Source organism: Photinus pyralis, unplaced genomic scaffold, assembly GCF_008802855.1.
Source record: "Photinus pyralis isolate 1611_PpyrPB1 unplaced genomic scaffold, Ppyr1.3 Ppyr1.4_LG6, whole genome shotgun sequence".
NCBI classification, from domain to species: Eukaryota; Metazoa; Arthropoda; class Insecta; order Coleoptera; family Lampyridae; genus Photinus; species Photinus pyralis.
In genome coordinates this window covers 27,575,499-27,629,058 of record NW_022170663.1, presented here as the reverse complement: position 1 = coordinate 27,629,058, position 53,560 = coordinate 27,575,499, and the positions used below count along the sequence as shown (strand labels likewise).

Here is a 53,560-nt window from a genome sequence, read left to right as displayed (position 1 = left end):
CACCAACATTAATAAGAAAAAGTGTTTTCCCGAGAAATTTTGGTGCAGTAGATTTTTGGAAAAAAGGAAGGTTCACTGCCTTTTTTTTGCCACGAACAAAAAATTGTCTCAGATCGTCCCGGAAAAAAATTTTTCTTATAGAACGTGGCCTGTAGCGTCCATAATTTCAAACAGTTCCAAGATTGGGCTACTAGTTCAAAAGTTACAGCCCTTTGAATTTTCTTTGGAAATTGGTTTCTAGTCCATAACTTTTTGATTGAGAAGTCTGATCGAAAAAGTACGAATTGTTTTGGATTCTACGCACCAAAATTAATAAGAAAAAGTGTTTTCCCGAGAAATTTTGGTGCAGTAGATTTTTGGAAAAAAGGAAGGTTCACTGCCTTTTTTTTGCCACGAACAAAAAATTGTCTCAGATCGTCCCGGAAAAACACCTTCCTTTGAAAGTGAGAGTATTTATTTTGTACAAAAATCAAATTCCGCCGAATAGCCTAAGTGAATTGTTAATCAACCATATAGTTCACATTCCGCACTACAACGCCCAAACTTTCACATAATCCACCTCCAATACGCTACTATCGCCCCAGGTCTGCTTCCAGGTGCTCTGATTTCTGTAAAACTGCAGGGGAGCCTTGGGATGATCGCTTTCCCACGGTTTATTGGTCATCGACTCCGGAAACCCCAATCCGCCCACTCCAACTCCCAGCACTATGTACATCTATAAAGGATATGGCACAAATTAACAGTTATCGTAGACTAATCTTTCACCTCTTGATCGAACGGCGCAAGTACTGTTCCCTTCCTCCACCGATCAGCGACGGCGGGATCTACCTGTATTATGGTGTGATCGATTGCAAAACCGCCGGCTGGTGGGTATACTGTTCCAAACACAACTCCGTCCACTTTTACGACAATACTGTCTGGAAGGCTACTTTTAGTGGAGCAGGGTAAACAATGAAAGGCATACCGGGCTTCCACTCGATTCGATACACGTGGTAAGCATCCGTCCAGTGGGTGTAAGAGAAAATCTTCTTCAACCCGTAGTTTCGCGCGGCATCTGAGTGTCCCAAAACACCTCCAGCGTACAAATCATTGTCTAACTCTTGGTTTCCGTATGCCAACGCGATCCGTATACGACCCGACTCGTATCCCGGACCGTAAGCTTCACTTTTTGGTACTAGGCTGATTTCTAAAAGTAGAATGTGTCCAAGTTCTGATCGAAGGCCAACGTACCCGGATACAACCAGTCGCCCTTTGGCATCTTGGCTTTAACCTCGATAGCACCGTAGATAAAGCTAAAACTCTCCACTGTTGATATTTGCGCCGCGGTAACAGAAGGAACTATGTGCCATGCCCTGGGCTTTCGAATACACTCCGGCGATTGCACTAGCCCTGTGCACCTGAAAGTGTTTAATAAATTCACGACTTTGAAACTCAACTCACCGAGTATTTAAGTCCAATTCGCGGTTGATCGAATCGCTGCCGTATACATCTTCAGTCAGTTGGGGTCGTATGTGCAAGGTTTCACCTTCGGTGTACAGTACTTTGGGATCATCGTCGTAGATTACAAATTCAAAATCCTGAAATGAACTGTTAGAGGCAAACGTAAGGGTGTGTATCAGTCTAGCTTACTGGAACTTGAGGAAACTTGACTTCTGGCTTCCACTTCGTCTTGTCTAACCTCGAAAAGGTCTCATGGAAAATGAGCATTCCTTTGCAAGCAGTTTTTCCGTTTAACTTTGTTTGGCCGAGCTCGCAAAGTGGAGGTGTACTCGTCGTAGTTGACCCGTCACGTGGAATTAGCTCTGCGAACATTTATTCCAATAACGTACAATTTTTATCTTTAAATATCTTCCCAATTTTTTATTGATGAGGTTAAAAATGCACTAATCTAAAAATTTTTATTGCCAATTTCGCTCCCCCCGGTAGAGGGCGCCCATCTCGCCACCGCCTAAATACGGCCCTTTACCAAAACTCACCAGTGACAGTAAACGGCTCTCCGTCCTTTTCGTAACCAATTCCATCGTAAAGCACATGAATCCAATAATAAAGTTTATCGCCTGGTTTTAGACGAGCATTTGTGAAAAAGGTCCACCTTCCATTTTCGGCGAAGCGAATGTCCTCAGAAAAAATGCCTGCTTCGCGTCCTTTCATCGGGCTGTTAATTTTCCCGTGGAACGCAAATAGCTGGATTCCATCTTCGTCTACAAGCGCCATATGAGTTCAAAGCTGAACAAACAAATTTATTGAACCTGGTATTGAAACTCTCAGTCCTTTTGGACCTAATGGTTCGATTAACACATCGGAAAATTCGTAGTATTGACCACTGACACTAAATATACCATAAAAACACAATAATGTAATTAGTAGGTACATTTTGTGCTAGTCTGCACTCAAATATTTAAGAAATAAAGATTGCAGTGACATCTGACTTGTATTTATGTGAGAATTCTGTGACGTATACTCTCGATAATTAAAACGTTAATAAGTGTTCTTATCTATGAGCTGTTTTTTTTTCATTTTGTTTGACCCCATCTTCTCATTTAGAAAATTAAAATCGGGCCCGTAGAGCTCCATTATAATTAGATCCACATATATGGTAAAATTAAAACCCCAAAAGTAATTAATTAAGGGTATGAAAATAGAAAAATATGGAGAAAAAGGGCAGACCACCGGCAGCCAAAGATGATTAGACTAAATTTAATTATTATTAATTATAGTATTTATTATTATAATAGTTATTAATTTGAATGTTATCATTCATTTCGAAGTCACCTATAATTAATTCGGAATGAATCAATTCATAAATAACTCATTTTTACAACCTGCACGTTATAGTAAGGGAGGTATTGCATTGGGATAAAAGATAACCCCCCCCCCCAGTTTTTTACGGAAATACACGTTTTGAAGCACCAGTAATCCGAATCAAACAAAATCTCGATGACGTCGGTCTGTCAGTCCGTCTGTACTCTCATTTACGGCTAAACGGCTGAACCAAATTTGGTACACATATTCTTAAATATAAAAGAAAGGGCTGAAAAGCTTTTGGGCAGAACGCGATGCGCAGATTAGGTATTAATTAATTATATTAAAATTCAAAACGATAGCAAAATTGGCGAAGTCTTTATAATAAACCCAAGTTCTTTATCCATATTGATTATCCAACATTCAAAATGAGAGAACTTGAGAATAACAATTTTATCATCTTTGCAATAACTATAAATATATAAATATAAATAAACTTTTCCGCTTTGGAAAACCCTAAGTGGTGTCAATGTATGGTTGTCCTCAAGCATTCTTGGATAAAAGGTATTGCGAAATCTCAACGACCAGAAGAATTTGTTTAGATAATGTATCCGGGGGTACCTTAACACGGACCTGAAGGAGTCAAGATAGTTTTTTCTGTTTGATTAAATTACAGGATCAATAGTTTAAGAGGTAATGGATTTTTCCTGAAACTACTTTAGAAACAACTACTTTCGTCTCTAGAAAGGGCGAAGAAAATACAATTTTCCTCACTAGGAGGAAAGTAAAAAACAATTGCTACGTTAATCTTAATAATGACATTTAAAATTGAAAGATACTCGTATCTAGATTGCTAAGTGGCAAACTTCACTAATGCATAAGATAATTTTTTATATTTTGATTGTAGTTTCAGTAAAATTATGTGTAAAACTTGAGAAGAAAGTGTTTTTCAACTCTCGTTCAATTGACACACTCGCTACGCTCATGTGTCAAACTTTGAACACTAATTAAAAAACTCCACTTTCTTCTCTAGTTGTACAAATAACTATTGTATCAATATTCTTGAGTACGGTGGTAAACTTATTCTACAGGTAAAACCCGGGGGATTAATGAAAGTTTTAGTTGATATCTAGTGCGTCTTTTGTGGTGGGCAATAACAATAATTAGACCAGTTTACCGCAAAAATTTCCAACACTCTCACAATGGCTTTAAGTTCTAACGTGTTAATATGATTATCTCATTCACTTTATCGGTCACGTCACGGTCCGCGCATGGTGCGGTCAATTATTAACGAGCTCTTAGCGAGTTCATGATTTTGGACTTTCTGTCCGTCCGTCCGCTCGTCTGTGGACAAGATAACTCCCGAACGATTTCGACTTTTCTAAGTCTGTGTTCAGTATTTTGTCATCGCCCAACGAAGAATTGATTAAATGTTCAGTGACCCAGAAGCTCGTTTGCTATATTTGTTACATGTTTATTATAGCGTGTAGGTATAGCCGGTTAGGTTTTGGTCAAAAGAAAGACACGCTACAATAATAGACCGTACCGTGATCTAAACGTGGCATGACCGGTGATGTGAATCGGCCTTTAAACGTTGAACCTGTGGGATAACTCGTTAACATTAGACATTCCTCGCTGCCTATGCCTTTGGTCTGGATCTTTTAGTTGACCAGGAGATAATTCTTTGTCTTCGTAGCCATAAAAAGCCTAAACATTCCCGCAATATGTGATCATGTCACAGAGACAATAGAACGAGCTAAGTGCCTGTATTTCACGTGATCCAACATCATCGAAGTTTGGTTGAACACGAAGGCGTCCTACAGTAATGATTTTTGGGTTTTCGGCCAATTTTTTTTGATATCTCTATTTTCTGGCGCAAGAGGTGAGCTGATCTCTCAGTTCAAAAACACAACTTTCTTGCCAATTAAAAGATAAGCTAGATATTGGGTATTTCCCATGATACAATAATCTAATAAGATACTCTAAACTAGCGAACGAATTTAAAACTTGTTTGCGCATTACGTCATCCGTTCAAATTTTCGCGACACCGATGTTCGATTTTAAACTTATGTTGTTGATGGCAAACACGCACCCATCCACTGTCCTTCTCTTTCACACGGAACAATACGGTTCAGGCCCGTAGCCAGAATGGAGTAGCAGAAGTGATCGGTATTTTGTAGGTGGCGCTTAAAAAGTTTTTGATAAAGACTTCCCCTGTAATTTTTGTAAAGAAACGCATCAACCGTAATTTCCAGTGGGGCCAAGACACCACGTTCTAGGTGGTTTCAAGACAAAGATATGAAAGAAAAAAACTACTGTCACTAATTTAATATCGGGCTTAGGTAATTTTTACAGGAACAAAGAAAAATAAGTTCTTTAACTACAAATTGCTTGACTTACATTCATTGTCGGCTGTGATACATTGTATTTAGAGCGACTTACGTCCCTTTCCGTTGTCTGTATTCATTTTTACGATAGTAAACTACATTGGAATGGCAGTATAACAATTCAAATAAATCCTCAAAACGCGAAATAAGTTATTGGTACGTCCAAGAAGGCGATTTGATACGATTTCGTCGTGTTTAGTGTAAAATTTTCTGAATAATTAGAATTTTTAGAGTAATAATAACTTTCACTGCTACCTAATAGATTGACGGCGAAGCCAAAAATTCTAAATTTCAAATTAGCCAGTCTGAAACAAAAACACTTTTTCAAATATAGATTGCCTATTAGGTAAAGGCCTTTTTAGCGCATTTTTGCAAATTTATTTGTAACAAGTAGCTTTTAATCTCACTTTGGCTGGCTGGCTGGCTGGTCGGCTGGCTGGCAGCATCTTGTGGAAGGTTTTAAGCGAGATCCACCAAAATGTGGGTGTAATATAAGTATGCACCGAAAAACGAAATGTGGTAGCCTCCGACAAGATCTAACTGATGGTGGAGAAAAATCTTCAAACGCGAATTGCGGGTGAACGGGACGTCGGAAGTGGGTACCGTCAAAGGGAATGTGGTAGCCCCCGACACGATCTTACTGATGGTGGAGTCAAATCTTCAAACGCGAATTGCGGGTGAACGGGACGTCGGAAGTGGGTACCGTCAAAGGGTATCCTTCGACAAGATCTTTTATTCATGGTTGAGTCAAAAGTGGCTAATAGTATACTGATCTGCCACACAAAAATGCGCTGAAGTCCCTTCGATCTCACACGAGGACTTTGATAATCTTTTTCTAATTTTACACTTCTTTACTTTCTTCATTATCTTCGTTACTTGACTTTGGAGTGTTCGGAGTTTCCCATTGTAATTTTCGTGTAAGTATTTGGATTTTCTTATCGTCTCGCTTCACAATTAGGATATCGCCTCAAGCATATCTTCGAGCAACATTCTTCTTAACAAACGGAATTAATCTTTTACTTCTAACAAAATCTGTACCGCGTTCATTTGCAGATTTTAATTGTCGCCAATTTTGAAGAAGTAAGGAAGGTACACACCGGTTCTGCAATATTATGATGGGGCAGCGATACGTTTGTGCTTCTTTTTCGATTATTTGACCACAACGGACAACTGATTTCTTCCAAATTTACGAATGGTTTGTCCAAAAACTTTAATACAGTGCGTTATCACGTAAAACGTGTACTGTATCACAATATTAGTCTAAGAGCCAGTGAAAAGCAGACCCAACATATTTCAGTTTCTTGATACATTGTGGTGATGTCGATAAACCTTTCATGATTGCCGGTTCCGGTAAGCACCTAGATATGAGCCGGACTTTTTAATTGGGTCATGTTACCAAGCATTATTATCATTATGTCGGTATCAGAGGTTCTGATTACAATATTTGATGCATCAGTGATACTGCAAGCCTGGTATATAATCATTATAATCGTACTATCTGCTTCTTCGTGAAAATCACAACACATATCATTCACAATGTTTGATTCTACTTTGTCATTGTTAACTTCATAAGAATAACAACTTCGAAAATTGAGACGAATCAGTTTATTTTAAAAGAAACGGTACCATTTCATCATTTGTCCAATTTTTTATTTCTTTGATAAAGTCTGTCGGTCTTATTTGATCAGGCCCAGCAATTTTAAAATCAATCTGAGATGATTCATGACGAAGACATCGCTCATTGTCTTTAATTGATCGATACCAATATTTATCGAAAATTACATCAATTCTTGTTGTTTATTTTATACCAAAAAATCCGTTTGCAAAATCTTGCTCTAATCCTATATAACGACGAGGAAGATGATCCTGATAATGCTGATGGGACTTACAGTAAATTTAAGTTCCATCAGCATCATCAGGATATATCGAACAATATATATTTTTTTAAAAGCAAAAAGTATTAGTTTTGTATTATTGAATGTTAAGAAAAAAATAACTTTTGTTCCTGTTGAGCCACTTTCTGAAAATCAGAGCGTCCGTCCTTAATGTCCAAAGTACCCGTATACCAAATTTCAACACGATCTGCCACTTTAAGAAAAAGTTATAGCGCGGACGGACGGACGGACGGACGACAATACAAAATTATAAAGGATCTGAGGATCTTTAATAATAGTAGGTAATAGTAAATTCAAGAACATGCTGATTAAACTGACAGAAAAGTAAGTACCTACTCACTGTACACATGTATACGTATGCTCGAGCGGTACTTTACCTGTCTGCCAGATTGTTATAACCGATGAAAATGTCTGCCACGATAAATGTAAGCTAGAAATACTGTTAAGAATAACATATTTTATTTGTTACTCAGTTGTAAACGTTGATTAACAAGACAAAACGCAAACGGGTAAACGTCATGTTTAAACGCTACTGACTTGTAAAACTGACAGCAGACTTGTAAAACTGACAGCAGACCTGTAAAAATTTTACAAGTTAGTAATCTAGTAATTTCATTGGCCAGAATTAATGCGAAGTCTCTGTTACATGGATCACATGATATTTTAGACATTTCTTCAAGATCAATTTAAGAACTAATTATTTACGTTTACAAATGAGTAACAAATAAAATATTGTACATTATACGCCAGGTAATAGTTTTTACTGGCTCTAGGAGATGACAAGCTCGCCTAACGGCTCGCTAGTCAACTTCTCCTATCGCCAGTAAAAACTCACTTACCTGGCTAATAATGTAAAATACTATAAATTTCAGATTTACTGAAATATTTTTAAAATTAATTTTTTTTTCAATTTTGAGAAGCGTCTGCCGTGACGTCACAACCGCCATAACTATCTGCCATAGTGATTTTATAATAAAAGAAATGATATAATTTAAAATATGTCAATGGCAGCTTTACTAAAATACTTTCGAATATGGTGTAATTTTTATAGCTGTTTCACCCGAGTGCTACTCAACCTACCTCGATCTGGCTAAGCTAGTCCCCCACTCATGAACAGTAAGTATAAGAGAGTCTTTGGACAAAATTGAGGGTTTACTGAAATATGTTGGGTCTGCTTTTCACTGGCTCTTAGACTATATGTATGTATGTGTATATCAATATCAAACTTTACAGATTTATTTAGGTCGGTATGTCTACGGGCATTGTAGAACAACCCAACCTTTTTCTTCTAACGAACAACCACGTTAACATGTTAAATTTGGTGGTAGAAAGATTTTGTCATAGGAAGTAGGTACTATAGCATGAAAATAACTCAGATTTTTGATATCTAGTTGCTCGGATTTTCTGATCGTTTCGCTTTACAATTGGGATATCGGCCTGAACATCGGCCCGAGCAGAATATCACCCCGAGTATTGCGCCGAGCAGAATATCATTATTTTCAAAATGGTTCTCAGAAGCCTATCACGTACGAGCGGAGAGAGCGAGTATTGTAATAAAACGAATTTTTGAAGATGGTGATATTCTGCTCGGAGGTGATATTTTAATGGTAAAGCGAAACGATCAGAAAATCCGAGGAACTAGTCATAAATAGGTTATGTGAACGTAAAAAGTGTTGTGCGGCGGATTGTAACATAAAATTTCGATATATAGCCACCGTTTTCCCACATTTTGAAGCAGGTTGGTTTGGTGCTTGAAACGCGAAGAGGGTTGAAATGTACTGCTATTCCTTCCCTATTTATGCAAGGTAGGGAATTTAGGTAAAAATTAGCGCAGAATTATTACCAACTGTATAGGCGCGCGCAAAAAAGGGGTTTTTATATTTATATTTTATATTGTAAATTGTTTTAGATAATTCAACAACTTCTAGCCTCGCTCCTCAAGTAACAAGTAAGCACCAGGATGTAATATGTGTTCTTTAAGATGTTGTGTCAAGAACTTGTGTGACAATTTCTGCAAAGGTTTTATTACTTCTTGGAACAGACTTTTTAGTTGTAGAGATTTGTCCAAAAAGCAATTTAAACCAAATTTGTTACCAGAAATTGTTACGTACGGAACTTTTTAGGCTATCATCACAAAAACGTTGATTTTATGGTCGCTTTTGCGGCCATAAAGTTTCACTTTATTGTACGCTTCTGTCAAACTTTACTTATTTGAAACTGATGTGTGAGAAACAGTAATCTGTTTGATACAAAGCGTCTATGTGGTCTCGCCCCATCAAGGATTGGGCCATCCACGTGCGTTTTTAGCGCATTTCCACAAAAATAAAAAAAAAATGCGCTATTGTGGCCACTTTGTCCGTCCGTCCGTCCGTTCGTCCGTCCGCTCGTTTTGCGACGCTACTAGTTCTTTATCTTAAGAGCTATTGTTCTACTTTTTTCGCTATTTGGTTCGTTATGGTGTCGAGCCTTGTACCAAGGAAGGAATTTTTTCTGTACCGCTTACAAAAAAAGTTATTGTAAAAAAAACAAAAAACCGTTTTTTACATGTTCCATAATTTTACACCTTTTGCCGTTTATTAACGATCCTAGAGATCGTTTATAATTTTGCATTGCTATCTGTCGCCTGCCGGTTGGGCTCTCCGTCTGTTCCTTTGTCTGTCTGTCCATCTATCTGTCCGTGTGAACGATAACTTTGTTTAGAAATGTTCGATCGCTTTTACATCTCCGTTAGTTTTGAACTGAATTGCATGAAATTCAATATGGGCATAGATTTAGCCATATAATACGCAATGCCAAAAGTTGAATCGAATCGTTTCAAAATTCACAGTGCCCTTTTCGCATCTCGACCATTTATAAACCGAATTGCAAACTTTTTTACTTATAAAAGTTTTTGAATGAAATTTGATACATAGGCACTTGGAATAAAGGAAAATCAAACGCCAATTTCAAAATTTGGTTTTGCGCATGCGCAGTGCCAACTTTTTTATTTAATGGAAGAATTTAAACGAAATTTGATACATAGGCACTTGGGATAAAGGAAAATCAAACGCCAATTTCAAAATTTGGTTTTGCGCATGCGCAGTGCCAACTTTTTTTATTTATGGAAGAATTTAAACGAAATTTGATACATAGGCACTTGGAATAAAGGAAAATCAAACGCCAATTTCAAAATTTGGTTTTGCGCATGCGCAGTGCCAACTTTTTTATTTATGGAAGAATTTAAACGAAATTTGATACATAGGCACTTGGAATAAAGGAAAATCAAACGCCAATTTCAAAATTTGGTTTTGCGCATGCGCAGTGCCAACTTTTTTATTTATGGAAGAATTTAAACGAAATTTGATACATAGGCACTTGGGATAAAGGAAAATCAAACGCCAATTTCAAAATTTGGTTTTGCGCATGCGCAGTGCCAACTTTTTTATTTATGGAAGAATTTAAACGAAATTTGATACATAGGCACTTGGAATAAAGGAAAATCAAACGCCAGTTTCAAAATTTGGCTTTGCGCATGCGCAGTGCCAACTTTTTTATTTATGGAAGAATTTAAATGAAATGTGATACATAGGCACTTGGAATAAAGGAAAATCTAGCGCCAGTTTCAAAATTTTATTTTGCGCATGCGCAGTGCCAACTTTTTTATCTATGGAACCATTTAAGTGAAATTTGATACTTAGGCGCTTGGAACAAAGGAAAATCTAACATTAGTTTTAAAATTTAGGTTTGCGCATGCGCAGTTCCAACTTTCTTATTTAGAAAAGCATTGAAATGAAATTCTTCTCATAAACTGAAATTGAAGTAGCACGTCAAAAATGGATTGCCCATGTGCAACGCTATCTTTCATATTTGTGGCCGGATTTTTACGATTTTAACAGAAGTTGCATCTTACAAATGGGAAATGAATGCAAGTGGAAATGCGCTTTATGTAAATCGTTTACGATTACTTTTTAACTTGTTTCATTTTCGGACTTGTAGGAATGTTTCACACCATTTTGCATAATCACAATGTTCACATTTAAAATTATAGTTTGACGTTTCAATCTTTGCTGCTTCCAGACCTTTTGAAGTGTAGAACCAAAACATGAGGAAGATGTTGTTGCTTACATTATTATACGAAGAATCACCAGCAATTAACCGAAAACACAAGTAGCTACCTATACCTACCATCAAAGTAGGTAATCAGGTTTCTAATAATTGTACAGCATGTTAACTATAAGGTCTTGGAAGCCACAGTTACGAAGGACTTATTGCATTTGACATTATTAATGTCTTGTGCAGCGGAGGAAGTGCGATTGTACTTTTACTCTCAAACGCCTGCTCTTATATCATATATGACTTAGGGTCGCAACGCTTGCAGCTTCCAAAATTTCATTTTGGGTAGGTATCTGAACTGTCGCTATCACCCATTTTGATACGCACAAAACACACGCAAAGATGGTAATTATAATTTATTACATTATGACAGGAAATGCTTTGTTTTTAATTGTCTAAGATAACTATGATTTTCAGAAAAAATATGTTTATGAGCAAATTTTTGAATTTTTTTTTATGATCGCCTAAAAAATGTTGTGTGCACCTTGGCCAAAAGTGATTTGTTAGGCCTTAGAGCGTTAGATACAATGGCCTCTGCTATAAAATCAAGTTTTGTATAGTACACGACGATAAAGGGAAACTGACCATCTCGTGAAAGTTAATTCACTCAATGGTTAGAATATCCCTTTATCGTCTTCTATAATAAATAACAGTTATATAGGGTTATAAAGTCAGATAATACAAAAAAACGTCAGAAATTAAATACGTCACACTTTATTACACTTACACGCTTATCACTGACGAAAGTAACGCGGTTTAATAAATATGAAAAATTTTATTTCCTTAAATGGCAAAGACTTTTATGTAATCTACCACCAGTTCGCTTTTATCACCCCACGTATTGTACCATTTCTCCTTGTTTCTGTAAAATTGCAGTTGCGCCTTGGGATCGTCCGTATTCCACGGCTTGTTTACTTCGGGAAGGTCGGGATACATCTGCCCGCCAACTCCAACCCCCAGTGTAATAAACATCTGAAATAACGTTTTAATTACCGAGTCGCAAACCAGCCATTTCGTACCTCTTGATCGAAAGGTGCCAGTACTGTACCTCCCTCCCATCTTTCGGCTACCATAGGGTCGATTTGCAGTATATTTTGTAGCGTAGCAAATCCTCCTGATGGCGGTGTAACGGTGCCATAGATTTGATTGTCTACGCCGAAGGAGATGCTGTCTGGCTTCCATTGTATTTTGAACGTGTGGAAATCGTCTGACCAAGGATTTTTGGACGCAATCCGTTTATAACCGAACCTTCTGGCCATTTCAGAGTACCCAAAAGTGCAGCCACCGAACAAATGACGATTTTGATCGCTACTTCCACCTGTTACAGCGATGCGTATGCGTCCCGATTCGTATCCCGGCCCGTACAGCTCGCTTCTGGAAATTAGGCTAATTTCTTCGTGGGACGATTAGTGTTGATATTAAATTGTCGCAATTACCTACCGGGATAGATCCAATCTCCGGCTGGAAGTCTTGCACGGATTTCCACAATGCCGTACTTGAACGAAAAGTAGTCGGTGGTTGAAATTTGCGCTGAAACGACGGGAGGTAGCACTATCCATGCCCTGGGCCTTTGCACGCATTGTAGGGTACCGTAAAGTCCGGTGCAACTGCAACGTGATCGCTTAATGTTATTCTCTGACGATGGTTCAACTTACACGATGCCCAAATCGAGTCCGTTCGATTCTGTTACGAAACCTTCTCCATAGGTGTCTTCCAATAGCGTTGGTCTGATATGTAACGCGTTATCTTTGACGTACAAGTTTGTGGAGTTAGCTTTATAGAGTACAAATTCGTAATCCTGACCGAGTAATCAGTTAAATCTTTGCAACAAACCCATGGGGTACTCACCGGATCACCAGCAAATTTTATTTCTGGCCGCCACTTGTTCGATAACCCGCTGAATAGTTCTTGAAACACAATTTTACCTTTGCAGCTACGTTTTCCATTAACAGTGGTTTGACCTTCCATGCAAAGGTTCCTGTTCGCTGGGGGAGCTTTGGTTGTGCCGTTGATATCTGATTCTGCAGAAAATACGTGTTATGTTATTCACGCGTTGCCATTTTGTGGACGCAACCTTTAGCGAGAACATGGCGACCTCCAAGGGTAACTATGAAGACAAAAGACAGCACACGTAACGCGAAACTCATTTCGGTCATCGTTTTGACGACGTTATATCAATAAACTGCGCTCAATTATATTTTTACGGTTCGCTTAAATTGATAACGTGAGAATAACTTCGTTATTGTGCTTGCGCTTTATAAGTTTGTGCTATCGGCTTTTTCTAGAAATAATTAGGACAAGATCTTCTTATCGACTTCCAACTGAAGAAATTGGATCACACAAGCATGTGTACTTCGCCATTGAACTTGTAATACTCCGTTAAATCGAACGGGTGCGTTTGATTAAAAGCCAATCTTGATGTCCTTGACTTGTCTTATGTCTTTTAGATTTTTCAGTTTACTTGAAAGGTGTAACTGATTAAATAACTTGCCCTTTTAAAAACTGTGGATCTCTTTGATACCTTTAAACCGCCTGAAAGGATTGATCTTTTAATTAGTCAGTCGGTATTTTTTTTAAGTTTTAAGGTTTATAAGTACAGGGTGCACATTTTGTGATTGTTGAGGTTTTGTGACGTAAGCAAAACTCCACAGATCCTAGTTTTTTCGGTTAACAGGAAAACAGGCAGATTTAACTGGTGCTTGCGAAAAAGTTGACCATTCAGATTATCTTCCATCTAGCAGTATCAAATCTTTGATTTTAACTGAAGCCCTGCCCCTCACCGACCCCAAGGCTACTGCTTTACCTTTGTTGTAAGCCTCTCAAGCTTTGGGTACCAGCCAGGTACAAAATTTAACATGAAAATCTTATCTTCTGGGTCGTATTTCGAGCTCGATTTGGCTCTTTGATGATGGAAGAACGCCCCTTAACGGGGGGAAACAACTACTTCACTTCTTTAATTCCAATGAAAACATTCACTTTTATCACGACGTAAATCTCTCCACACTCGTAGCACTTAACTAACTTTCTTCTATAACAAGAACTTTTACGATTATAAAGACTAGCTGTCTTTCCAATAATACGTTCAGATAACGGCACATCTGCGATTAACGTCCATCACTTAACGAGCCACGATGACAAGTCCATCCATATATTCTTGCACCAAACCTACAACAGGATCCCCCGCCAAGAAAACTAAAAATGAAAAATTGGCCCAGTGACCTAAAAGAAGGATAACATCGCTGAATGGATTTCTCCCCACGTTAATAATGTTATATATGGTTCCGACTGATAATTAGCAATTAAATTAAAAGAAGAAAAAGACCAAGATAAAAGTAAAATTTACCTGGTGTTCCATTGCGTTTACTCGACTACAAAATAGCGTAAAACATTTGTTTATAATGTGCGATTATGATAGTCGATTTTGTTATAACACTCACTTCGTTCATACTATAATAATCAATCACCTTATTTCCTTATTAAATTCGGCTGTTAAAATTTCATGAGTCGAAGTCTAGCAAGCTTGCTGACCAAGACGTCAAAAAAGTACGAGGATAGCTTTTAAATGAAGATCTGTAGTACGCGCAGACGCACGGACAGAAAATCGGCTAAAATGGCGTTCAGAAAATGTGTCATGGATATGCTGTTACAGAATGCCTTCTATTCTAAGGATGAATTTTAAAACTTCTCTCACAGAACGTCGTAATTTCATCAGGACATGAACTACAATAATCAGTACAATAAATAATTAAAGTTAACGTAAGTAACGTCTAAATTTAACTTTAATCATTTGTAGTGATTATTGTAGTTCATGTCCTGATGAAGTGAATAAACATTCACGACAATTTGACCTGAAAATGAGGAATTATTATATCTTAATTGGTGCTGATACCCAGTAATCTAATATCAGATGCTTCTAGTAAAGACAAACATATCGCATTTTTTTCAATATACATAAGGTGTGCGCATGCGCAGTTTGCGCAATTCCAAGTTTCTGATTTATAAGAATATTTAGACCTTAACTTACTTTCCTTTGTACCTGCACATAAATAGTCCACTGCATGACCGTTCGAGAAGTACTGATCCATTCATGGAAAATGCGTTAAAGTTACTCGCCTTTTTTTCATTTTTAAAGTTGAGTGATGCTACCTTCTAAACATACAGTAAAACTGCGTAGGTGTATCCGAATAATTGTCTTTAGTATAGCCACACATGATTTAACGTAGATATTTTTTTTTCATTTTTTCACTTAGCGACGATGCGACATGCGATATACCAGACAAACCGAAATTTGTTATTTGAACAGATACAAAAAAATTAAGAACACTTTTTGAGCTCTACAAGAAAACGTTGAGAGATTTTCAATACAATGTTTCGTTTCGGAGAAATCATCATCAACCTTATTTTTGTATATGGCGTAAAAAAAGTACATACTGTATGGAGTAGCATTTTCTATTACTAATACAACAACGTACGGCACACACAAAAATCAATGGTTGGAAACTGTTGGTTTCAACAGGATGGTGCACCCTCGCACAACGCCTATTGAAGTAAATTTGCTGGGAAATGAAAAATATGTCCGATAGGTATTCTCGCACGGTTAACATATTGTGCGCAGTTTCCAACTATTTTTTTTGTGTGCCTTGGTTGTATTAGTAATTAAAAATGCTACTCAATACAGTGTGTACTTTTTTTACGGGTCGTATAGAAAATAAACTTGATGATGATTTCTCCGAGCGAAGCATTGTATTGAAAATCTTTCAACGGTGTCTTGTAAAGCTCAAAAAGTGGCAATTAGAAAGTGTTTTCTATTTTTTTGGATCTGTTCGTATAACATCAGGAAAAAATACAAACGAAATTGGTAAATTTCGGTTTTTCTGACATATATTCGGAAGCAATCGGAATTTTCTGGTTTTCTTTAAAGCACGATAATAACTCTTTAGTCGTGCAGCTTTCTCCTAATTTGACTATCGTCGTATCTTCTATGGTTTCGGAGATCCCCATGATAGCCATTTTTATCTTGGACTCAGTGTAAATACTTAGTCGACGTAAATTAGGTTAGACAAAATTTATAAAGTATTAAAAATTCGGGTACGGACTCCTTAGAGACAAGTAAATATATCAAAAGAGGTTCCACCTCTCAAGATGATGCTTCATCCTCTTTTGATTCAAAAACCACCCGCTAATCTGACCTGACACTGGTGTGTGGTGAAAAGTGTTATTCTGTCGAGAAAAATGGATAGAACCTAAATTATTCCTTATAAAATTCTTCATAATTTATGCCCTATACGTTTTTGCTCTGAATCGTACCTTAACCGCCACAAATATGACTAGAATGCTAAAGCTCTGCAAAAACTAGTGAGGTAATATACTCAGTAATGTGTAATCTTGTAAAATACAAGACCTTTGACCACAGATAAAGGCTACATATCAAGCAGATTGTTTTTTAGAAACAAAATATGACCACACAATTTCCGTTTGTGTTTTGTGTTGGACCCATTTGCCACACCACCACGCGTTTCACCTTTAAACCTAATGCACTACAACATATTCAACATTCAATTCAATATTCTTGAGATAATTCAACCCTTTTTACCATTGCAAGATATTAATTGAAGAATAAATACCTGAGCTGGTATCTCGGTTGTGAAAATTGGCACCAAAATTTGGCTGATTGTTTTCCAGCCCCATTCATTTCCTTGAACATCTCTTAAGAATCGAATATCTTATCAAAAGGAAAATGAGGAATTATCAGATCAACATTCTGCCACGCCGCAAATATTGGGACATTGAAAGGACCAACATCATCTGTGGCAGAAAGTGTTTGGATACCGACACATTACAATTCTAATGTAAAACGGAAAGTTCCTGTATTCATACCATCTCTAGTGCGATTAGCACATACGGCTGGTATTATAAAGCATAGTTAACTTTGTTGTCAAGCTAACAATATTGTTAAGGCATTCGATTGGATGTTTGTTCAAAAAATGTTGTGAGTCAGAGGAGGAGGGATGTTCGTGATTGAATCTACCGCATAAAGTTTTAAACTAGTAACAGGCAATGATTTGTAACAAATGAACACATTATTATACTAAAAGAATTCTTTACACTGTCCGTTTTACAAATAGGGCCCAAGGCTATAGCGACTTTATAATTATGATTTATTTATTATCCCTCTCTTGTTCTGGGCGCTCAACATGAATAACCCTATGTATTATTAAAAGGGGTAGTATTAGCAACACCTTGGCAAAAAACATAGCGCCAGTAGGTATTACTAGTACAAATTGTTTGAACGTGGGTTTGAACAGAACTTGAATAGGTACTATTGGCCCAATTAAATGACGCCCTCGGTCTCCGATTTGAACTCCATTTAATAAAATATGTATAGGGTTTGTTCACGGTTAAATCATAATAAGACTGTATATTTAATAATTTAAAACCTTAACGCGAGTATGTGAAATTGTGGGTCTACGTATGTTATCTTAAGACTATGAATTCCTTCTCTAAGTAGGTAGGTATATTATTATATGTTTGTAATACCACAGATATATGTTACGTATATCTGTGGTAATTAGTGATGTCGCCGAGACGAGACTCAGTCTCGTCTCGTCTCGTCTCGTCTCGAATTTTCGAGACGAGACCGAGGTTCAGTCTCGTCTCGTCTCGTCTCGACGAGATGAGACTAAGCATGAGTCTCGTCGAGAGTCTCGCCGAGACTCTCGTTTGGTCTCGAATTTGTTTGTATTTATTTGTACTGTTTTAGCGGAATAGTCTAAATCGAGAACAAAAAAAAATAAACTTTTGCGAATCGATTTCTACGAGTTCAAGGATCACTGCGGATTAGAAGTCGTGTTTCCGATTACGAGCTGTCAAAAAATTCCCTGAAAATCGTATGCGATTCTTCGTACATATCTTGTTTAATTGTGCCCACGGACACGGAGGCCATCTTGAGGCCTCCAGTTGTTGTGTTATGAGTATAGCAATTCACAAAAAAACAGTTCAATTAATCCGCTTCTGCCGCTATTTCCGGCTGGACAAAACTCGGTAGAAAAGAATTTTTCCTTAAAACCCATCGCCCTCAACCTACGGTTATCAATTTCAGGTGGTTTGGTTTTCGGTTTAATTTGCGGAAAAAAATTCACCGGAAGTGCCTATTTTTAATAACATTCCGGCCAGAAAAAGGCTGGCAGAAAACTCATTTTGTGTTATTCAAGTTGCAAGGAATCCAGTAACAAAGATTTCATCTTGTTAGCTTATCACTACTGGTTCCATGCGTCCGGCTCTCGTACCTACTATATTACTCCTATTATTTACTTGTCATGCCTTCGTAGTTCGTGGTCTTTTATATGCTATATGCTCATTGCTCTACCTACATACACTATATTTGGATAGTGTCTCGAGACCAGGCGAGACCAAACGAGACTAGACGAGACGAGACGAGACGAGACGAGACTGAACCAGGACGAGACGAGACTCAGACTTGGTCTCGTCTCGAGGTAACGAGACGAGACGAGACTTTCGAAAGTCTCGTCTCGTCTCGTCTCGCGGCAACACTAGTGGTAATACTAAATACAGCTCATACAGGGTGTAGTAACGGTTTACGCACCATAGGGATTTCAATGCTAATTTCTTTATATCGAACTATTTTCTCCCCTAATTAATTTAGAGCATAGTTGTAAATAGGTTTCTTGTAGCTTGAAAATTTCTGCGTGTGCTCATGTCCCAGCCGTGAAATTATTGAAACAAAAATTAGATTATAATTATAATTTTAATTTACATTTTCCTTAATTTCTTCGATTTCTCACAACCAAAAATTACAAATGAGAACATGAATAGACGCAGAATTTTACAATCTACAAAAAATGTATTTACAACATTTGTGTCAAATAATTAGGGGAGAAAATGTTTCAATATAAAGGAATTACCATTGAAATCTCTATGGCGCGTTTTCTACACCCTGTATATGTCAAAAATATACCTTGATTCGCGATTTCTCTTTTTTGCTGCTGAAGTTCGCATACAAGTATGGAGATGAACACATTAAAATTGTTTTCACCCTTACTTCCAAATAAGGGTCATTGTTCATCGACAACACCAAAAATTTACTATTAACTTCGTAATTTTTCTAAACTGTTACGTGTAGACGACATTGCAATGTGCACATTCAGCACCTACTAATACTAGGCATCAGAGATAAGGACTAACAATCTAATTTTCTGTTCAGGCTCACTGTCAAACAAAATGACTTCAACTCAAACGAATACCGATTTACTCGAGGTTGGCACAAGAGTAGACATTCGGAGAACGGATGGACGAATACATTCCGCGTTCGTTGCGGGAATCGACTGGGATGCCAAGTGCACAAACGTAGAATGGTGTGAAAATGATGAAACGAAAGGCAAAGAAGTCGAATTGGTAGCCATACTAAACTTAAATCCTCACCTACGCATAGAACACAAGAATACAACCGAATCACCGGAAGACCTTCCGAAGCCTCGAGTCCAAACCTCATCGCATACCACGACCCACAGAGATACGTCATTGCCCATACCACGCAAGATCAACCGCGTACAGCTTCGCAATTCTTGCGTGGAATCCCTAACGGACGTTCAGCCTGTTCGCACCAGTCGAGTGGTCGCCAGAGTCGAAAAATTAAAGAAAAATCGCGAAGATCGTCGGAAAAAGTATGTGGAAGAAAAGATTGAAAAGGCGACAGCTTTTGGAGGCGCCGACAACCCGCATCAGGCTCTCATTCGCATGATTTCCGAGTTTCGAAAGGGTCTAGTCTTCAAACCCCTATCCACGAGTGACATTGTAGAGAGTCACTTGATAACCGTCTGTGTGAGAAAGCGGCCGCTGAACAAGAACGAAATTTCTCGGAAAGAGGTCGACGTAATCACCATTCCGTCGATAAATCAATTGATAGTTCACGAACCAAAGAATAAGATCGACCTAACGAAGTACATGGACAATCAGATGTTTAGATTTGACTACGCGTTCGACGAAACCTGCGACAACGCGACTGTTTACAAGTACACAGCGCAGCCGTTGGTTAAATCGGTATTTCAGGGGTGCTTCGCGACATGTTTCGCGTACGGCCAAACAGGTGCTGGAAAAACGCACACAATGGGCGGCAACTTCATCGGACGAAACCAAGATTGTCACCAAGGTGTGTATGGAATGGCGACCAAAGACGTATTCCACATGGCGCGGTCAACCTACGCAAATCTAAAGCTTACAGTCTCGGCCAGTTTCTTTGAGATCTACTCGGGGAAGGTGTTTGACTTGCTAGCAAATAAAAAGAAGCTTACCGTACTGGAGGATGGCAAACAGCAAATACAAATAGTGGGGCTAACCGAAAAGGCGGTGCTATCTCCGAATGAGGTCCTGCAACTGATTTCCAAAGGAAACATGGCGAGAACTTTTGGCCAAACTGCAGCTAACACGTACTCCTCGCGCTCGCACGCTATTTTCCAACTTATTCTGCGTTCGCCTGGCCACAAAAATATCGTCCATGGGAAACTGTCTTTGATAGATCTGGCGGGCAATGAGAGAGGTGCGGATACCGCCTCTACAGATAGACATACGCGAATGGAAGGGGCGGAAATTAATAAATCGCTTCTAGCCCTCAAGGAATGCATTCGTGCCTTGGGCTTCAAACAAAACCATCTACCGTTCCGCATGAGCAAACTGACTCAGGTCCTCAAAGATTCCTTTGTCGGTCCCAATTCGAGAACGTGCATGATTGCCATGATTTCGCCAGGTGTCTCCTCCTGCGAACACTCCCTAAACACATTGCGATACGCCAACAGAGTCAAAGAGCTCGTGGCTGGAGACGTTGAAACCAACGCGGCTTCGATAACTTCCGATGATGGCACTATATCCGAAGATATCGCAAATTTTCATCACGCTGTGTCAGAACTACAGGTGGCAGAAGAGAAATTGATGAAGAACCACCAGGATGTTATCAAGCAATTGATCTCCACGACGGAAAAAGGTAAATCTCTGCTGAAAATGACCAACGCTGTTGAATACGATCAGGAGCAGTACTGTGCCGCATGGGATAATCTATTGACTAATGCCATTTCTACTTTAAATAATACGAAACAAATCGGAATGGAATTCAAGTCAAAGTTGTTACACGAAGAGAAGCTCAGCCGAAAGACTAGACCAGTGAACAGTAAATAACTATGAAGGTCCTATATTGAACTATATCTAAAACCGCAGTAGATGCTAGGAATTATTAATAAAAATTTTGTATTCAAGTTTTTTTTAATAAATGCAGTTGACAGTGACAATAATTCCATCAAATTCTATTAGGAAATTTAAGCTAAGTGGACAGTTTTTGGATAAACAAATCTAAAAATCTAACTTCGAAGCGATAAGAGAAAGAGATAGAAAGATTTTGGAGCGGACAGGGCGGTAGCAACGATGGGCGTCACGAGATAGGTACGGTGGAAAAGTTGAGCATCCCCGTGACGGGGGGTATAAGGAAAAAATAAAACGATTTTCTACTGCAAACATGGAATGGAGGAAATAAGGTTTATAGTGGTGAATTTATGGAAGCCTGTGAGGCGTTTTTTGTACCGAAAGCCGCCACCAGTGAGGTAGTCCGGCGCGAAAGTAAAGTTGGGAGGAAAGGGTGGCGTAGCGGGAGAACGGTGTGTACCTACATTTTTGGCCAGCGTTCCTTTGTGCTTCAAGCCGACAACGCACAAGTATAATTGAATCATCCTTATAGAGTAGAAAGGAAACGTTGCGATTTGGGTCTTAACGGGAACGATGGGAAATTGCCTATAATAATTTTTGCATTTGAACAAGCACCGAAAAAAGAATTGTCTCAGATCGACCCGGAAAAAAAATTTTCTTATAGAATGTGGCCTGTAGAATCCATAATTTCAAACAGTTCCAAGATTGGGCTACTAGTTCAAAAGTTACAGCCCTTTCAATTTTTTTTCGAAATTGGTTTCTAGTCTATAACTTTTGATTGAGAAGTCTGATCGAAAAAGTACGAATTGATTTGGATTCTACGCATCCAAATTAATAAGAAAAAGTGTTTTCCCGAGAAATTTTGGTGTAGTCGATTTTTGGTAAAAAAGGAAGGTAATAACTGCCTTTTTTTGAGCCCCGAAGAAAAAATTGTCTCCGATCGACCTGTCATACAATTTTGACACTCAAAATTCATCAAGAAGCGTAAAAAGATGAGTTTTTGTGCTTTGTTGGGATTTAAAAAATAGACGAGACTTTCCTAGTAGAAGGTGTCCATATCAAGAGCGCGTATGATGTGATCTCGTGATTCTGCTCGTGCAAAGGGTAGGTACAGGTTTCAAAAGGAAAACGCATGTGCATCTTCCCACAAATATTGTGTGCCTATCAATTACCCAGTAATCGAAAACGAAATGAGTATATAAAAAAAAATTATTGGTGTAAGACCCATTTTTTCCAAATAAACTGATTATCTAAAATCAGTTTCAAAATTTGTGTTTCTTTTTTAATATTTTTATAAACAACCATAACACATTGGATGATGGATAGCGGCTTTACCTAAGCTTGTTGGTGCGCCCTTTCTGATTTTGTAATTTTTTAGCGCATTTTTGCGAATTTATTTGTAAAAAAGTAGCTTTTAATCTCATTGGCTGGTCGGCTGGCAGCAAATGCTGGCCCGTAGAAAAACGTTTGTAGAAAGATGAGGAGTGTACATATGTGGCTACCGCAGCCGTGTAATTAACAACTTCAGGGGACAGGACTACATGATATGGGTTCACCAACATCTGAGCGCCATCCCCAAGCGTATTATACTAACGTGATGATTTTTCAGTTTGTTCCTATCTTCTTCTACAATTTTGGTCCGATTGTTTTTAAATTGGTGTCCTCGACTTTGGACACCCAAATGATTCTTAGAGTTCGAATCCATCTCGTTCTGCCTCTTTGGGACTTTGATGGCCCTTGTTAGTTGTGTATCCATCAAATACAATAACCACATTGCTACCCAAACATCTCGAATGTTATTTTGGAATTTTTGTTGTACAACTTTATGTAATAGGTATCCTCCTGCCAAAATTTGACTCCCTCCATGGGAGGGAAGATTGCAGACTTTGTTCCCTTGCGCATTTCCTCCTCACTGAAGTTGTGACATAGGGAAAGGTGCGAGTTCAAACTCGAAAAGTTCGCTTAGATCTTCTTCGGATTTTTTGACAACGTAGGCACGCTGGAAAAGAGTAAGAGAATGATAGTAAAATTTTTTACCAGCAATTTTCAACGAGAAAAAAACGGAAGCGAGAGTCACGATCATATCTTTCCGGTTCAGTTTTACGAGAGACTCTCTGGATTGCGGGCACAAACTAGGAAGCTTTTTAATATTGCAAAAAACACGGGGGAGTGGAGTCAATACCGCGAACTACTCTCGCCGAATACAATAAGGCCATGGTGCAAAACGTGACTCGTGGAGGACCTACTGCGAGGAAATTGATCAAATTCCAGAAGGAACAGAGGGGATAATCGGTTCCTTGGAGAAAATTGAGGGGGGTTACGCAACTAATTGGAAATGAAGAAATTAGACAAGAGGAAGTAACACGAGGGTTCGCTCAATCAAAATCATAGACTTTGTTAAAGACGCAGGTATTTTGGAAGGGTAGACAATACTGGGAAGCACAATAGTGGAGGAACCGACTGGGACCACCTCTAGCACTATAATAATAATCTGATCTGGGTTTAAATACTTATCAAAGTGTTGAGTATATATTCAGTATTTAGACAGTTGTTTACAAATAATCCAAAAATAATAAGCACCATCATGTTTTTGTAAAAGTTTTATATTAAATCATTGGTTACAAACCATTTTACTATCATCTGGATAGACACAACCCGAATGCATCAATCTTGATCTGTTTTGCGCATAATTATTAATATGATTTAAACCACATGGAATTATTACAAAAACGTCTTTTATTTGGTTTTCTATCACTAAAAGATATGACAAAATTGGCACAAAATCGGCTAGAAATGGTTTAAACTGCCGTAATTTGTACATGATCGACAATAAGGCAGGACTTCTCGTCATCCCACGTTTGAACCCATATGGGTTTCTTCTCAAAGAATCGCTTGATTGCGTTTCTGTCTTCATTGCTCCATGGTTTGTAATTACTTCCGGAATAGGTTCCTTCAGGGAAATCGAATAGTCCTCCAACTCCGACGCCTAAACTTAGTACGCACTAAAAATAAAAGGAAATAAACCAGTGATCATATAGAGTATTCAATCAAACTAAATGGCGGATAAAGTGTACTAACCTCCCGATCGAGATTTTCTGTTGACAGATCAACAGATCCGTACTCCTCAGAATCGACGTAGAAACGCATTTGATCTGAAAGGGCTTACTATGACATTTTCCAAAACACGTTGTGTAATAACCCACCTTTGGTCCACACCAAACCGTAAGTGTGATAATCGTCAGAGAACGGTTGATCCGCGTACTTGTGAACCAACCGTTTGCTTCGTTGAGGTTCGCGCTCCTCCAACGTAGGTCCTGCGAGCAAGAGACGCCCGCCAATATCGGTCCCACTAAATCCACGTACATCGATGTCGTTTGGATCGCTCATGATTAATTTGGTATTACCTCTACTGTACGCTATCCAAATTTTTGACGGATTTGCGATATCCCTTTGTGCGAATTCCAATTGTACAACTGAAAGTGAAAAATAATATATTCCTCATTTCATTACGCGGCCGTCGAGTATTTACTAGGGAATATCCAATCGCCTCTGGGCAGTTTGGCTCTGATTTCAACCTTTCCATACTTAAATGAAGTCGTTGAAACAACTTTACTCGCTTTGACTGGTGGTAACAGAAACGATGATCTTTGTTCGTAGAAGCATTCTATTTCTTTAGTTCCCGTGCATCTGTTTTAAGACATATTACGAAGACAGTTATAAGATGATCAAAAACGTACCCTTCTCTCAAATTTAAGGTTCCCCGAACGTCTGATTCTGGAACTGCGTTTGGTTTCAAGTGCAATTTGTTATCTTTGATAAATTTGGTATCTTCCCGATTTTCATACGAATTAAATGGCGAATTCTGTAAGGCTACATTCAGAGGTATAATACATACGCTATTCACTTACTGGTTCGGAATACGTGGGAATTCTGTGCTCCACCTTCCAAAGCATCGTATTGATAGTACTTCCATCGAATTTATCTTGGAAGATCACGTTATCAACGCACGTCGCTTTACCCCCATTAATAACAGTAGACCCGGGTTCGCATCTACCCTTAAGCTCAGTGTACGCATCCAGAAGTCCTATGCAAATCGTAATTAGGCCAATGGGCTTTTTCGCGCAACAACTCACGTGTAATCTTTATGGGCTCCCCGTCCTTTCTATATCCCAAATGATTTGCATTTACGAATAGCCAGTAGTTAACCACGTCTCCCTGTTTTAGCTTGTCATTGAATTCCAGTATCCAAAACCCATTCGTTGGAGTCCTTGCCTCCCCATTAACACTACCTGGATGTTGTGCGCGAATATTGTCATTGATGTTTGCGTGAAATGCAAATAGTGCCGTGCCGGGGACATCTGCGACATTAACAGCACTTTAATTTTTCGCTATTACCCTAAATCAAAATTAAATTGTATATGTGCGTGTGTTTTCCAAAACGGTACATTCACCCTTAGCATTGTTTTTGAGTATATTACACAAATGGCTCAAATAATTCAAGAACAAAAAAATCTGCCACTAAATTTAGTTTGCATTATTCAGGAATCTTGGTGTAATTTTAGAAAAGTAGCTAATTGATTTTCCTAACGACAGTGTAATAATTATTGGAGATAGATAAGCATGAGCGTCTTCATGGTAGTCAGAGGGTATTCTGTACAACTGGCAAGTTGTGGTATTCGAACTTACCACCTGTAAGGTCCGAATCTTAAACGTTACGGCAAACTGACTAATCTAGTGGTGGGACACTTTCAAAAGTCGGTGGATAATCAAGTAAAATTACCATAAATTACAACTAATTAGTAATTTAAGCAGCAGAGTGTTTCTGTCCTACAAAAATTATAAAGCTTCTGAGACGTTTGTATAGTATTTTTTGGTTGCCAGCATTTGGATTATCCAGCCACTTTTTGCAAGTACCTACCCACGATTGAAAGCATAGTGCTTTTTAAGATGCTTGAATTTTTAAAAAGATCTTCATAAAAATTTCCAAGATTTCAGATTCCTAAGGGTTTTGAGACAGAAGTTACCTGGAATTATTTTTAAAAAGTTTCTGAAAAAACTTGTAATGTTTCAGAGAGCCCAAAAATGTTTCTAATAAGAAGCGTATGATGAGCTAGGAAGATGGCGCAAAAAAATACTAACAAATTAAACTAATTAGAAAGATTAATGAAGTGTTTCTAGTCAATTCCTAAGTAAACCTCCAAGAAGATTTTTATGAGAAATACTAAAAGAGATGGTTTCAAAGGTTATTAAAAAGAATTTCAAGAGAACGTATTCTGTCCTTAAATTCTCAGGAAAACTTGTACGTAGTTCGTATGTCTCAATATTGCCTTATATTTTTATAACTCATTATTTTTACATTCCTTCTTACATTGTTACGCTCTGTATAATATTTTAAAAATGTGCCCCATAGTCAAATGATCTAAAAATAGACAGAACGAAATAGCTTAAAAACCTTGAGGGTTCTTGAAGACCCTCAAAGTTTCTTAAATGCTATTAAAGTTCGTAAAAGACAAAACACCCCCTGGTAACTCATGGGGATCTAAAAGGTAAACTCTCGAAAGCTCTTAAAGACTCGTTAAGATTATTTGTTACCCACTTGTAGATTTATTAAACACTCACGAACGAACGCAAATCATAAACACCATTGATGGCTAAAACACTGAAAGGTCTGTCAAAATAGAAGCATTTAGAATGCTCTTGGAAATTTTTCAAGACTGATAGCGACCAAAAAATTCCAAAGAATCTAAAAAGTTCATCAAGGTTCAGTTTACAAACACTCAAGGTGACACAACCTCTTCGGGCCATTTAGACTTTTTTAATCTTTTTAAAAGCTCTTGAAGATTCTTAACGATTCCTTTAGATGCTGTGTCTCTCTAAGAAAATATAGTTAATCTGACTTAAATAAAGCACATAACGCCCATATTACTTTTTTGATAACACTAGCAATTAGGGAGATATCCTATAAAAATGTCGAAAATGGGACACCCTGTACATCCCCGACGTATTCAATGAGTCGCAAACTAGTTTGCTCCAGCCAGGCGAGGGCTATATCATATAGTACATTAGGTACGTAGTACGTACAGTTTTCGTACATATTACAGATGTTCTAACACAACCTGCATACTATACCTATACGTACAATAACGTATAAAAATAGGGAGTTAAGAGTACGTACCACATAGGTACAAACATGTTGACAGTTACTTCTGAACCTTAGTGAGTACCCTCCATCCGATTCTTTCGTACAGGAAGCTGACTCAGGGATTCCTGAATCTGTAAACTGTTGCTCGAAACCATCCTACTGAAAAACAAACGTAAGACTGTCGACGAGTACAGAAAGAAACGTGTGGGATTTGCTCACTTAGTGATATCTGCCGTCAGATTATGAACCGCTGTTCTGGCGATGGTATCGCAAACTTAGCCATCGTACAAGGAGAATCCACCTCCTCCATAAAATAAACATCCGTCATGCCGGTCACAAACGCCTTCCAAAGCCAGGTAATTGACACAAAGTACCTGCGGCATTGTCAAGGTGGCAACTTTCAGTTCTGGCTAATTATTGGAGAAGACGCGGACCTCCATGTCCTTCTCAATGGTTTGTGATCGGCTTTGATGAAAGTAGCAGAGATAGCTCTGGCCCCTTACAATATTCCTCAACCTCATTCCATGGGGGAGATTTAGAAGTCCCCAGGATTCGAGTTCTTTCTCTACGTCTTCACTGGGTGCGACACCACCTCTGCCATTTTCTGGCATGGAAAGAACAAACTGTGATCTGCCATTCAGATAAAAACGTTGAACTCTACCCTTGCAACCGACACAGACATCGCAGATGCCGGAGCGAACTGCCTAGTAGCTTTGTATGGAGGAGACTATATTGAAGATACCCTCAACAACGTGCGCTATAAGAAATTTGTAAAAAAACAGCTGCTACCAAGTTCAGAAGTGGCTGGGGGTGCAAACCGATGCCATGGGAGGGAAGAAGGCCCAACATTCAAACAACAATGATGAGCGAAGTGGCAGAAGACGTCGGCAATCATGTGCCGATTTATCAGGCTGAATTAGAAAATTTTGAACCACCCACGAAGCGTTCAAAATGAACAATCTTAACTAAAAATAACATTATAGAGCACAGTATTAATAGTTGAAATATAAATTTCGGGTGGATGTATATGGTTTTTCCGAGGGGGTAACATCTTCCGCAATACTGTCACAAATTGTCTACAATCGCTTGCAATCCCTCTGATTGCTGTGGAAATCTCCCTCACAGTCCCACAATCGCGTTTGCAATCTCACAATCGCCTAAAACAATCTCGCAATCAGATTCGCAATCCCGCAATCGTTTGACAATCTGACAATCACATTGGCAATCGTGCACACCCTCACCTGTTTTTAGGTATAATCACACGCCACGCGGGGTTAGGCAAAAAAGTTATTGCACCTAACTTTTTTTTTTAAATGGAAAGCCCTGTACTACTTAATAAACCCCTAAAGCGGATCTAAAAAAGCGGCACAGCACCTCGGAATAACCCTACACCTCATTGGATTTGACTCATTTTCAATTGCCTTGGATTTGACTCATTTTCAATTGCCTTGTTACATGTGGTATATATGTTAACTGTGCAAGTTTCAACCGATTAGGCTCATGAGTTTGGCACAAACAGAGAGGCGCTTAATAATCTACAAATATAGTATATTAACTTTTAAAAAATATAATACACTAAGGATGATTCAAAAAGGGCTCAAAAAAGATTAAAAAAAAGGTCAAACGATTTGATAAATATAATAAAATTTTAAAAAAATTTTTGAATCTTTCGGTTTTTTAAATCTTTTGAATCTATTGAAATCAATGTGGAATTTTTGTAGTAGGTATTTGGGAAAAGAGATTCTTAATATGTTAGTTTTTTATTAAAATATTTCAATTTAAAAATGGACGTAGGAAATTCAAAAAATTGTAAATCTCAGAAGGAACCTATCTCGGAACCTATATTTATTAAAGGAGATTTAGAAAGATTTTTCTTACAAGTTTCTTTATAAGACTGTTGAATAATCTGCTGTTTTAAAATAAGTGTACGGGATCAGGTAAAAAGTTATAGGACCTAACCCGAGACCTAACGTCATTTTTATAGTAGAATGCTCTGTATATTTCATTCGAAAAAGAGCATATTAAATTCACTTTCTAGAAATATAACACAAACTTAAAATGTGCAATATTAGATTTTTGAAAAAATTTCAAAATGTTTAATTTTTTGTTGTTTTTTTAATATTTGAATCTTTCTTAAATGTTTTAATTCTTTTTTAATAATTTTGAATTTTTTTGTTTTCCCTATCGCGAGCGTTATATATTAAAAAAGAAATTGTTAATATGCTATCTTTTTAGATTAAAACATACAGGGTGTTCTATTTAAAAAATGAGGTTAAGTCCAGTAACTTTTTTGCGGACATCGTATATGTAACATTGTAACCTATTTTGTAAACGGCAGATTACCCAGCAAGTAATTTTGTAATAAACATTATTTCGTGTCTCTTTTTATTCTGATATTGACAATTTTTGATTTTCCCTTGTATCTCTGTAAGCGAGCGAATGTTTTCAAATTTTGATTGTGCCATTTTTTAACATTGGCCCAAAAAAAAGCACATGCCACTTAGTTCGTCTTTCGGTATGTGTGATTTGAGTGGGCCACCCCCCTATTAGAGTTATCGGATTGTATAGAACTTGTTCCATTGAAATACTCTTCTTTTTAGCACATTTCCACAAAAATAAAAAAACTTACTATTGTGGCCACTTTGCCCGTCCGTCCCTAGTTTTTCTACTTTTTTCGCTATTTGGTTCGTTATGCTGTCAAGGTTTGCACCAAGGAAGGAATTTTTTCTGTGCCGCTTACGAAAAAAGTTATGGTAAAAACCCATTTTTTTGAGATTGTATTGTATTGCTGTCTGTCTGTATGCCCGCCTGTCAGTGTATCTGTCTGTCTGTTTGTCCGTCCGTGTGCACGATAGCTTTTGTATTTGCGCAATCCATTTTTTATGTGTGAAATACTTAAATGAAACTTTTTATGTAGGCTGTAGATGTAGATGGCGACCTCGACTAAAGTAAAACTAGTGCCGAGTCAAAAAATATGTTGGGGTCATGCGCAATTGGATTTTTTTTATTTGTTGTTTAAATGAAATTTTGTATGTAGGCATCTCGAATAAAGATGAAACTAATGCCAAATCAAATAATTTGTTTTGTGCATGCCCAGAAATACCCTGAAATTTTAGGGTAGGGTTCTTTTTATAAACTGAAATTGAAGCAGCAAGTCAAAAATGAATTGCACATGTGCAACGCTAACTTTCTTATTTGTGGCCGGATTTTTACGAAATTTTAAGTTTAAGTTTGCTTGCATCTTACAGTATGGGAAATGAATGCAATTGTAATGCGCTGAGTAATGCGCTTTTTATAAATCGTTTACGACGAGGTTTACGATTACCTTTTTAACTTCTTATTTGTGTGTTTAAAACTCGGTTTAAAAGTACCTGTTACCAACTAATAATTCCCTAATAGCCACCATAAATGAATATGTTTCTTGCTTAGGAAATGCCCGTGTATAGCAACTTGAGCAGCTACCAAAAATCATTGTCAGTCACCCACAATCACCTGCAATCATTTACAATCGTCTGCAATCATTCATAATCACATGCAATCACAATGCAATCCTCTAAAATCCGACAATCCCATCGCAATCGCCGAATTGTGGTCGCAATCGCAGCAATCATAGGGAAATCATGGGGATTGTCGCAATACTGTCACAAAATTTGAGAAGATGTTACCCCCTCGGGTTTTTCCTTTCAAACTACCCTTAAACCATAATGAGAACTAAACAGAGCAAATTTGCGAAAAAATGCAGTTTTTCCATTTGTTGGACGTCCCTATGTGCTTAAATTAAAGCTAATTACATTTGCTCGAGCATTTGCTACATCTTTTTCCGTGACTTTTCCCGTTAAAGGAGTATTTTCCTCCATATTGGGGTCGAAAGTTGACCAAATCTTTATTTAAAGAGCTGTATCTTGGTATGCATTGAACCTTCAGTACTGGTTCTGGTCTCAAATTGTATTAGTCTACTTTAAAATACCATAGGAAATATATTTAAAATTAAATCTGAAAGGGGGTTCCTCAGAGTGACCTGGCGAAATCTGGAAATCGTTCTAAAACCTTAAGATAGGCTTGACAACAAGTAATCTGAGTTTGTACTCCTCCAGGGGTTCGCCAAAAACTTCGAAATTTTGGGACTAAACAATTCATCCTATCACAAACCGTACCAAGAGATTAAAGAGCATTAAATTCGGCGTCGATTGACTGGACCAATTTAGGTACTAATCGACGACTGAAGGACGACAATTTTTCCCATATTGTCTAAAATGTACCATTTGACGACTTTCTCTCGTCTGTAGCATCCAAAGTACTGATCCTATCAAAAGTCTTTTGTGTTAGATGAGAGGACTGTCTCTGGTTTTAGTAGGTAGATGTTGCATGAGGAGGGTGCCAGTGCAGTAAAAAGGATGATCTATCTATCTTCTATCTATCTTTTTTGGCATTGAGGACGTCATGGATTCCGTTAATAGGACAGTGGTTGCAGAAAACTGGTGTTGGCGACGAAGGCGCTCTGCTGACTTGGTATTTTTCTCTAAAGCCCCCTTTAATGTACCCATAAAAAAATACAGATGTTCTTTGAGGGTGTAGTCATCGTTCATGTAATACCACGTACCTTTTTATAAGGATGGTTGAGAATTTTTCCTTTGACTGGCATGTGGTACGTTGTGTAAGAAGACGCTTCAATCACAAAGGCACCCTGAGAGAGGTCAACAGCTTCGTTCACGGGAAAAATGTCACAGAAGGCCGACTACTTCGTTTGCATTCCTGTATCATTAAAACTGGAAACAGGGTATGGTACCAACTCATATTGAAAATATAAATTGAGCTGTTTATTTGACTGTTTCAGGAATGCGATTTTTCGAAAGATATGGAGTTTGAGTTGTCAGAGATGTTTCGTTATGGATAGTAACTTGGATTTTAGGGCTTTGAGAGGAATTACTCATCGCGAAAGTTTTTCCCAATAATCGGCCCTGTGATGTATCACTAACCAAGGTTAATAGAGAGAATAGGTTGCCTCGTAACTTTAAGGAAACGCGTCATCGAGAATCCGGAAGTCCCATTTGATTGGTGTTTGAGTTTTCGTTCTCCTTGACAGTTATTTGAAATGTGTAAGTAATTGTCAGATATCCCTGAATTACGTATATGCGTATTATAATTCGATTGAATTACTGTTAGATACTTCAGTATTGATTAAAGAAATTTGATGCCGGGTGGAAATATTTGTAGCGTTGCTATATGCAATAGCAGCTCTAACAAATCAAAAGCAAATGACTTAAAAATTCAGTTTTTCAAATTTCCAAAAGATACTGCATTGCAAAAAGAATGGACTATAAAGTGCAATCGAAAGGGGAAACTGAACCCCTTGTGCAATAGGGTATGCAGTCTGCATTTCCGGGCAGCAGATTATGCAGATGAAATGCAAGCTAGGCTAATAGGAATTGTCGCAAAAAAATTAAAAAAAAAATGGTTCGTATAGAATACCTACGTAGGTGTTTTTAAGATGGATAAGGCTTATATTGTTTTCTTTTATTAACAGCTATTCCATCTTTGTATATAAAATCTTTACACGACGCTGAAGCTGAAGAAATAGAGTCCCAGAGAACAGCTATAGAAAGAAAAATGTTAGTAGAAGAACTGGTGCGCACTTCAAATAAGTCAGCATGTGTAATTTCGTTGTCTGCAGAAACAGAAGAAATTGAAACTTCTTGCATCAATATATCTGATACATCTTCGCCAAGCAAGGAAAACGATTATAATGTGTTAAAAATACAGTTCGACCATTTGCAAAAAGCATCAAGCATTGAAAAATGAAATTAAAATACTCCAAACCGATAACGAATCATTACAGAAAACCCTCCGTCATCTTGAAAAGCATCAGTTAAAAGGCGAATCTACTGACTTCGAAGTACAAGCCAAGTTTGCTTTCAAAAATTGTTTAACATCAAATCAAGTAGATATTATTTTAAAGAAAAAAAAGAAAGCAAGATGGGCTCCAGAAGAAGTGTCTAAGGCTTTTACTCTACGATATTTTAGTAAACGGTGCTACATTTATTTAAGGGAAAAGCTACATTATCCACTTCCCGGTTTATCTGCATTACAACGCTGGGCTGCGAGTCTTAACTTAAGGAGTGGAATTTTAGAAGATGTACTATCTATTATGGGCACTGCAGGGCAAACAAAATCCAATATTAACCGTACTACTGTTTTATCATTCGATGAAATAAAAATTTCTTCACTATACGAATGCGACCAAAAGGAAGACGAGATTTTAGGTAAGCAATCGTATATGCAGGTTATAATGGCCAGAGGATTGTTCTCTGTAACTGGGCGAAAGCCTGTTGAGGCCCCATAATAAGAGAGGGACAATAAATAAATAAATAAACTATTCATATATTTTAATAAAGTGTTTATAATATTTCGCTAGCATGTTTCTTACAATGCAATGCAAGGACTTTTCAGAACATCCGTGTAAAGTACCATTTTGATCCATTTTGCATTTTTTGAACTTGTTCTGTTGTTGTTGCGTTAATAATTAATTTTATGATGTGGACAAAGTGGGATTCCGGGTGACGTCATTCGCGTATTTTAATAGTGAACGTTTATTGGCTGAAAGTTACGAGGCAACCTATTCTCTCTATTAACCTTGATCACTAACGTTGTAATTAACGTACAGGTCTCTAGAAAACGTGATTTTTCCCATACGAAATAACGCTTTTTAGCAGATAACCTGCACATTAAGTTTGACGTTTCTAATACAGCACAGGGTTGTATATCTGCATGGCGTTATTCCCTTTCTCAAGTGCTTGGCTCCAATCAATGGTCTCATCACTGGTTACCCCAGTGCTGGTGCTCATCACAAAATCTACAATTGGGTAGGGGTCATGTGACTGAAATCAATCAAGCAATACCGCCATATCTGGATTGTCCTTTCCGTTCTCCGGACTGTAATTGCCGACTCGTGTGGCGCAGTTCAGTTGAACCTGGACTGTGGTACTAAGGGTCCCTGGTTCGAATCAGGGTTCGGGCATGGATATTTGTAAATGTATAGTGGGTTGTGTCGGTAGAGCAGCCTTGGCCCACTCAAAAATAAAGGTAAAAATAAATAAATACAATAAAAAGCCTTGTTTCCCGAAACGGTCAAACTCAGCATCTGACTGCAATGACTTTACATTAGGTTCATCATGTCCTTTAGATAGAGCTGGTATGATTTAGCGTATAAATGGCCACTGGAAGTGGACAGTTTCCATGTGAAGGTATGAGGTTTCGCTTTTTTCAACCTGGATGAATGGTTTTGCAATGGTTACCACCTTGAGGTACTGACCCCACAGTTTAGTTGTTGCACCATGCTGTTTGAGTTCAGCCAGCCAGGTTCGTGGTGACAATGTGCAAAGTAGAGCTGATGGGTGCTACAATTCTTCAAGGAAATTTGGCGTCTCAACATTGTTTAGTATACCTCCAAAATAGAGTCGTTTTCATCATCAGAGATATCCGTCTTTGACAACACAATGTGAGCCAGTGCCAGATGAATCAACATGCGTCCCTTGCATGCCTGACCTGCGAGCATCTTCTCTGTTGATGCTCACAACATCGCGAAGCCCGCTGCCATCCATGATACATCCTATGGCGCCCATAAACGACATCAATAGGTGGAAAATACCTAGCCGAGCGATTACTGAAGAAACGAGTGAAATAGAATCAAAGGAGGCCACAATGTACCCAGCTTTATGGTACAGGGACTGATTAAATGTCACAAAATAACACTCCTGTCACCTTATTAAAAGACTGTTTTCATAGGAGCCATACTTCAGATGCTACAGACGACAAAAAGTTGTCAAATGGTACATAATCAATATGGGAAAAATTGTAGTCCTTCAGTAGTCGATTACTACCTTGTAAATTGTTCTTTAATTTGTCTTTGGGTCAGGTATAAGCGAAAAACTGACCGAAATGCTCAACCCCTCTGGAGGGGTACAAACTCAGATTGGTCGTTTTCAAGACTATCTTAAGGTTTTAGAACAAATTCCAGCTTTCCCCAGCTCACTTTGACAACATGTGGAAAAAAAAGGTAATTCCATTTGAAATAACAAAGTTAGTGAAATTATCTTGAACCGTGTCGGAAGAACGTCTAACTGAGGCTGTCGCGAAAGGCCCTGTATAATGTTGGGATTGCGCATAATGCTAAGAAGATCGCTAATTATCACTACCACCCCTGATATTCTATTACTGATAGGTACAATCGATGATACTGCTTCTTAAATACTATAGCAGTAGTTAGTTTAGTGGGTACCTTTTTCTCAGCCAATTTGCCAGATTGTGTTTGTAGTTCACGGATACCAATTGCTCGTAAAATCTACACCAAATGCCCGCCTCAGGTCGTCACAGTAATGGAGATGACGATTTTTAAGAAGTGGAAATTCGTTGGGAATTTTGGAGTAAAGGAAATCCCAGTGCTGCAACATGAAAAACGTGTATTACCAAATTTTATCTTTGGAATTTTTATGACCGTTCTCGCCATTTCTTCGACATACTTGTCAACGTAACGGGTCAGATATTATCTCAAAATGATTCTGCGTCGAAAGGGTAGATAAGAACACTTGTCAATATTCATACAAAGTGCGTCATCTTTACTAAGTTCTTGTTACTAACCCAAGGCCGCGGCAATATTTTCATTTTCAAGCTGTATGCAATTAGTAAATTACCCAACAGGTTTTTGTCTACGACTCTAAGAAGATACCCAGTTTGAAGGTTAATAAATTCAGATTTGCCAGTTAATGGCGAATAGACGCCATCAAATTACTTGGAAAGTAATTTGGGGCAATTTATTAAACGTTGGCATGACCTTTGTTTTGAATAATACAGAGCCTAAGTTAATGTTCTCTTTATCGATTACCTACATGTTAATTTATTTTGAAATCATGGGAAATCCAACGTTTAATCGCGCAATAGTCGACTATACCAAACTCGAATCCAATACGAATATACCAAACTCGAATCCAATACGAATTTGCACACTTGAGTACTTTCATTAAAGGTTCATAATTACTTACCGGGAATATAAACACGAAATCCTCCTTTTTTTAAGGCCTCCAATGTCAATGACGGTACCGCGTAATCCCCTTTAACCGCATATATGAACGAGAGAACACACAAAATCCTATTGACAAACATGTTATTTACACTATCGCAACTTTCCTTAAACTGTATTTATTCACTGAAGCCTCCGTCAGTACTCTAAACTTGTAAACCGTTATCGTCCGTCCATCTTAATAACCAACTTTGTAAATGAGTAACGCAGAGAGTAACCAGCGTCCTTCAACTTAACAAGCTTGCCGCGTATAAAATACCATTCCCATCGTATGAGGCGCCATTCTCTCTAAAAACTGAACGAAAAATGTTCCACTGTCTGGTTGGAAGAAACCATCGCCCGTCAATATTTTGATTTTGATCATATTGGGATATGATCCCTCTTGTTGCAATAATGCATCATACCGATCTACGACCCTTAAGTATTACGATTTGGTCCTTCCCAATTCCCTATAAATCTAGATCGGAGAATTTGAGGTACCTAATCTAGTAAAGCAAACAAGTAAGTCCAATAAGTCAATAGTGGTTGTACTGTAAAGTACCAAAATGTTTCGCCCACGAAAGCCCAAAAATGTGTTTTTTGATTAATTTCTTTCTTAAAGGGAAATTCAATTATAGATCTTTCTATAAGCTAAATATGTCGTAACTTTATAACATTGAATCCATTGCCTGTTACTAAAACCTATAATTCTTCAACAATTTGAGCAAAAGTCAGTGCCATGTACCCAACGGCAATAAATTGACAGATTTCTTCGAATGGAACGACTCCTTATATTACTTAAACTGGGCTTATCTTCGGAAAATTCATTACTATAGTACCATTCAGAAGGCCTATTGTACCTTTTCGTGTACGCATCGAAGAAAATTTAAAATTGTAAAGTAGGTATAATAGAAAATGTAGATAGTAGAAGCGCAGAACTTACTTTTTCAACCAAAACAATCTTTACCACAGTGAACACATCACTACTTGGCACACCTTCTAAATAGGTATGGTATGCATAATCTACCGTTTCAAAATAAGTATACGGGGTCAAGTAACAGATTCATTAGGTCTTTACCTCATATTTTTTAATGGAACACCTTATATATTTTAATCTAAACAGACGGCATACTAAATTCTCTTTTCAAAACTATAGCACACCACGGCTGATATTGAACAAGTTAAAAAGTCATTATGCAAACATTAATGACGAGAGCGTATTTTCCTCCTAATAGTATTAATGGTAGAACCGGGAAAAGATACACGTAGGCACGAACTCCTTACCACATTCTCTTTCAAATGAGCCGCCTATCGTCGAAGTGAATGAAAAATAGTGAAGCGTGTACAAATACACACAAATTTTGAAATATATCTCCCAAATCGGTTCAGTGGTGTGACGGACGGACGGACGAGAAAGTGCAGCCAATAGCGATTTTTCACTTTGAGGAAAATACGCTAAAAAGATTCCAGTGATTCAAAAAAATTCAAAAAAGATTCAAAAAGATTACAAAATTCACAGATTTCACAATCCATGCAACCATTGGAGACATTCGAAATGACAACCGTATAACGCCATATGTAAGACACAAATAATTCTTATTCTCCACCCGCTCGCGTGTCGCAGTACCGTATCGACAGTATCCGAAACTTTTCCTTAACCGTTGTCTGTTCTCCTTACTGCTTGCATATACGAAACCATAAACATTTTCAATGTTTAAAGATTAAAAAAGTTTCAAAAGGTTAAAAAAATTCACACAATTTTTACGTTTTTTTAATCTCTGTAAAAACTTCTTTTTAATCTTTTTGAATTAAACATTTTTTTCTCTTTTTTTTTGTTTTATAATTATATTTAACGTCTTGACATGATAATTACAAAAATTTGTTAATTGGGGGTGCAGTGGAAGAACAGATAATGCAACTATTTGGTTGGATAGTCTGAACTTCAGCCTATTGGGTTTCGTGAAGAGTTTATTTTTATTTGTTTTATATATATTAGTTAAAACTCAATAAAATCTATTATTATTATTATTATCGCCCCTAAACGGTTTGATTAAACGACCGACGAAAAAAATAATTTATTTTGCTCAACGTTATAAAGACAAAATTAGACGTGGCCTAAAATGTCCATGGTCTTCTCTGAATCAAAATTTTGTTGCTTATATCTCACCTTGGTGTACATTAAAGTAGCAGGAGAACAGGCAATCTACAAAGTATCCCAAATGTCCTCATTTCATACTACGATGCTTCCGTATGTGGCAGGAGGGACGCTCTGAAGATTTAGAAGTGCATTAGTTACATACTGCATCATCACAAATTGTTTAAATAGTACCTCTTTGTTGATCAAAGTAGCAGGAGAACAGACATACTACAAATTAAGTATCCCAGATATTTACACTTCATACTAGGACGCTACCATGTGTTGCAAGAGGAAATGTCTGAAACAATAGAAATGCATTATTATTTACATGATGCATCATGGCAAATTGTTTAAAATGGCACCTCTGTGTAGATCAAAATATCAGGAGAACAGAGGAGGGCTGTTTGCAGGCTATTCATACAAAATCAATCAAAGAAACCAAAATATTTGGTGTAGGTACTACAAAAGTTACAATCTTAATAACTTTGGTTGTACGTGGGGCTTCAACCCGCGACTGGCTTTACAGTGTAGTGATAAGGTCAATATTACTGTACGGTGCACGCTGGTCCTCTTCTTTATTGAGAGGAACGGCCTCTGAACCTAGTTGCGAAAGAAAGGAGGGAGACACAATGGGCCTTAGAGGTGCCTAAGTGCTGCCTAATCGGGCTCCTTTGTGAATAGATACACCTACATTACTTATTTGTGAAGTCTGAAATTTCATTAAATCAAATTGAAAAACGTGTCAAAAAAATTGCTGTAGCTAGCTCAGATACCACCAGCATACCTGCGCATGCGCGATCTGCCCAAAGACTTTTCCGTTGTTCCTTTTATGTCTAAGATAAGAATATGTGTACCAAATTTAGTTCCAATCGGTTCAATTGATTAGCCGGAAATGAGAGTACAGACGGACCGACAGACCGACATCATCGAGATTTTGTTTGACTCGGATTCCTGGTACTTCAAAACGTATACTTCCGTCAAAAAAGTAACGGATCATTTTTAGAGCATTTTTGAAAAAAAAAATGCACTATTATATTCGTTATGGTCGGCTGTGTGGCTGTACGGCTGAGAGCTCAGCAATTACAAATTACAACATCTAAGAGACTTCAACAATAAAAACTTTCTGCTATAGTGTAGATGTGCAGGCTCTAGTCTATTTTGAGTTAGATTACTCGCGAGATTGATAATTTTAAACTTTGCTAATAAAATACTTATCTGTATTACCAAAAATGCGCTTTCATCATGTATATGCTGATTTACAACTTGTTTACCTCAGTGCAATGCCTCCCTTAGAGCAATTTTCTCATTTGTAGCCGAATTGTTCCAAAATTTAGAAAAAAAAAGTGCGTCTTGTAGGTAGGTATAAACGAACGCACAATTTTACAAAAATCTATGCGTCAGAAAATAATATTAATGTCTTTAATTATAGAGCGTTTCATATTCAAAACTATATGTAATAAAGGAAAACAGCATTTTTGGTAATATAGATCAGTATTTTATTAGCAAAGTTTAAAATTATCGATCTCACGAGTCATCTAACTCAAAATAGACTAGAGCCTGCACGTCTACACTATATCATTCAAATTTTTAATGCCAATATAAAGTCTCTAGGTATTGTAATTGTTGAGATCTCAGCCGAACAGCCAGCCATAACCGCGTTTTTTTCAAATGCGCTAAACATGTAAGTCAGCGTCATCTCTACGCTAAAAATAAATGGCAGTTTCTATAGTGTCGTTATTATCCACCAGATGTCTCTGACATCACAAACCAATTTTTATTGATCGATTCGGCGTCGCGACGACGTTTCTTCAAATAACAAACATAACCATTCTTCCACCTAAATGAGTTCTGTATAATGCTCGAATACGATGACGACTATTTTTTAGAAGAGGACAAATTGTACGTACTTTTTCCATTAAATTAGGTATATACTTTATAACATTTCACGTTGCCTGTATATAACGTAGGTACGAAATAGACTAATTGTATACGTATCTTATCAGGAAATTAATATTCCAATGCGATAAAGTACATCCGGGATGTTGGCGTTTTGTTAAAATTGGTTACAGTTTCACTCCGCTTGTTAAACGAAACGTTCCCTTATTTTCTTCCAGTGAATCATGCTACCCTACGGGTATCATCCGTCATCAACGTCGACGTACAACTATCATTACTTACTTACGCCCTTCGAAGACAGAAAGTAATTGCATTTTTAAAATTTTTAACTTTAGGCGTTCCTTTTCGATGCGTATACAAAATCGGTCTAAATTAAATGAAAGTGTCACTTTTCCAGGTTGAGGGAAGGTAAGTAGGTGCAACAAAATGAGCAGCGAAGAGAATACAGATTTGTTAGACGAGTAAGTTAAACACATTATTAAGAGTTTCCTTGATTAAAAGGGCGGGTGTAGGAAACCAATTGGAGAGGACAAAGAAGATGAAGAATTCGAATTTGAAGATGGGCAAGAGTGGGGTTTTCGGGACGAGTTTCTCCCACAAAACACACTGTGAGTTAGGCCCCTTCCATGCTTCGTTTTTTTACATTAGTTTTGGCTGAAACGCTTTTTTACAGGAGCACGCTAGAGAAACCCTCCACATTAGCTGCCTAGTCTAGTTGACACAATGTACATTACGTAGACTCCGCCATGTACATACATAAAATAGTACCTACAATAGATCTAAACTTGGCGAACCTGTAGTTTTATTTCTTCTAGCGTAGATCTTAGCCAGTTTGACGTAGTGTTAACACTGTAATTTTAGAGGAATGACGGTGACATCGGGTAGTGTAACGATACAAAAAGACGCCAATAATCTAATCGGAATTAGTATCGGTGGTGGAGCGCCGCTGTGCCCGTGTTTGTATATCGTGCAAATTTTCGATAACACAGCCGCCGCCCGTGATGGTACTTTACAATCTGGAGATGAGCTGGTGGCCGTTAACGGACAATCCGTCAAAGGAAAAACAAAGGTGGAAGTCGCGAAGATGATCCAGTCAACTAAGGTGGTACGCTAACTCACTTTCGCTTACACCTAACTGCAACCTATGCCTAGGATGAAGTGATAGTCAACTACAACAAGCTCCACGCAGACCCGCAACAAGGCAAAAGTTTGGATATAGTTTTGAAGAAAGTCAAGCATCGCCTGGTTGAGAACATGAGTTCATCCACGGCCGATGCTCTAGGACTTTCAAGAGCAATTCTCTGCAACGACACCCTTGTCAAGAAAATGCAAGAGCTCCAAGACACGGAAATTACGTACAAAGGACTCGTTGAGCACTCCAAACGGGTGTTACAGGTGAGCGCGTTATATTCTGAAGACAATCTCACGCATACTTCTAGGCCCACTTTGAGCTACACCAAACCATTAAAGCCATGGGCGATATCTTCTCAAGCTTGGCGGTGAGGGAACCGCAACCGCGTGCAAGCGAGGCGTTCAGACTGTTCGGCGAACAGCACCGCAGCATGGAAAAGTTAGGGCACGAAATGATTAAGCAGGTCAAACCTGTTCTGTCAGACCTAGGGACTTACCTTCACAAGGCAATACCCGACACGCGACTGACTGTGAAGAAATACGCCGACGCGAAATTTGAGTACTTAGCCTACTGCTTGAAGGTTAAAGAAATGGACGATGAAGAATGCAGCTACGCCGCCTTGCAAGAACCGCTGTACCGAGTCGAAACTGGCAACTACGAGTACAGGTACAGTCCTCTCCCCATATTTTCAGCACTAAACCCTCTGGGATTGTAGGCTAATTTTGCGTTGCCGCCAAGTCGCGCGTGCTCGATTTGCTAAACTCAGGGCCGACGTTTTGGTTAAGATGGAGTTGCTGGAGAACAAACACGTACAGTCTCTCGGAGGGCATCTCACCAAGCTGGTGAAGGGGCTCGCCGAACTGCACACCAACACACTCGCCTTGCTCTGCGGCCCACCCTTATTCCCAGTCGAGGTCGACCTTTCCAATAGCGCCTTCCAGTACAAATCAACTACACCAATTACTGCGGTAACACCGAAACCCTTCACGCCTACGTACTTAAATCATTTTTCAGGACCACGATGACGATGACATGGAACTAGAAAACGGTGTCGAACTGGACGAAGATATTCTTATTGGCGATCTTCCCAAGTTTTCCGAGGAGATGATCCAGAAAGATCCCGAAACCCCACTGCTATCCGACATTGAAACCGCCCATCACGAGCCCGATTATGACAACATGGATACGTTGGCCATGTTATCGACCCTTAATTTAAACGATTGTAGTCATGAAAAATTACGTTCAAGTACTGATCTGGAAAAATCAATTTTAGATTTAGATTAATTTCAAGATTCTTCTAATAATACATTATCTGAAAACGATATAATCCTTCCATTGTGAAGAACTGTCTACGAGAGGTATGCAGAAAGTAGGTAGGTGTTCCAGAGCTACAGAGGGTACCTACTTATTTTTGTCGACTCTTAAGATAATTATTGTACTTTGCACAACCTTTTCTATGTTTGTTACTACATGTTATAGATTTATCTACTCCGATAGTTCCACAAATGAAAACATACTTAACGTAAACAAAACCACAGTAAAACAAGTTTTTTCTGCAATGTAAAAGATTGTGAAGGCGTATTTTCTTAGTTCTCTTTATTGTCCAATAAGATTTCATTTCAATAGCAGTTTCCACTCGAAAGTCTAACCAAATTTCATATCAATAGTGGTTTCGAATAAAAAGTAGGTATCTGAAGACACGGACAGAAGCCATTACTATAACTTTTACCAGAAACAATACAAATATAGCAGCTTCCACTGAAATGCAGCCCAAGAAGACGAGGACAAAAGGGCGGATATGTTTTGTTGTTCAATACCCATCACTACAGGGAACTTTTTGTTCAAATTTCCGATTAACTGCACTCTTCGGCAAAAGGTAGGTACAGTTTTATAAACGGAAAGGTATCTGGCATTCAAAAAATAAAGGTGTAATTGGAGCTACGTCATGTACTTTGGGTGAGATCCACATATACAAATCAAAAGAATTGTTGAACAACAGAACTAACTACCTACCACAAAATTCATACAAGCCTTGCAGTAAAGATTGCCCTTGTGATTAATTTTCATCATTAAACCGCCTCCTCTATGTTTAAGTGAACACTACATAAAAAGGATGTTATTGCTCTATTTAACCATATCTGGCTAACTTCATCTTTCTTCATTTTGAAAAAATCAATTTACATGTTCGAGCAAAACCTTAAAAAAGGTCATCAAGCTACTCAACATATCATTTAAATATGACATGGACGAACTCTGTTTGCCTTTTTAAACCATAGATATACAGGGAGATTCACATAGCCCGTTCGTTAGGGGTTTTTAACAGATGAAATAGAAACTTGAAATTTGGTTTTTAGTCATAATCGACCATTGCGAATTGAAATAAAGAATTTCAAGATGGCGGTGCTTCTGTAAATACAGAACGTTAGCGCCATCTTGTTTTTTTATTTTATTCTACATAAGTACTCCAATTTACTCTCAATTCAACGCATTTAAAATTTGCATTTGCGCATCCTGTATTTTGACATACGTGAATTTTTGTCTGAAAATTTGGGGACGCAAGGGTTCATTCAAAAATTCATATTTGTTAAAGCGTTCAAGAAAAATGAGTGCTCTTTTTTATAGTAGAACCCTTAAAGTATTAGACATTTTTGGAGTGACCGCAGAAAGTCTTCAAAAAGATTCCAGGGCCGCTGCGATTTTGCAAAATTAACAATAAAAAATGTCAAAAACGTTGGCTTTTCAAATTGCAACTACTATTTCTGGTGCCAGAAATGAATGTAAATTTGAATTTCGAGGCTAAAAAATAAGAAAATTTCTTTCAAAAAAACGCCAATAACTCAAAAACTACCTACCGGATATATGCATACAGAATGTTAATAGTGGACCTAAAATTCAAGTCTACATTCATTTCTGGCATACAAAATAGTAGTTGCAATTTAAAAAATTGAATTGTTTTGATTGCTAATTTTAAAAAATCACAACCGCTCTAGAAACCTTTTCAAGACTTTCAGCGTTCAGATCAAAAATTCCTTCGACTTTAAGGATTTAGTTATCAAGAAGAGCACTCACTTATCTTAAACGGTGAATTTTTTCATGGATATCGTTGCATCTCCAAATTTTTAGAGAAAAAGTTAAAAACTATGACAATTAGGTACGCAAATTTTAAGTGCCTTGCATTCAGAATAAAATGGCGCATTTAGAAAAAAATAGAAAATGGTGTATTTCTAATTTAAAAAAAACCGTATTTAAGGAAGCGGCGCCATTTTAAAATAATAGTATTTCAATTCATAATAGTTAATTATGGCTACGAAAGTTTCCATTTCAACTACAAGTTTAAAAACTTCGAACGAATGTGCTACGTGCATCATATGCATATCATATTAGACTGCGTTAGGCTTTACCTACATAGAAACAAAATTTTAGATAAATATTATATAGAGTATAATAATCTAATATTGTAGATAACATTTTAGAGTAGTTTACACTTGTAACCACTTTAAACATAAGGTCCTCTCTAGTTCTACCTACGATTGTAGGTATATTTTTGCAGTATGTGATTGAACTTCAATTAACGACAACGTTAGAGTGTTTTGTTGTTGTTTTTATCTACTGTAACAGGTACTGCAAGTAGGCAAGCACTAATTATATTTCCCAATTTTCAATTAACTTATGGTCGCTTGTGTGTAGTAATTACCACACCGACGACAAAAATTAAAACTGCTGGTGAGATGCGTACCAAAAGTCTCGTCTGTTTTTTGACTAAAAGTAACTGTAATACAATTCAAGAAAAAGATTTAGAAACTATTGAAAACCTTACGGCTCAAACTAATAGAATTGAGTTGAAGCAGGACTCTGGATTGGATGTTATTGCAGATGTTTGATCTTCAAGCCAGATACATCTGCAACTTCCATACCCATTTTTTACCCCAGGCAATGCAATATCTCCCTTACTAACGTGCGGGTGGTAAAAAGACTAATGTGCATGAGCATTTTTATCCACAACCGAACAACAGACAATTAGTGAAACTATAAGCTCCTTTTTGAGAATCAAAAATGCGCTAAAAAGATTTGGCAGAAAGGAATTCGTAGATTATATAAACTGCGAAACGTTTAAAAAAAATTCCATATAAGAAATTTCCCAATGAAATCCTTAAACCTGTTTTAATAAGATTCGTAAAGCATATTTCAGTAAGAATAAGATATTTTTCAAGAAGATTTATGGAAGGATCCCTAAATGAGTTAATGTTTCGGGAATCACTAAAAAGAATTCAAAAATTTGTTTATTACCTATAACTAAAAGTCATGTAAAAAAACTCCTAAGAAGATTTCCGCGGTTCTTCTAGTAAAATTCATATGAAGAATTCCAAAATTTGTAATAATACTTCACAAAATTACGAAAAAAAAGGTTTTCATGAAAACTCTGGAAGGCTATGAAGATTCTTAGGAACGTAAAGTTTACATGATTTCTGCGACCCAAGAAATGTTTGTAAAAGGATTCGCAAGATGTATTTTGAAAAGATTTTTACGGTTCCTAAGAAAGAAGACTTCTGGGACAATTCTGACAAATTGAACTTCAGTCAATTTCCTAGGAAAACTTCCCAAAAAATTTACATTGCGACTATGAAGCCAGTAATACAATTCAAGATATTCGTAATGCATCCTATATAACATTCGCGCATGTTGTGCTACGGCCGCCATCTTTGAAAATGACTATTTTGGCCATACTTTTTAATCTTTGAAAATACGAAACATATTTTTTAACAAAAGTTGAAGAAGATTCAAAAACACCATCTTTTCGTTTCTTATAACTTTTGCCTTATCTCTAACGGTTAGTGAGAACATCCTAAGGCGCCCTAGACGGCGATCATCATCCAGTAATTCTCGACTATATTTAAACAATTCTGACCACTCGCCAATAGTTGACTTATAACGACTTAGTTACGCAAGTTACATTATCTTGAAAATTCCGATTCAACAAGAGGTAACTTTGTACCGAGGTGGGAATTCCGCTGTAGCATCCCGAGAGCGATCCGGTTTCCAATTTTTCTTTTTCAAGAGAGGATCGTACAAATCGTAACTTAAAGAAACCACCGTTTACAGAGATATCCCTGTTACTTAATTATCTTCTTTGTATGAACTATAAATCGGTTACCTATAACCATTTGACGTAATAATTATAAAATTCTTAAAGGAACCGTGGAAATTAATTGCATGAATCAGATTTGTATTGCATTTAATTAATATAAGTGGATGCATACAAAGGAATTTGGTTATTTTTCATTAGATGAGAACCCATATTTCATTTAAGTAATATATTCCATTGAATGAATTCAAATTCTGTGTAGAGGCAACGTCTGTCAAAATATTTTGTGTAAAAAAATGTACCAGAGAAAGTTGCAACTAATACGTGTCACAAGATAGGGGCCGTAATTATTTGTATTTTTATAAACCAAACCAATATCTTTAATCAGAAAAATGTAAAGGACAATGGAATTGGATCGATTTTAGTCTGTCAATTCAATTATTTATTTTGGAATTCGTATTTACCTACTCGTATGCAGTCAAACCAAACCGACAAATTCTGATTTTCAGATTTAAAAAAGGACATTAAAGGCTAAACTTTTGGGAATTGGGATACGAGTTAACACATCTTCGGGTCAAAACAGCAGTTCAGGTCAACGTAGACCTAGCATAGAAGGTGGACCAAATAAGCAGCAACAGTGTACATCTGGCGGCATGAAAGTAATCGTAAGTTTTTGACCCAGAGACATAGTCAAAAATATCTTTAGTTAGAGAGTTTCCAACAGCAATCGAATTGAACCATATTGTGTGATCAAAACTCTCTAACCCCCCCCCCTAACGAATTGAACCACTTACACAGTGTCTGCTGCCCGCAACAAAGCAAAAGATACATGCGCCTGTAGTAGCAGTGGTTTCCCATTCCAAGGTAAAGGAAATGTAAAAGATATTGAATCAAAAAAATTGACACTGAACGAAAGTAATCTGCATTTGAAAGAATTGATATCATATCTTATATGTTCTATTACTTTATCTCAAGACAACCTCGCTACTCTTCAGAGTAAGCTTTCTACCGGTATTTCCCGTTTCATCTTCTGCGACAAAAATAAGAGACAATCGAATAATCAAAGATAATAAAACTCTCAAGGTTCACTGCTTTTTTGGGTATATTCACAGGCATCTTGATCTGCCCATTAAATTTAACAGAAGGTGAAAAAATGGCTCTTGATGGCTACTACTACCACTTCAAAAAAAATAAAGAAACCTTTACATTTGGTTCACATCTTTGGCCTACAGCTATAGAAAGTTGGTTAATAGTCTTACTGACTTCAAAGGACAATTATATTAAGTAAAAATGTAATTTTATGACGATTACCTTGATGGTTACGACAAGAACACAGTTCATGATTTATCGTGCTCAAACCTTAGATAACTTGGGACCTGCATACCTTCTAATTTTAATGCTTCTATGTGATTCTCAACCTTGGGTTACGCCAAAGGAGATAATGCGCTATATACAAGTACTAAATTTTCTTAATCCTTAAAATTATTAGTGACGATTCAAAATCACTTATGTCAGCAATGTCCACAATAAGCAGCGCCATTACACACAAATTGGAAGGATCGATGCACTTAGTATCACCTGCCGAATCATTTCTTTCATTTGGCAATATTTGAAGTGAGTGCAGCTTTTCTGTGGTTAGAAACGTTATTAAAATCAGCAATAAGAGAAAAATATTTTTCTTGAACCTACTTCATCATCGATAATTAGTTAGCTACAAAACTCAGTGTATCGATAGGCTGAAATCAGTTTGAGTGCACCTAACTGGAGTGCGAAATATCAGAATGATTTTTAAGTGGCACTTCACGGAGTATTTAAGGCAAAAACCATTCCTTTTATGCTTTACATATCGTTGAGGTGCCACATCGAGAAGAGATGAAGTCTTTGGCAATATTCGCTGTTTTACTTCTGTCAAATATTTCTGCAACCCCAACACCCGCGCCAATACCTGTTGTTCTGTGGCATGGCATGGGTAAGTGTGCTCTTATTGTTGGTCGAGAAAGACCCAATTTTCTTAATTTATGTAGGTGACAACGCCAATGGACCTGGAATGAACAGAGTTAAACAATTAATTGAAAATGAAATACCGGGCACATATGTGAAGTCCTTAATGATCGGAGGTAACATTATTACGGACACAATCAACGGTTTCCTGATGCATCCAACTGATCAGGTCGAGTACGCCTGCAACTTAATCCAATCTGATCCCAACTTAGCCCAAGGCTACTACGGAATAGGATTTTCGCAAGGTTCCCAGTTTATGTGAGAATCCGCTCTGCGTTCGCACCTATACAAATATTTAATCGACCCATTTTTGCAGTCGTGCATTAGGTCAAAGATGCTCAACTCCAAAAATGAAAGGCCTGATCTCGATCGGTGGTCAACAGCAGGGCGTTTACGGAATTCCATTCTGTAATCCCGACTTTCTGGAATTCTGCGGTGCCATTCGCCCGATAGTCACGCACTTTGCCTACGAGAGCTTCCAATTTTTAGTGCAGGCGACCTATTGGCACGATGCCCTCAACTCGACTGATTACGCGCACAGAAACACCTTCATGGCCGATATTAATAACGAACTGCACATCAACCAAACCTACGTTGATAATCTACAGGCCTTAGAAAAATTCGTCATGGTCAAATTTGAACAGGATGGAATGGTGATACCGATAGAATCTCAATGGTTTGGATTCTATAAACCCGGCCAGGGGACCGTAACAGAATCTCTGCAGGAATCTAAAGTATATGTAAGTGTGGTCGTACCGTATTTTTTTCGGCACTTATCCCGCGCTTTTCAGACTCGCCTAGGACTAGATAAGTTAGGATCTGAAGGTAAACTGCACTTTTTGTCGTGTCCCGGTCTACATTTACAATTTACACCTGAATGGTTTGTCGAACATATTATCAAAGCTCATTTGAAATAAACAATATATAAGTACTTTTTTTGTGAAATGCCCTAATCCATCCACAGTGACCTAGAAAGGCTGAAACAACGTTTTCAATCCCCTGTAAGTTATGGACAACTTTCTGCACTTGTGCATTTGTTTTAAAATAATTATAAGATTGGTACGATCTTCCAAATAAACGCGGAAGAGTAAAAAGGACCAGTAGTCCAGGCTAAATAGCTTTAAAACAAAAGTTATCGGGGAAACCGGGTTTTTCATGACTGACATCTCACATAGTTATGATAAATCACTATGTACCATTTTAATTCTACTCGACCAAAGCAGAGCATTCGATTTGGTAAACCATCAGTTGCTTGTAGCCAAATTGCGGCATCTAGGTCTCGACAATAGCAGTTTAACATGGTTTCAAGCTTATCTGAACGATCATGTTCAAAGAGTTAGACTTTCATGTGCATCGTCAAGTTATATGAATATTGAAAGGGGTGTTCCGCAAGGAAGTGTACTCGGTCCCTTACTTTTTTCAGTGTTTACTTACGACTCGGCTACATGTCTTCAACACCTTCAATATCATCTTTATGCTGACGATCTACAGCTATACATGGAATGTAATGAATCGAATGTGGAAGAGATTATTGATGCTATAAACTCAGATCTTCTCAACATGCAAACGTGGTGTGAAAAGAACGGCTTAAAATTAAATCCCATGAAATCTACAGCTATTTGTGTCGGTCCCGAACGAAAGTCAGACATTGTGTGTAGTTTCCAATTAACTCTTATGAACGATTCCATTACATGGTCTAATAGTGTTAAAAATTTGGGTCTTACATTAGATACTAGGTTAAGTTTTAGTCAACATGTAAATAACGTAGTCAGACTGTCGTTTCTTAAGCTCAAGTCAATTTATCACTTGAAGTTTCTGCTCAGTGAAGCTGTTAAAAACAAGATAGTTAAATCCATAATTTATCCTCATATTGACTATTGCTGTATGGTGTACTATTTTTTTCTTACAAAGAGTGATCAAGCTAAATTGCAAAAAATTCAAAATTCGTGCATAAGATTTATTTGTAATGTACCGTTTAGAGAGCATATTACGCCGTATTACCAGAAACTGAACGAGTTGAATAGTATATTAAGATACAAGTGTATAATCAAGTCTTTAAAGCACGCGCAACGAGTATAAGGGCACGACGCAAAGCGGAGTGCCTTTAACGTTGCAAGTGCTTTAAAGACCAATTATACACGTGTATCTTATAGTATTTTTTATTATACCTGCAGTATAAATTAAAAATAGGAAATACAATGAAATCATATTGACGTTATACTCGAATACATGTCTAATTAAGTGGGCTGGGTGTTCGTAATTTCACGATTGCCATGGAAATGTCACTTGACGTTTGCTTATAAAAATCATCGTCTTTGTGAATTAAACTATTTCCGTTGAAAAAAAAAATACACCGTCCATTAAATCGATTGTTGTAAAATCTAAACAAACGTTGGTAGGTGTAAAATCCAACTCCAGTAAAGCCTATTATAAAGAATATGAAAAGTTGTTTCCTGGATGAATGGGAAGTTACTTACGAATACAGTCTTAAATGCATCCATAATGCTGGCATATATGAAGGAAATGTCAAAGGTATTTAAATCTTCTATATTTTGGTGCATTCATTCAAAACTTTAAAGCAATGCTGCGATTAAAAAGTGGAACAGATTTGGAAGCATACCCTAAATTACGCGCGTTTGTGAAAGCTTCAACCAAAGGATAGGTACAAAAGCCAAAGAAATGTTCTGCATTTACAGAAAGCGACCTAAGAGGATTTTTTATTTCATCCAGATGACAGTTTCAAAAGTCATACTTGAAGTATCGTTACTTAGCAACTTTAAAGCACGTGTGTTTTAAAGGCCCTTTTTCGCACGCATTTGAGTGTTTAAAACGGAGATTGTGATTCAGGTATAATAAAAAATTAATTGTCGGGTCAGATATCTATACACGTTATTTTTATATAAATTGTTACAATGCAAAGTACCACTGTATTTATGTCAACTGCTAATTAGAAGGTCTGTCGTGCATAACTTAAATTTAAGGGTTAATTCCTTCACAATACCAAGGCACAATACCAAAAAATTTCAAGGCTGTTTCGCTTATATGGCACCGTCCCTGTTAATCTAAGCAATAATATTTAGTTTTGTGAGGCGATTTTTTTCTCTTTTTGGTTTTTAAAGGGTGAATTGAAAAACGGCATTGCCGAATTCATTCCTTTTTTGAGCTACTTTTTCTTTTTTGTTGTTGTATTTTTGTTTTGTTTTATTTTTAAATCTCAAATAAACTTTATTATTATTATTATTATTTCAGTCAGGTGAAATGATTAGAAATTGGGTAAGATAATTAGAACAGCTGAATTTTTCCGCGAGTGAAATCTCTAGGGTTGAAAGAGGTGGAAAGTGATGTTTTGCAAATTGTGGCAAAACTATTAATTTTAGACGAAAATGTTCAATATAAAAGTTACAGAGATTAAAAAAATGAGCAATTATCTGCACAACCTCCAACTTTCCTAGAAAAACCGGAAAACTGTTTTTTTCGTTTTTTATTCTTATTTTTGCGAAAAAAAATCGTAGGAGTTGGAAATTTGGAGGAAACATAGCTTGTTTTATGATAAAAAAGGAAATAATTTTTTGGGCTCGTAAAGTTGAACTGTTTCCAAGATCTCACGATTTCTGAAAAAAACCACCTCTTCAAGGGGATGAAAAATCTGTTTTTTTTCCATCGTACAGAGTTGCGAGGGGTAGCAAATTTTTGTAAGGGCTTACATTTTAATAATCAAAAATAAAAAAATATTATGCCAATAGAAAAATTTTAAGAAAAGCGGCAAAGACTGGGGGAACAGTTTTAAGATATAGGTAGGTACACTGTTTTTGACATAGTCGTAGGTAAATAGCTTTTTTTGCAACTAAATTAATGTATTGGATCCGCGCTAATAAAAAGTTTTTGGCCATCTGTCCTCTCTCCTCTTTAAAGTTGCTAAAAATTTTCTTTTGTTTCCTAGTGCCCAACTGCCTTAATTAAAACATCTTTATTATTTCTTTTTTCTGCATTTTTACCGCAATAAAAGCAATTCGAAATAATATCGAATTCTTTTGCCTCCTGAACAATTTGTTTTTGTTCACTTACTCTTCTTCCTGGCTGTTTTACAGCTGATGCGATTACGCTTGGCCTGTTGATCGTTAATTTACAGGAATTATAAATAAAATCCTCATAAAGTTTATTCCAGGTTTTACATCCCAAATCATTTGCTTTGACCGGTAAAACTAACGTTCTTATTGCAGATTTTCAGTTTATCAATAGGCCCAACGCAATTACATCAGCTATAAAACAAGCCAGAAGAAGGTCAGTAAACAAAAAGAAATTGTTCAGGAATCAGGAAGCAAGATAATTCGATTTTATTTCGAATTGATGCTTTTATTGCGGTAAAAATGCAGAAAAAAGAAATAATAAAAATGTTTTAACTAAAACAGTTGAGCATAAGATAACAAAAGATAATTTTTAAGCAAACATTAAAGTGAAACAAGAAGACAGATTTCGAAAAAATCGTTATTAACATCCAACACGTTGATTTATCTTGTAAAAAACCGTGTATATCTAAAAACTGTTTTCCAGTTTTTGGTAATTTTCTCAAATTTTTGCTATAGGAATCATATTTTTTTATTTTTGTTTATTGAAATACAAATCTTCCCAAAAATTTTGCTACCCCGTGCACCTCTGTACGATGAAAAAATATAGATTTTTCTTCCCCTTCACAAAGAGGTGGTTTTTTCAGAAATCGTGGGATCTTATCTTCTTTTTTATGATAAAACAAGGTATGTTTACTCCAAATTTCAAACCCCTACGACTTTTTTTCGCA

The 53,560-nt window shown here is 37.3% G+C and overlaps 5 protein-coding genes and 1 pseudogene across 16 annotated transcripts; 3 read left to right on the top strand and 3 right to left on the bottom strand.

The window, feature by feature from the left end:
- Positions 1 to 382: 382 nt before the first annotated feature.
- LOC116174893 (beta-1,3-glucan-binding protein-like) lies at positions 383 to 2,403 on the bottom strand. 2 transcript variants are annotated; one of them, XM_031492918.1, is made up of 8 exons: positions 2,250 to 2,403; positions 1,977 to 2,201; positions 1,630 to 1,802; positions 1,441 to 1,577; positions 1,231 to 1,397; positions 965 to 1,186; positions 766 to 917; positions 383 to 715 (listed from the first exon to the last, which is right to left on the bottom strand). In XM_031492918.1, the coding sequence occupies exons 1-8, from the start codon at positions 2,371 to 2,373 to the stop codon at positions 530 to 532; spliced, it is 1,386 nt and encodes a 461-aa protein (XP_031348778.1). In that variant the 5' UTR covers positions 2,374 to 2,403; the 3' UTR covers positions 383 to 529. The 2 variants fall into 2 exon arrangements, with proteins under 2 accessions (XP_031348778.1, XP_031348779.1); XM_031492919.1 differs by having other exon boundaries at positions 965 to 1,043; positions 1,259 to 1,397.
- A 9,411-nt stretch (positions 2,404 to 11,814) lies between these two features.
- LOC116174895 (beta-1,3-glucan-binding protein-like) lies at positions 11,815 to 13,509 on the bottom strand. The gene is made up of 6 exons (XM_031492921.1): positions 13,191 to 13,509; positions 12,965 to 13,137; positions 12,772 to 12,914; positions 12,557 to 12,723; positions 12,136 to 12,509; positions 11,815 to 12,088 (listed from the first exon to the last, which is right to left on the bottom strand). The coding sequence occupies exons 1-6, from the start codon at positions 13,270 to 13,272 to the stop codon at positions 11,900 to 11,902; spliced, it is 1,128 nt and encodes a 375-aa protein (XP_031348781.1). The 5' UTR covers positions 13,273 to 13,509; the 3' UTR covers positions 11,815 to 11,899.
- A 5,811-nt stretch (positions 13,510 to 19,320) lies between these two features.
- Positions 19,321 to 21,408, top strand: LOC116174892 (annotated as a pseudogene).
- A 2,631-nt stretch (positions 21,409 to 24,039) lies between these two features.
- LOC116174894 (beta-1,3-glucan-binding protein-like) lies at positions 24,040 to 36,786 on the bottom strand. The gene is made up of 8 exons (XM_031492920.1): positions 36,500 to 36,786; positions 25,456 to 25,680; positions 25,231 to 25,406; positions 25,060 to 25,184; positions 24,852 to 25,009; positions 24,526 to 24,795; positions 24,401 to 24,474; positions 24,040 to 24,324 (listed from the first exon to the last, which is right to left on the bottom strand). Exons 1-8 carry the CDS (start codon positions 36,618 to 36,620, stop codon positions 24,121 to 24,123), a joined length of 1,353 nt encoding a protein of 450 aa, XP_031348780.1. The 5' UTR covers positions 36,621 to 36,786; the 3' UTR covers positions 24,040 to 24,120.
- Positions 36,787 to 40,428: 3,642 nt separating this feature from the next.
- Positions 40,429 to 43,309, top strand: LOC116174684 (PRKCA-binding protein-like). Of its 11 annotated transcripts, none has more exons than XM_031492635.1 (8): positions 40,433 to 40,552; positions 40,947 to 41,010; positions 41,062 to 41,157; positions 41,411 to 41,654; positions 41,702 to 41,944; positions 41,989 to 42,347; positions 42,397 to 42,649; positions 42,696 to 43,309. In XM_031492635.1, the coding sequence occupies exons 2-8, from the start codon at positions 40,976 to 40,978 to the stop codon at positions 42,963 to 42,965; spliced, it is 1,500 nt and encodes a 499-aa protein (XP_031348495.1). In that variant the 5' UTR covers positions 40,433 to 40,552; positions 40,947 to 40,975; the 3' UTR covers positions 42,966 to 43,309. The 11 variants fall into 11 exon arrangements, with proteins under 11 accessions (XP_031348501.1, XP_031348500.1, XP_031348495.1 ...); XM_031492636.1 differs by having other exon boundaries at positions 40,448 to 40,577; XM_031492637.1 differs by lacking the exon at positions 40,433 to 40,552 and adding an exon at positions 40,585 to 40,853.
- Positions 43,310 to 45,875: 2,566 nt separating this feature from the next.
- LOC116174570 (palmitoyl-protein thioesterase 1-like) lies at positions 45,876 to 49,682 on the top strand. Its single transcript, XM_031492508.1, has 4 exons — positions 45,876 to 48,733; positions 48,789 to 49,023; positions 49,082 to 49,505; positions 49,557 to 49,682. The coding sequence occupies exons 1-4, from the start codon at positions 48,637 to 48,639 to the stop codon at positions 49,680 to 49,682; spliced, it is 882 nt and encodes a 293-aa protein (XP_031348368.1). The 5' UTR covers positions 45,876 to 48,636.
- The last annotated feature ends 3,878 nt before the right edge of the window (positions 49,683 to 53,560 follow it).

What these genes read in the sequence shown, in the direction of transcription:
- LOC116174893 (XM_031492918.1), bottom strand. Translation starts at nt 2,373, where the DNA reads ATGTACCTACTAATTACATTATTGTGTTTTTATGGTATATTTAGTGTC. An exon ending in AGAGCCGTTTACTGTCACTG is followed by an intron (nt 1,803 to 1,976) that starts GTGAGTTTTGGT and finishes AAATGTTCGCAG; the next exon opens with AGCTAATTCCACGTGACGGG. An exon ending in GGGCGACTGGTTGTATCCGG is followed by an intron (nt 1,187 to 1,230) that starts GTACGTTGGCCT and finishes TTCTACTTTTAG; the next exon opens with AAATCAGCCTAGTACCAAAA.
- LOC116174895 (XM_031492921.1), bottom strand. Translation starts at nt 13,272, where the DNA reads ATGACCGAAATGAGTTTCGCGTTACGTGTGCTGTCTTTTGTCTTCATA. An exon ending in TCGCCATGTTCTCGCTAAAG is followed by an intron (nt 13,138 to 13,190) that starts GTTGCGTCCACA and finishes TATTTTCTGCAG; the next exon opens with AATCAGATATCAACGGCACA. An exon ending in TGGCACCTTTCGATCAAGAG is followed by an intron (nt 12,089 to 12,135) that starts GTACGAAATGGC and finishes ACGTTATTTCAG; the next exon opens with ATGTTTATTACACTGGGGGT.
- LOC116174894 (XM_031492920.1), bottom strand. Translation starts at nt 36,620, where the DNA reads ATGTTTGTCAATAGGATTTTGTGTGTTCTCTCGTTCATATATGCGGTT. An exon ending in ACCTTAAATTTGAGAGAAGG is followed by an intron (nt 25,010 to 25,059) that starts GTACGTTTTTGA and finishes GTCTTAAAACAG; the next exon opens with ATGCACGGGAACTAAAGAAA. An exon ending in AGGCGATTGGATATTCCCTA is followed by an intron (nt 24,796 to 24,851) that starts GTAAATACTCGA and finishes TTTCACTTTCAG; the next exon opens with TTGTACAATTGGAATTCGCA.
- LOC116174684 (XM_031492635.1), top strand. Translation starts at nt 40,976, where the DNA reads ATGAGCAGCGAAGAGAATACAGATTTGTTAGACGA. An exon ending in AATACAGATTTGTTAGACGA is followed by an intron (nt 41,011 to 41,061) that starts GTAAGTTAAACA and finishes GGGCGGGTGTAG; the next exon opens with GAAACCAATTGGAGAGGACA. An exon ending in TTTCTCCCACAAAACACACT is followed by an intron (nt 41,158 to 41,410) that starts GTGAGTTAGGCC and finishes CTGTAATTTTAG; the next exon opens with AGGAATGACGGTGACATCGG.
- LOC116174570 (XM_031492508.1), top strand. Translation starts at nt 48,637, where the DNA reads ATGAAGTCTTTGGCAATATTCGCTGTTTTACTTCTGTCAAATATTTCT. An exon ending in TGTTCTGTGGCATGGCATGG is followed by an intron (nt 48,734 to 48,788) that starts GTAAGTGTGCTC and finishes TAATTTATGTAG; the next exon opens with GTGACAACGCCAATGGACCT. An exon ending in TGCAGGAATCTAAAGTATAT is followed by an intron (nt 49,506 to 49,556) that starts GTAAGTGTGGTC and finishes CGCGCTTTTCAG; the next exon opens with ACTCGCCTAGGACTAGATAA.